This window comes from Pavona decussata, unplaced genomic scaffold (genome assembly GCF_977016875.1).
Source record: "Pavona decussata unplaced genomic scaffold, jaPavDecu1.1 SCAFFOLD_24, whole genome shotgun sequence".
Taxonomy (NCBI): domain Eukaryota; kingdom Metazoa; phylum Cnidaria; class Anthozoa; order Scleractinia; family Agariciidae; genus Pavona; species Pavona decussata.
In genome coordinates this window covers 119,493-190,704 of record NW_028145447.1, presented here as the reverse complement: position 1 = coordinate 190,704, position 71,212 = coordinate 119,493, and the positions used below count along the sequence as shown (strand labels likewise).

At 38.4% G+C, this 71,212-nt stretch overlaps 4 protein-coding genes across 11 annotated transcripts in view; 1 reads left to right on the top strand and 3 right to left on the bottom strand.

Annotated features, from left to right (window-relative positions):
• LOC146485848 (filamin-A-like) overlaps positions 1-16,977 on the bottom strand; it is a 40,259-nt gene extending 23,282 nt beyond the window's left edge. Inside the window, exons 1-2 of one of the 4 annotated variants that reach the window (XM_085102798.1) lie at positions 16,398-16,977; positions 5,413-5,710 (exon numbers count right to left, since the gene is read on the bottom strand). In XM_085102798.1, coding sequence (XP_084958924.1) covers positions 5,413-5,710; positions 16,398-16,976 — 877 coding nt within the window. In that variant the 5' untranslated portion in view covers position 16,977. Of the gene's footprint in view, positions 1-5,412; positions 5,711-5,926; positions 6,083-6,300; positions 6,343-13,895; positions 14,052-16,397 lie in introns of those variants that run through there. The other 3 variants (XM_085102799.1, XM_085102800.1, XM_085102801.1) reach the window with 3 other exon arrangements.
• Positions 16,978-22,066: 5,089 nt separating this feature from the next.
• On the top strand, positions 22,067-31,976 carry LOC146485847 (uncharacterized). Of its 2 annotated transcripts, XR_014862068.1 has the most exons (8): positions 22,067-22,454; positions 23,951-24,057; positions 24,655-24,732; positions 26,084-26,197; positions 28,065-28,130; positions 28,245-28,348; positions 28,688-29,647; positions 30,149-31,976. XR_014862068.1 is itself a non-coding variant. In XM_085102810.1 (7 exons), exons 1-7 carry the CDS (start codon positions 22,217-22,219, stop codon positions 29,172-29,174), a joined length of 1,194 nt encoding a protein of 397 aa, XP_084958936.1. In that variant the 5' UTR covers positions 22,067-22,216; the 3' UTR covers positions 29,175-31,976. The 2 variants fall into 2 exon arrangements, 1 of the variants encoding a protein (XP_084958936.1); XM_085102810.1 differs by having other exon boundaries at positions 28,688-31,976.
• On the bottom strand, positions 30,399-57,101 carry LOC146485846 (uncharacterized). Of its 3 annotated transcripts, XM_085102804.1 has the most exons (33): positions 56,850-57,083; positions 54,678-54,825; positions 51,820-51,883; positions 51,385-51,415; positions 50,538-50,687; positions 49,641-49,712; positions 48,019-48,096; positions 47,424-47,486; positions 47,193-47,291; positions 46,724-46,798; positions 45,702-45,776; positions 45,260-45,317; positions 44,661-44,735; positions 42,527-42,598; positions 41,819-41,890; positions 40,866-40,928; positions 40,698-40,760; positions 40,323-40,385; positions 39,939-40,043; positions 38,913-38,993; positions 38,733-38,795; positions 38,089-38,175; positions 37,707-37,769; positions 37,251-37,313; positions 35,988-36,050; positions 35,287-35,349; positions 34,696-34,758; positions 34,272-34,418; positions 34,113-34,188; positions 33,504-33,615; positions 33,360-33,419; positions 32,927-33,034; positions 30,399-32,289 (listed from the first exon to the last, which is right to left on the bottom strand). In XM_085102804.1, exons 1-33 carry the CDS (start codon positions 57,033-57,035, stop codon positions 32,179-32,181), a joined length of 2,772 nt encoding a protein of 923 aa, XP_084958930.1. In that variant the 5' UTR covers positions 57,036-57,083; the 3' UTR covers positions 30,399-32,178. The 3 variants fall into 3 exon arrangements, with proteins under 3 accessions (XP_084958930.1, XP_084958929.1, XP_084958931.1); XM_085102803.1 differs by having other exon boundaries at positions 33,360-33,615; positions 56,850-57,101; XM_085102805.1 differs by lacking the exon at positions 33,360-33,419 and having other exon boundaries at positions 56,850-57,101.
• Positions 57,102-57,821: 720 nt separating this feature from the next.
• LOC146485845 (uncharacterized) lies at positions 57,822-68,720 on the bottom strand. Of its 2 annotated transcripts, none has more exons than XM_085102796.1 (4): positions 68,296-68,720; positions 63,033-64,700; positions 61,622-61,887; positions 57,822-59,518 (listed from the first exon to the last, which is right to left on the bottom strand). In XM_085102796.1, the coding sequence occupies exons 1-4, from the start codon at positions 68,573-68,575 to the stop codon at positions 59,258-59,260; spliced, it is 2,475 nt and encodes an 824-aa protein (XP_084958922.1). In that variant the 5' UTR covers positions 68,576-68,720; the 3' UTR covers positions 57,822-59,257. The 2 variants fall into 2 exon arrangements, with proteins under 2 accessions (XP_084958922.1, XP_084958923.1); XM_085102797.1 differs by having other exon boundaries at positions 63,033-64,697.
• Between the last annotated feature and the right edge of the window lie 2,492 nt (positions 68,721-71,212).

The window sequence follows — 71,212 nt, the reverse complement described above, 5'->3', positions numbered from 1 at the left end:
TATTCTGTTAGTTCTTCAATTTTTAAATGGAGTGTATTATTGAAATATTGTGCAATTTTTGTAATTTAATTGGGAAAACATAAAGCAAGAACAGAAACATTTTTTTATAGCTTCAACACTTTAGTTTCTCATAATCCTTAAAACTTGGATTTTTGGAACTCTTAAGAAAAATATTTAAAATCAAAACATTTGTTAAGAAATGTGATAGCTTATTGGGGATGGATAGTATATGTGATATATTTATGAAGACATCAAGTTGTTCCCATAGAAAATTAACTTAGAGTGGATTTTTAATAAAATAAAACATTTTTTCTTTACAAAGTGAAGGATTGAAAGAGAGTTAATGGTATCTTTATCCCCTGCCTATGAAAACATGATAGAAGGTTTATTTTTCTGTTTGTATAATTTAACCTCAAATTTAAGATGCCCTCACGAGTCATGTCTGAGATTGTTCAGCATAACTAATGTGGCACAGCTTTTCACAGATTCATTCACAACATTATACGGCAAGATACATTCATTAATCATTTTCATTATTGAAAGAAACCAATCACTAGAGATGCATGAATTTTTGATACTGTTATATTGTGTGTTAAGTCTAAATATTTCACTTCCTAAACACCTAAATTCCATCACGTCTGAGATGTGATGTGCAATGTTTCCAAAGCAAAGGTCAGCTGGAATGGGCTGTGCAAATACACAAACAAAAAACATCTTCAAGAAAAACAGTATTTCCCTACAATAGCTATGTGCATTGCTCAATAATTATATACAGAAACATTGATTCTGGGTGAAATTTTGGTATTATTAATAGTACATTGCCTGGTGAAAAGTTATTTCAGATGTTTTTTTAAGATGCACGTTTGGACAAACAATATGGCATGTCAATGAGTGAGAGCATTTGAAAACAATTAACTTCAAACAGGCAGACCATTTTTGCCCCACATCAGAGCATGAATGTATTATAGAGAATGAAAACAAGCAGAAACAATGCCAGTTAATTCTCAACGTAGAATGTTCAAAATATCTTATTAATAATCACTAGTTTGCAATATAAAATAATATGGTTGAAATGTGCTTTACTGACCAGATAACAAGCTTAAAAAATTATATTTTAAAGCTCTAAGTCATTCTTTCAATGACATGTTTAATTTTTCAATATCCAAAATTTTCTTTAAATAGTTATTAAGGATTTAACTAAAAGCATTCATCATTTATTGTATAATTAACAGTTGCTGAAATATACTAGAGGCAGCTACAAACTAATTTGGTATTTAGAATAATCTCAGTGCAAAATTACAAATTACTTAAATTTGAAAAATGTGGGTGAAGCTTTTTCCAAGATGAATAAACTATCATGAAGGTCTTATAAATATTTTATGTGGGCACGTTGGAATGGAATGATAAAGAAATTTTGCCAAAATCATCAAACTAGGTTAAGTGTTATATAATTGTGCGATTCAGATCTTACCTCAAAATTTCTTAACACTTTGAAATTTTCTTTCATTGTTTGGTTTATTAGAAAATAATTATTTAACTACAGATCAGAGAGGAAAGATCGCATTAATGAGCACAGATTTTACTGCACTTTTTTTCACAGAAAATCGTCTCAAATCCTATGATCATGGCAATTATAAATAATAAGTGAATTAACTAAACTTGATGGTAACAAATAATTTTCAGCTTTAAACAAATTGAAAAAGCTGCACTTAAATTAAACTACAAAATAACAGTTCCGAGAATTTTTTCGCACATAAGCGCAGTTACGCTTAATAGAGGCTTTCACTAACAAATAAATAAATGGGAATTTCAGTGGCACATCCACAGAGTGGCTATTCGTCCACTGTTTCCAGGTCGAGTTGGAATTTGGAAATGTTGGTTTTTGTGGAGGGAGGAAAACTGGAGTACCCAGAGAAAAATTCAGAGCAGGGATGAGAAACAACAAGAAACTCAACCCACATATGACGTCAACTCTGGGAATCGAACCTGGGCCACACTGCAGGTGGGAGGCGAGTGCTCTCACCACTGCGCCATCCCTGCTCCCACACTGTAGGGATTACAGGTTGGTTCCAGATGCTCCATAGGTCATGAATAACTAAAACTTCACCAAAATCCATCATCTTGTATGCAATTTTTTCAAAGCATTTCTGGAGAAGCACGACTCAGACCCATTAACCCTTTAAGTCCTTAGAATGATCAGGATCAACTTTCTCCTTGTAATATCAGTGCTTATTGTACCCCTGAGGTCATGAGAATTAAGGATATGACCACCCAAGGTGAATTTTTTTGATATTTTTATGACTTCTCCCAGTACTTTTATAACAAAAGTATGGGGACAAGATAGGAGAATTGTTCTTTGATATTAGGGGTTAAAGGGTTAAGACCCAGTGGTGACCAAGATCTAATTTCTCCTCACCATGTCACTGCTTGATTAAACATTTAAGTCAGGAGAATAAAGGAAATAATCACCAAAGATGAAATGCCTTGATTATCAAACAAAATCCCCCAACTAGTAGCATAAGAAATATATAGAGGATAGTGAGGAGAATAAACAGGTTGACAGTTGGGCTAAAAAGGTTAAAGGCTCGTGTTTTTGGCCCTTACAAAGATCAGTTGAGTTGCAGACCAGATTTCAATAACAACACCCCTGTTTTTTCAAATATTGTGTACATGACCTTGGAAGGAGGTGTTTTTCGTGATATTAGCATGATGTTCAAACCAGTACAAATTTGTTTTGTTTCTCTGTATGGTTTATATAATACTTGACTAAAATAACCGGTGCAAGGACACCAGTGGGCCCAGTTGTTCAAAGCCCGATTAAGCTAATCCTAGATTAACAAAACTTTGATTAGAGTTTAATTACTAATCAATAAAGATTCTCCAAAAGATTTTTGTCCCTCAGTTTTGACTTAGACTTTTCTTAACCTTTAGCCTGAAATTAGCCTTTTAAACCATGTTAAACGAACGAGATGAAAACCTCGACTAACTTTTAATCTTGGATTAGCGTTTATGGGCTTCCGAACAACTGGGCCCTGGTCGCAGTTCTCTGGCATTCTGTTGTCTTGTTAAAATGGTATGAGTGTTTGTTTAACATTTTGTTCAGTTACAACCATTTTGTTATAGAGTGAAACTCACTCTATCATAAAAACAGTTTGTGTATATTTACTGGTTAAACTTTACATTTTGTACTGGCATGACAATCACACTAGCGTCAGATGAAACCCCTCAGGGAGTAAAATAAAGGAATGGGTTAATTCTGAATGAAAACAAAGCTCGGTCAAGTTCATCGTTGGGATTTAGCAAAGTATGTAAAGTATCTGGTAGTGACTACTACATCAATATATGTACAAATTGTTTCACATAATTTGTAACTTTGCATGGGACGAAAATATTGATTCAAGTGCCAAGTGCAAGCCATGATTAATAAAAGAAATGCCACAGCCAATGACTGTGTGGTTGTTAAAAAAAACAGTAAGATAAATTACCTATCAATTCTAAGATTGATGGAATTTTAAAACACCTTTATGGAAATTTTCATGAAAAGGGAATTGAAAACTAAGATCATCTCGGGTACTGATTAATTGCTTTCATTTGAATCGTCACAGTTTAGAATTTTATATTTAAAACCACAGACAATACTGAGATTTGTTGCAGGACCACATAATGACATCGAAAAGTCACGTGCACTGTTTCACTGCGTGAAACTTGATAAGCTTATCTTTGTTAATGCTAAGATATTAACAAATGTTATTGCAGCAAACATGCCATTTCACAAACTGACACGAACAAGTTTCTGCTAGCCATTCAGAAGAATCCACCGACATGTTTTGTATCAAGTAAACTGAAAACTGAGCAGTGTTCCTTTGAAGATGTAACAAGATTACGAACAAAGTTTAATTGCTTTTTTATTGTGTTTAAAGATAGCTTGAAAGAGCAATTGATCAGGTTACTGTCACGGAGTTTTGACTGTGGTCCTGAATGATTATTTTGCGGCTTCATTTGCGTGTGCGGTCATGAAATGAAACAATAGTGAATTGTTAATTTTAATAATTCCTTAGCAACATGTCGAAGACTGGTTTAACATAGCAATGATATTGGTCAACTTCTCAAGTTATGAACGACAGAGAAATTTGTGACGATACGCTTGACTGCTCTGCAACTTGGTTGAATAAACAATTACGTGCTCTTTCTACAATGTTCGCTATTTGACACTGGTATACAAAGGGCCTAACTTTTGGTTACTTAAACTCGAGTCTCGTTCAACGATGCAGTGTTCATCGAACACAAACAAAACTCGATCCAAAATATCAAAATAACTTTAGTTTCGAGGACTTTTAGCCGTTCCATCTCAGCTTGTAAACGAATACCCAAAAGTCTTGGAACGAGATCGAGACGAAAACAACTGGAAACTTGACACACGTCGTTTCTAACGCTAGACACCGTATCTGTCCACGTAAAAATAAGTGTAAGCTAATTTAACTCGAAATGGTCGCGCAAAATCGACACAGTTAGAGATTTGTTAAGTAAAATTTCGATCTTTTTCAGATCGTGTGATTTGTCTTAATTAAATTTACGCTCTCGGCGGGTGAAATTTACAACCACAGTCATGCTTCAGTGAAGTTTTATTCGCCAGTTCGGAAGGTTAGATAAAATTCAATTGCGGTTCGAAACTTCGAACGTTTTCGATGATAAAGTTTGTACACTTTTCAAGTTATTCAGTCCAAACCTGTACAATCTGCGCACTCGAAAACAAAGCAAAATTCCTTAGTAATGTGCCAGCTAAATAATTGCTGGAGTTATTGTCTAGCTGTTAGAAAAATTTACGTGAGTTCTAGGTTAACGCCCATGTATCCGACATCCGAAGTAAACTCTGGAAAATTCACGAGCTTAAACAGATTTATAATCAAGCTGTTTCCGTCCTGTATCATTGAGGGATTGTTTCTAACGTCTTCCACTAAATAAATTATCAATTGGCAAACATAGAGTTGAGAATAAGGCAACAGCTAACGCAGGCTTAGCAAGCTCTCTCAGGCATCTCATAGATCGCGTCTGAAGACATTGAAATGACTAAATATGGTAGTGAAGGTAACGCAGAATACGGTCCTATTTACACCTCTTGTAGCGAAGATTATTTGCCTGGCCGCTGTTCTCGTTTTCAAAGCGTCACGAGCACAGATGAGGTCTGAAATATTGACTCCGCGAAACTTGTTTGCATAGAGCGGTGTTTAAAAGGCTTCTTGCTAAAAATAGCTAAAATCTGCAACACTGGAGTAACACCATACCCCGTCGCAAGCGGCCATTAAAATTTTATATTAACTAGGAATGGAATTCAGCCGAGTTTATTTATGAGATACAAATGCAGATGCTCGTGAGGTTTATTTACGAACGAATAAAAGAGTATTTCAGACTTACCTATGTTCACCAAGCGAATATTCTCGCTTTCAATAAACTTGAGCGCAATTGAGATGTTTTCCATCTTCTGCGGCCTGAACGTCGGTTTCTTGTTGTAGCGGCTAATCTTTTTGTGCGAGAGGACTTGAAGTAAGGCGATGAGTTTTAGGCCGTCGACTAAATCTGTTTCTAAGTTGTAGATGTACTTATTCACACATTTTAGATGTTCGTTGCACCATCTTGTGAATGTGTTCTGTTGGATCTTTTTCCATTCGGCGTCCGCCGAAGTGGGATCCGTGTCGGGCATTTTGGTATCGAGCTGCAAACACAAGAAATCAAACAACTTATGAGGGGCAACCACGAGCTTGTGCAGTCGCTATGAGCTAAACCGCCCTCGGAAGAGGATGTCAGGCTGTTAGCGACTTAGCATATAAAGTAGCTTACCACAACCAATCACGGCAAACCTGTTTGAAAATTCATACATAAATTTGATGGACATAAAGACACAATAAGGCAACAAATGTGTGACTCTTACAGCCATAACCGTTGATTTGAACCCTGGAAGATCAGGAATTGAAGATTATTCCGTGCACACCGCACGCATCAAACTAAACAGACCCAAGAGAGTTGTCTTCTTTTGTACTCAAATTGTACGCGGGAAGGGGAACCGCGCAATAATTCCCAAAATGCCGACAAGTTCGTGATTTGCGTCCCTGTAGGATATTCTTATCGCCGAAAAATGCACAGAAGACCAATAGAATTCCGGAGAAATGAATACAGGAAAGGCGTGTAATCTATATGTCAGATCGCATTGTCCGTAAACAAGAAACGTATTCAGCCTTGGGGGAAGAGTATCTGTCTGGATAGTGACATGTCACGCAACGCGTTGGAAATCGGCTGGTTGCTTACCAACTTTCGTGAATCGCTTGGCAGCATTTTTTAATCCACTTCGATTTGCTCTCCTTAGTGTAATTTTCGCTCCTCTGTAACAAAAATATTCTTTAAATCAACAAACATGGCGATTGTCGGCTTATCTTTGTACATCAACGCCTCGTATTTCTGTTATTGTACTGTGTTACAAAACAGTGTTCTCTGGACAAGTATGTTCCCTTCTTCAAAATCAAAACAGACAAAAATAATCAAAAATGCACTTGAAGGTATAGAAAATAGAGTTTGACTCATTTCGATTGAAGCCACTTCAACATAAAAACAACAGTCCCTGAATGTGTTACGATGAGCGCAATGGCGATTGCGTGACTAAAATGAGATGATTTCCACGCGAACTACGCCCGCCAGGGGTGCATAATAGTCATCAAGTAATTGAACGTTTGGTCTACAGCTCTGATTGAAAACACGTTTCTATTCACGCTTGTATCATGACCTTGTATAGAAACAGACTACTGCGTGACAACTATTACGTGACACCGATGCAGCACTGCGAGATCACGCTATCTCGGTGTCTAATTACATGACATCATTAGCGCTATTTCAAATATTAGGAAGTTAGATCCGGTTTTGTATCGATCGTCACAAATACCAACAAAACTTTTAGACATCTATGGCACGCAGAGAAGCCAGAACTTTCAATAGAGCATTATAACTATTTGCACGTACGAATTTTTTTTTTGCTATTTTAGGAAGGACTACGTTTGGCAATCTTGTTTACCGCTTTTCCGTTGTATTTTTTCGGCATTTTTCGGATATAGTTAGGAATCACCTAGGTGCGACTTCCAGGGGCAAGTCCAGTTTTCATCCTGGGCGTTAAAATCGGTTGTTTTTGTATGCAGCATCTTTTGTTTTTGTTTTTTTTTTGAAATGAATATTCACTTATTCACGAAAAGAAACCCTGAAATAAAAAACAGGCTTGAAAAACAGGCTTTCTTTCGCAACTGCTTAAGTTGCATATATCACTGCGACGATAAGTGATGATTCACTTATTCATTCTTTCTTCCGTAGTTCAAATGTATGAATTTTCATATATTCATTTTCAGCATTTGTTTAGTTGAGCAAAAGTGCAAATTTTTTACAATTCCTCAGATTTCGACTTTGGAATTAGAAGGTGAAGTAACTCAGTTTGTGTTAAAAGAGATGTGTTTTTCCAAGGTCATTCCCCTGGTGTTGTCTGTGAATACTTTCAATTTTGCGATCATATTACGAAAATGTGGTCATGGGCTTCTACCAGCCAAGCTATCATCACTTAAAATATTTCCACCCCAAAAAAATTAAAATACTTTTATTTTCATGTATTTTTAACCTTTATTTTAAAGGACCCTCCTGAAAACCATCGTCAGGTGATTGGAAGCCTCCTCTTAAAATATTGTTTTTATTATTATAATTTTTACCGAATATTTTTCAATCAATGTTTATATCATTTCTCTATAGTCTTCTTCAGCAAGCTCGATTACTGTTTTGAAAAGTAATCAAAACATAATAATAAAAAAAATCTTGCCTACGCTAATCAAATGTGACGAAATTCCGGTTTATCCAATGACCTTTCTGACCCAGACTACAAAGGAACGAGAAAAATCTCAAAAATGTACATGCTTAAGCAAATCTTTTCTGTTTTGGTAGAGGGCGTAATGTCCTTTCGTTATATTAATATTGAGAGAATAATCTAGAAAGGTTTCGATCGCCCCCAGTATCCGGAAAAAGCGGTGCAAAATATTGTTCTTTTATGGCGATTTCAACGTTTCACGGAACGAGAAAAATTTTGTGCCCTTATTTTTTAATGAGTCGGTGGTATTAAACAAATCCGAACGGATAAGGAATATAAGCTCAAGGAGCCGATGAGGTAATATGTGGTATTTCAACAAGATTTAACGCAGTTGGATAAATAACAAAACGCGAATTTTGTAGCTACAAAAAATATTTACAAAAATATTATGGGCATACGTTTGTACATGTCACAGTCTTTTTTGACATCCAATTAGCAAAAAGAAAATATCAGCGAAAATGTACAGCGACGTTTCGAGGTTATCATGACTGCATTTTCAAGTTAACTGAGGTAACGGTGAAGTTGTAGTAAGTTATGCTTTGAGTGTGTCGGAATCCGGCACTGTATTTTTCAGTTTTTTGGGGTGATTTTGCAATATAAGTTATGAAGTTATAAAAATGGGCAAAACACGATATCGAAAACAAAATACTAATATGAATGTAATCAGTGAAATAGTTACTGTACCGAAAAAAAAAGCAAATAAATAAACAAAATTGGGCTAAACATACCATGAATAATGACCAAAACTAAATTTGCAATAGTGTCATAGGATTATCGTGTTTGTTGGCAAAAAAATGCCTAATTGATATTTCAATAATTTGCTTATACATGAATTATTTCAAGATATAAAACTAGTAGTAATCAAAGATTATAGAGTGCGTTCGACAGCCCTAAGTTGTGCGATTGTACGGTCTGCTGCGTGACTTTTTTTAGGTAGCTCTTTCGTCCTTTTATATCTGTACGTAATGTGTAACTACCAAGGTGAAATATTTGCAATAAACGAAGCTGAGTTTAAAATTTCAGCGGCTACGTTGTTGAACTTTTAATAAAAAAAAATGGAAAGTATTTTCGGTCCGCCTGTTGCGTGACACCGTCGAACTTTAAAATGATGCACATCATTTTCGGTATAACGCTTATAATCTTTGAGAAAAACGAAACTTACAGGCCAGCGTACTATTTTGGTCTTCAACTCAAAAGGTATTTTACCAAAATGCCGCGAAACTTACGCGACTATAAAGCCGTAAAAATGTCGAACTGAAGCGAACTAATTTGCATACAGTTTTGAAAGACATCTCAGGGCCAAGGTTTATATTCAAAGAGCGGATAACTCTATCCAGTGGATAAAATGTTCTCCAATCAATAGATTTTATTCGCTGGATAGCGAATTATCCGCTGGATAAAATAATCCGCTCTTTGAACAACCGGGGCCTGATGTCAGTTTCCGATGTGTGTATATTTCAGATATTTTTGTATTTTGATTTTATACTAACGTAATACGTGACTCGCAAAACCTCGCGAACCTAGGGCTGGGTGAAAAGCCCTCTTTCCTCGTATTGTAGCATCAAACGAAGAGGAAAAAGGTTTCTGAACATAGCAACGATTTTGATGAGCATGGTCTTGTCGTAGTTCCACAGGCTAGTTTCCGGTTGAAATCTATTTCTGACACGACGAAATGTACAACAGGCGTGCAGCGCTGTCGTGTTCGATGAATTTATTTCCCACGGAAAATTATTTTACCGCGGCCACAAAACGTGTAATTTCTTCAATGCAATCTTTCACAAAAGAGATTTCTGGAAGAAAGGGAAAAGATTCTGTAGAGATATTACCATCCAGTGAATATTGATGAACATTGCAGTTGAAATGTGATCCCGTACACTGAATGTAAAACTTTTCCGATGTATGCAAATTCAGGCAATGGCGCGAAAACGAGGGGGCGACTCTTATACGAAAACGAGACTAAAAAGATGGCTCTAGCCCGAAAACGAGGTCAGATGTCGTCATAAGCTCGCACCAGTTTCCCGGCCGACACATGCCCCTGCAAAACTCAAGCGGGGGGGCCATTTGGGTGTCCTTACAGCAATCTCGAAAAATCCTGCATAGCCGTACACAGGCACACCAACTCGAAAGACACAGGACCCAAAAACGAAATTAGGCTTGCGTTCTCCTTCGTCGAACGCAACAATGAGATGAACTCTAGTAAACTTTCAAAGGAAGTTTTCGCGAGCCACAGTAAGTCGTTAAGAATTTTTTAAGGAGATTTGAAAACGTCGGCCCCACTTTTTCAAGTTGTTATTCAATCCTTTCCTGGCCATCCATTGTCGAAAACACACATGAATCAGTGCCGTGGACTAGAATAACCGTGTTAAAGAAAATTTAGCCTTTCTTTTTTCGCTGCCATTTACGAAAAAAAAGCTGTTCTTAGAGTTTCGGCAAAGTGGTCGCCAGTTTGCCGAAATTTAGTACGGTACTAAATTTAGATGACACAGTCCCTTTAGAATAAACATTTACCGAAACAAGGAAATTCAGACAAACCTTACGCGAGACCACCTCTACTTAGCAACCTTGCCTCGCCTATTAAAGGTATACCACCAGTCAGATTGACAGCCGCTGTTTCGGCATTACCTCGGTCGTCGATAACGAGCCGTTCCGATCCACGAAGTCGGTACCGAATATAGGCTCGATTGATAACGGCTTTTCGGACAGAGAGATCGGCGGAAATCAAGCTTAACGTTCAAAGTTTGGTTTTATTCCCACCGAAGCTATTATCAAAACACAATTTACAAGAAACTGCAACTTTGATGCCACTTGACAAAACAGGGGGACAAAGCCAGGGCTGATCACATCTCAAGATGGTAGTAGAGATCAATAATGCCAACAATTTTTTTGTCTCTTTTTAGCGATGCAGAAGCAAACGCAAAAAGCACGCGAAACTTTTCATGTTTTCGATGTGATTTTTTTACCTTTAGAGTCTCCTCTTCCGCTATTTTGCAGATTATTAAGTGTGGTTAAATTAACAACATTAATGCTGGAACAAAAGGGAATCTTATCTGTTAGTGTCTGATATTGTCGGATATAGCCCGCGAGCAGTCTGATATCGATGCGCTGCTGACTGCAGAATTAAACTAAATTAAACAGTCTGAAATCCGAATTGAATACGCAAATTAGTCAATATTTCATCGCCTACTTATTTTAGTATGATTTTTCTGGTAGGTACGAGAAAGTAGGTATATAAATCATTATCATCCTCGTGAGTGTAACATGCAGTTGACATTGACTGCATGACGTTTCAACAACCTGAGCGGAAGTATTCAAAAGTCAAAATTAAGATGTTAGAAAGTGTGCAAGACAATTTTTTTAGTGGTCTAGATCGTCTTTTGTTGCCATTTGTATGTGATCAAAATCTCGATTTTTGTCGTATATATTCCGAAACACGTTTATGCAAAGTTCTCTCATGTTTTTTCACCAAAGTATCATTGAGCCGGTGTTTAATTTTATACCTTTTCCCGCCTACAAGTACCCTGCGAGCAATGGTTTCTCCATAGCGTCCGGTGGAGAAACCACTGCTTGCAGGGGAGCCCACAAGCGAAGTTACAATGCAATCCGTTGACAGCAAAAACAATAACAACAACTAAATGCTACAAGGAAACTACTGCTCTCATTTCACAGTGGTCGGACTCAACTAGGACTACTAACAAACATTATGAACGCGAAACGCGCGCGCGCGAGGAAAGTTCTCGCGCGCTTCCAGTTTCCACGCGAGAGGTTTTCGACTTGCGCGTGATAAGTACGAGAAGCCCGGGGATTCTCGCAGTCTTTGGAGTTATAGGATTGCCAGGGCTGAGATGCCCTGGAAAACATTACTGCCATGCGCATGCGTCTTCACCGGTACTGTAACATCATTCAGGGAACACTGAATTTCCTTATAGCGTTTGGATGACTCCCTAGTTTATGTATTGATTAGAATTAGGTACCTCTTAAGTTGCCGTAATGACGTGGGTCTAAATTTGAAGATGACTGCATTAAAATTCAAGCTATTTGGTGGGACCTTTCACAGCTATAAAATCAAAATATTGTATGCTTTCATAATGAAACTGGAATCGTATTTAACATTTTGTGAAGGAAGGAACATTTGTAGCAGTGCGGAAGCAATCTCTTGAAGCTACAAAAATACACAACAAACATTTAACACTGAAAAGTCTGGAATGATGTCTTAACTGAATGCGCCCGAGGGCCAAATCCTGTTGATACCGGCACCGTACTTGGTAATATTAAATAATCTACTCACCGGCAAATGGTATGTTTATCACAGTTAACGCTTGAATAAACATTGCGAGGAACAACGACAGAAGGTTACCTGACATTTTAGTAGTCTTTTCTGTGCTATAAAATTACCGCTTCAGGGACAATGAACGAGCAGAAGCTGCGAACATTTTCAGACAACTTACTGTCCGAGACAAAGTTCAGTTAAGGTTGGTAAAATTTTACCAGACCTATTTGGCATTAACTAGCTTTAATTCCGACAGATCCTAGCCTGCGCATGCGTGCAGACGTCTCTGCACGCGGCTGACAGATTTTAAGTTTGAAATATAAAATCTCCCTATATACCTGGGGGGAAACGAGCCGGGGAAAAAACGGATATATGTCCTTCAAAATAAGAGTTTAGTGGTACATCAAGCAAGATCGACCATCAAAGCAGTGGGCGATTTCCTTCCGTCATCAAATGCCGCCCCGCAGTCACTCTTAAATGTTCCGATCTTGGATTCATTAGGTTTGATGAGTGAAGGCTAAAAAGATTTAGAAAAGTCTCCTTTCGCACATGTTTTGCATCCCTAAGCTGGAAAAGTGTGTGCCGGTAGTTTTATTCGCGATAAATTAGCGAAAATTTCATCTGAATGTGGCAACAACCTCGTTCCCAGGGTCTCTGGAAACGAGGTTGTAGGCAAGAATCTATCAACGCCAAACAAATCAACCAATCACAACTGATGTGAATGCCAAGCGCGGGGAAAACGCCATTACGGGCGGTCTTGGCGCTAGGCAACGTTTCCTTCTGGTGAAAGTTTTGTTAATTGACCACACAAATACAAGTCAGTTAGCTTCTCTCTATTAAAAAGAAAATGGTTCTCCGTCTTTTGTTCGACCGATCAGAAAAAAAATATCACCAAGTTGATTAAAATAATACGAGAGCTAAGATAATCGAATAAATGAAAAAATATTGCAACTTGATGAAAAATATAAAAGATAAGAAATCACGGGTTGATGTAAAAAATAGCAACTTGATGTTAAAACAACGAGATACGTGATACTGGGAACTCGATATTTTATCACCTTGGGACAAATACAGAATTTAAATGGCTGCCTCTTATGAACATCGGAAGTGTTTTAAAAGACTCATTTACATCAAGTAAAGCAAAAAATCTCAATGCCTTTTACAAAAACCCCCGAGGGAAACTAATTATAAAAATATATGAACTAAGAATGGAATTTTTTTCTTTCACACTTTTCCTCCGATCTTGAAACTTTCCAGAAAACGGTAGACCACAAAATTAGCCTCAAAATTGTCAAGTTCAAGTTAAGAGTCACATAGTTCTGCTTTTAGCCGGACTTATAAATGCTTGGGGGCAAATTTGTGCACCAATGGCGTGATTTTCAAGTGGAGGTTTTGTCTACTCACTGTATCCTATGATTCGTGACTGTATAAATAGACGATTATTGTTATTGCTTAATGTGTCTCTGTCTCGGCGCGTTTTGTGTCTTTGTGTCCTTATAAAATGAGACATTTTGCTAAACTCAGCCTCTTTCCAACCGGCTTGTAAAAACGCGTGTTACTGCAGGCGAATGGTTGGAAAATCTTGAACCGTTATGGAAATGCTGAAGGGAAGTTAACATCGTGATGGACTCGATTGCCATTCAAGGAGAGTGACAAGGCTTCCTCATGCGAAGCGCCGTGAGTGGAGTAGTTGTGAAAGCTCCAATAAACTAATCTATCAAAGTTTATAAAAATTTAACACACCTGTTTCTTCCAAGAATACTGCCTCCGCGCTTGAGCCATAACGCTGCAGTCGTGAAACTTCAAACAATGAAACTTCTCCGACCAACCCAATTTTCAACTCCTTGTTTATGCGATATTAACAAAATGTTATTGCGGGCGGTGGTGTTTGTCCTTAGGATACAATATTTATGCTACGTCACAAGTGTACGCCGCTCTCTAACCTTGCGCGTTCATTGGCTGAAAGATCGATTACCTTAAGGACGTTGTGAGAAACAGCCTTAATTTAGCGAATTCAGCGATGCCATGAAAAATTGGTAATTTTGGTATTCGCTAATTTTATCTTGAAGTTCAGTGAAAACACCGAAATTGTAGCTAAATTTAATGCCACTAAATCCCTCATTAGGAAAAATCACCAAATCAGGTCGTTACTGACTTGTTTCTATGCAAAACATCCATGTTATTTGATTATTGTAGGTATATTGTTACTAAATATTGCAACAGCACAAGATCCTCAATATAAGCAATGATAATTGACTTGAAAGGGTAGTGGATATAAAGATTGCAGTTTACACGTTTGGTCTTTGTGTTTGTCTTCAATAACTGCGCGCAATTTATCTCTTCGCTTTGGTCATGCGATTTTTCAGTTCAATGCTTTCTTTCTTTGCTTTCTAAAGTGCTCAATATTACAAACAATTGAATGACTTAATCTTTCCTCAAAGCCTTGTGTATTTGTTTTTCTTGTCCAGTCCGCCAACAATATCCGTATATAGTGCAAACAACTTTTTCAAAAAGGCGTTTCGCGAACTATCTAGACCTTTGCTAAGAATGCGCATTTTCTAAAGCATGCAATATCATCTGTGAGAAGAGAGCACGTTGCACGTAAACTGCGCCGACGTTTTTGAACTGCTTTGTAAGATTCCTTAAGATCCAAAGCACGGTTCTCATCGAAAGAAAAAGTTGTCAGAGTCGATTGCTTGCTGTGCATTTCCTCCTCTCGCCTCAAACTTTAGAAAATCGTGTCACAAAATGCTCCTTTAGTCGCGTTGCGTGACATCTGTTGCGTGACAAACTGCAATACCCAGCATGCTACGGTACATGTAAAGTGCAGCGAAGTTCTCGCGTGAGTCAGTAAGCGTGCGTGTCAGTCCTCCATTTTTCAGAGTACGCGCGTGTTGGGTGGCTTTTCAGAGATCCTTTTTGAACAGAATAAAATGTCTGGAATTTGTATTTTTAAATCGCAGGCTTGAAATTATGATGTTTACCAATCCTCCTGTAAAATTTGCAATGCAAACGAAGTGCATAAGGAAGTTTGTTCTAGAAAAAAAAATTGTTTTGTCTCGGGCTGTTTGCGCTTTTGATAACAATTAGCATTATAAAAGCTTTAGGTGTAACTGGAAAAAGCAAGGCAAATAAAGCCACCGAAAAATTAGCATGGACGCTTCAATTTCAATGATTCAACTACTGCCAAACTATGCGGAGAATCTGTGCCAGAAAGGTATATTTTCCAAAGCGCTTTCAGTTTGTCATCTGAATAAATGCGGCATCGTTTACAGTATTACTAATGTGATTTTTTTCGGGATATGAAAAATGGCAAAATAGGTTTTTTTTTTTACCGCTGTATGACCTTTCGAAGAGGTGAAATTTGTCGCTTTGCCCGTATTGCTTCAATTAAAGTTCGCATTTCACTTAAAATTTAAAAACATTGACAAAACATTACGCGATCTCATAATGAGAGATCCTTGTAACAAAACACCAAGAGCTTACGTTTAAGGGCAGGTGCATTCGTTAAGTTAACGTGTGAAATAAAAAAGCAATTGCGAAAAATATCGGGCGAAAGATGACGTTTCGAACGAACAACTAATAAAATCAGACAAGAAAGGATCAGGAACTGAGGGAAAGAGAAAAGTGAGGAGGATGACAAGCGCTTCATCTTAATTAAGGAGCTGGCCCACTGCCACTGTAACTGGGTCGCTTTTTGCAATTTCAAAGGCCAGAACAAACTTATGCTTGTACAAATAAGAGGGACATTTCGAAGGTGCAGATTACTGCGCGAAATTAAAAATTCAAATTCGAAGTTCTATTTCTAAACTTGACGGTGCTAATTCGACGTAGTTTCTATGGAATTATTGAAATCAGTCTGATCTAGACGCTCATTTTCATGCATTTTTCTAAACTTTATTCTTCTAAGTTGAGTAGTGCACATTTAAAACGAACCGTAAGGGTCCATTTACTCGATCTGATTATCGCGCGATAAAATCTTTCAAGTTGATCAGTAGCTGGCTAGAAGTGACTTAATTTCCTCTTAATTTTATGCCGGCTTATAGGGACGCGAAATATTTAACAAGTTGTAACCTGGAACAAACGCTCCTCTTTGAAATCAACCGTAGGTTAAAAACTTTACTGTCGCACCGAAATTGTGATTGCCGCGCGGTGTATCCCAAATTTACTGTGATCATTACATTACCAGGAGGGAAATATTCCACTTATTACAATATGATATGATATACAATGGCACTGTCTTACCTGATCTCGGTCCGGGTCCCCGTAGTTATCATACGCATGTTGTGGAGATTCTTGACTATACCTCCTAATTCCTCTATCTTCCCTCCAATCTTTCGCTCCATTCCTTGCGAACCTCTCATAGCTCAGCTTTCGCGCCCCACTGTAACCCGAGCCGCTGAATTTTCGTCTGTCCATCCCACTCACAGAAGTTTTTCTTTCTCTAGCCTCTTCCTTGTTGTCTAAACTATACTCCCAGCTTTGAACCCGCTCGGCTATTCTTCCCCGCCCAACTGGGTTTACAGGATTCCAGTTTTCAACGTGGGACACTCGAGCACTGACGCCGGCAAAATCCCCCGTGTCTACATCCCTAAGGCTCTTGGACCTCGAGATCGACCCAGATTCCTCTCGTTCATTCAGGTTCTTGAGGCTCTGGGACCGACCACGAAAACTCGACGATTGTTCCCACTCCTCGCGGTCTTCGTCATCGGAAAAACTTGTCGGCGTAACCTTGACTACTTGCGGCTGTTTGGTTATGTTCTGATTCCGGTCGAGTGAGAACTTCCGGTCATCCGGGACAGCGACGACTCTGTAAGAGGTCATTCTGCGCATGTAAAGTAAAATCAAAATCGTCAAGGTGCGCAGACGCAGAATATCCGGTACCCAGAGCCTTCGTGCCGTGACCCTTATCCAGCGATCGGGCGTGCGCAATAAGGAACGAAGATTCCACGGCCAATATTGTGCACCACATGTCAATCTTATTTCCAGAGCCCGCTTTACACTCTGGAAACGAGATTGACCATGTGTCACCATTCTCTATAAATTTTCTTATGTTAATATATGGAGAATATTTCTGCGTTCTGTGGCCCGGCTCTACATTTTTGTTGCGTTTGTTTGTCTTAAAATTGTTCATTCCAATATTCCGCGAAGAAACTGAACATGTTTCAGTATCATATAAGTGATGGTATGTCCATGCAACGTTGCAACGTGCGTCGCGGACTCATGATAAAACTTTAGAGCGCTAAAACCAAACAAAGTGATTACTCTGGCCAATCACAACAGACGAAAAAAGCGCCATGAACCAATCAGAATTCGAAGCAAATACGTAGCCGGTGCCAAGCGCGGGAAAACGCGTGATTGTATTTTTGCTATTCACTGTTTGAGAAAATGGCGCGAGTTTTACTAACCAATCACATAGCGTATAGAGCAAATCTAAAGCAAACGCGACCTTCTCCTATACAATAGTTACTACCTTGAGCTACTTCGATATTGAGAACCGCTAACATATCAAAATATTCAATTAACTTAAGAGTTTACTCAGATGTCGTAACACTTTGCACCGGTCAGGGACTCAGCGCGGATGCTTTTAGTCGTTCTTATCGTTCACTGCAAGTCGAAAGTAGCCAAATACAGCTGTCGCGGTACAAGATAAAACATTTCTTGTCATCGCTAGAAAAAGTAGTTGTGGGTACACTTTTGCGTGTGAAAATCAGATCTATTTTTTCCAAGTAAATATAGAGATGACGAAATAATTTAGACTAAAATGTAGCTGACTCTTTCAAATTACAATTTTGAATGCTTCCCTCTGTTTTCATAATCTAGACTCTGAGTTCAATTCCAATTGAATCAGTTCAAACAACATGTTACTTATGTCTCAGTTCAAAGCAAATGTTTTCATTTTATACACATGAATACTGAATACTGCATGGTAATGTGTAAATTTCATTCATATTCGCATTTTCCTCGAGTAAAATTATTTCTGAACTTCTGATTAAAAATCGCTCTCAGACTTTGCTTTGCGATACTAGTAAGTTCTTGCAAATCATGTTTCCAGTGGCTGTACAGCAATATTCCTATCAGGGTTATGGTACCATTATTGAAAAATATCTTTTAACATTGACAGACTAGGTTGCAAATTACGTGGGTCATGATTGAAGATTCAAATTCGGTTTCTACTCGTTTCACTTTGCTATGTCATGAAAATTCATTTTGCGAAGGAATATGGACGTTTGTCATACCAAATAAGTAACATAACAAATAAATGTCAATATTTGCGAATTCAACGGGTGAATTTCGTGTCGAAGATGAAACAGAATCTTTTAATAATAAAACGAGGCTTTGGAGCGACGATAATGCTATAAAACGGCAGCTTAGTCCGAAATGCACAGAATGACTGCTATCAAAGACCTGATACGGAAACATTTTTCGAGCGTTTTTCAATGAACCCTTTCAGTTATTTCATCTCATGAAACTGCTGAGCTGGTTCAAATGACAATAAGAACGTTAAACTATTTTAAGGCTAGAAACAGCAGTTCTAAAACACGAAGACATTAGATACTTACGTGGCAAAGTCATGTTATTGTGTACAATGACATTCGACATCGCGCTAACGCCCAAACATGTGAGGAAGGAAGGCTTGAAGGATGAATTCATCCACCTGCAAAACTTTCGCTCAATTAGTAAACTAACTTCCTTTCCTATGAAACTATTTTCGTGTATGACAGTTAATTGTTCGCTGAAACCGCTAAAAGAACAAAACCTCGTGGCAGTTTAGAGTAAGAAAACTCCAGAATGTTTTATTGTTTACGTGTGTAGATAATTGTTAAAACGCGTCTTCTACAAACAAGATGCGTCTGGCTTGTATGCCATTGGTCGATTTGCGTAACCACCCGTTCTGCTGGCAAACTTTGCTTTTTCCGGTAACAAACGTTTGTCATCAGCTATGGCGTTTCAGAATCTATGGGGAAGGAATCTTTTAGGAAAAATTGCCAAGAAAATGCCAAGATCTTAAGTTAAGAGTTACCGTTGCTGTTCTTTTATTTTTTAAATATCCCCTTCACTTTGAGCTCACCTCAAATAGCTGCAGTGAAAAGCTACCCGGAGTCCTCAAATGTTTTTAATTAATGTAAAATGAGAAAGTTGTTGGAATTAAGTTCATTTAAGTGCGCTTTCGCAATGCGGTATGAATTATGTTGTACCCTTAGTCGTCGTTACACGTTGAAACTTTTAGCTGAAACTGACGTGTGTGCAACGGTGCTGCCAAACCAGTATCACAAAGTAGTGTTACACGGTGAAACTCTTGTTTTTTCACCACTGCGACCGTGGCGAACCGTTGCAGAAGTAGAAAGCGGTTCTACTTTTCGTGAAACTTGTCTCGCAACGGAAGTTCGAAAAAGTTGCACGAAACGCAGCGCCGTTGCACACAAGTTTCAGCTAAAAGTTTCAACGTGTAACGGCAGCTGTAGAATTCCGCAATTTGTCTAAAGTTACTTTACAAAAGAATCTTAAATCAAGACTACGGAAAATCTCATAAAATACAATGACTATCTTGAGATCAATCAAATTATCAATGTACTGTAATAGCTCTATGGTTTGTATATTTTCTGTCTCCTAAAATTAACTAGTATTTACAATGTAAGTTATATTTCGCCTTACTTGTTACGGCAAGTGTTGTAATTAAGTTACAATTTTATCTAGTACAATATTTGAAATTTCTTGTTTTCTTCTTCCGCCGCCCCGATTAGTTAACTGCATTCGGAAGCCGGAAGTATTTTTGTATTGATTTATCTGCCTGTAATATAATAAAGTTGCTGTTGTTCTTCTTGCAATTTGTGGACTTAGATTGGATGTTCGTGTTCAGTTTGGAGTGCGTCTACAAGCTTACGAAACACGTTGGTAACAGAAAAAAAACCCAAGTATTTGTGAAAACGGCAGTGGATACGAGGTTAAAAACCAAAGGTTGGCTAGATGGGGTCCACACAGTCTGAGCTCTAACACGGTTTCTGTCGTATGGCGACTTATGATTTAGCACTAAATTTCTCCTGGTCTCATTGGTTTAAAATGATCACAGGTGACAGTGTTCATTCACGTGGAGAGACATTACCCGGATGGACAAAGCTCGTGTATGCAAAAAAAAAAAAAAAATTCTAATTCACTGTGGTATTGGTAGCTTGCATTGCCGCCATGTCGGTGGACAAAACAAAAGAAAATTTGCTCACATAGTTTGCAAAAAATGGAAATTAACTCCCAGAGGAGAAAAATCTAATTGTTCCTAACCTTAACCACCAACGTAGCCCCCATAACGTCACATGCAATCCTCCAATTGGTGAGCTTTACTGATTCGAAAAGTCAGTTTTAGGGATTTTTTGTTTGGAAGGATGATGTTGATGATGTTAATGAGATAGATTATCTCTTGGGCTCCTGCTCACTCTTAATCGAGATAGCAGTTATGAAATTCCATCGATCAGTACTTGAATATTTTGTCACGTGACTGTCACCAGCTCAAGTCACGTGATAAAACGTTTCACTCCATTACTTGACTGAAAGGTTTTTGAGGCAGTCGAAAGCTCATGTGTCTTTGAAAATTCATTTTGGATCCTGAATGAGTTTCAGGAAACAAAATCTTTAGTAAATCAAATAGATTGTTTCAGTCTCGGGTTTATTGGTCGTTTCCTCAACCTCGTTCCCAGGGTCTCTCCTCTTCCCGTTGCCCGGATCGAGTGAGAGAGAGACCCTGGGAACCAGGTTGTTGTAGTTCCCCTTCAACTGATTAGTTCGAGTTCTGGTAACGAGCCTCCACATTTTTGAAACATTTTTTCTCTGTGTTTATCATGATTTCTCCCAAATGCTGATGAGACCAAAGACTATATAATGGTAAAAAAGAGTTCGCACATGCGCAGGTGCATACTTCTTTAGCCAAGTGTTTCCAGTAACTGTGGCGACCCGCCCAGACAATCTTGTACCTTCAGCCCTGGCGTAAAGTCCCATGGCCGGCGTTTACCATAAATCCACTTGCAGTGTACGTATCACGAGGAACGTTCCACACATCCGTTTCAGCGTCATGCAGCTAACTATGGACAAACATCAGGTTTAATAACCTGGATTTCAGCTGTTTCCCCGCCTCGTCCCCGCTCATCCTCTCGAAGCACCGCTTCACTTTTCTCCTTCCCACAAGCCCTCGCTTCACGCTTGTTCCCATGCTCCGCCAGCTCGTATTTACACTCGTTCTCCCTCATAAAGAAGGGAGGAGAGAGTAGAGGATGCCGGCTGTTTCCTACTTGTGTCTCTGATTGAGCCCCCACGCAATCGTTCAGTTAAAGAAGTCGTATTACCCTCCACTACCCTACAAAGTAGAGTGTGGTGCTACTCTCTAACTGTGCGACCGAGGAGGAGACAGCTGAAATTCAGGCTAGTAGCAGGTCAAGAAACACAAGATAAACCACTCCAGAAAAGAAGAAACGCCCTTAACATGATAATTGACATTTGATTTGTCACAATTGTATTGTGTCGCATACCGTCTAAGATTACCCCGAGGGCTTACTAGTATTTCGGCTTAAAATAATACCCTTGGGGCTCCTGTACTATACAATATTGGGCTTATTATCTTGTTAGTGTTTAATTAACTTTTGCTAAATGAACCTTATTCTTTGTTGAAAAAATCTTGGCCAATTTTGCAACAAAAACCTTAAGTTCAAGGGTTTTATTTTATCTGTGAATAAAACTCGAATGGAAGCTGCCGAGTATAAGGAACTGTTTCAGTATTTATTTAGAAACTTCCTTCAGCATTTCAAGAAACATCAGAATCAATTACCAATTAAAAACGTGACCGCATTGTAGTTAAACTCATTTAAATTTTAAATTTTCTGTTTGTGTTGAGCGATTAATTATTATGCCATTCGCCAATGAAATGTTTGCATTGGGACCTCTCAAGCACTTCACAAAAGCTTAACAGCGATGACATTTGAACGCATAATGAATTCGTAATTTCAACATATTTACTGTGAAACGACTGGATTTGGAATCAAAGCGTTTAAAACCGGCATTTGCGGGAAGTTGATCTCAAAATGGCGAGCTTTGTTCGTCCAGATAACCTTCCTCAACCACAACAACCGCGCTTGTCAAGGTGGGATAAAACTGACGTGCGAACCGAACGACGCACAAGAATGAGTAAACACGAACTTTTGCGAGAAGATATTGCCGACAGATTGCGTTGCCCGTTATGTTTTTGTCTTCCGTGCGTTATAATAGTCTTCATCCTGTTGATATTGATCGGAATTTATGTGGTGCAGCCTTACATTCAAGGTAAGCGATTCTTTGAATTGTGATGAGAGATTTGTGTTAAAAGACGCGCGTGTCCTTGGCAGATAGTTGAGTCCAATTCTGTAAACATGCTCGCAATTTGCAGTGAATAATCAAGCGATCTTATGGCTGTGTAAACTTACATCTCGCTAAACTCTTCAAGGTGTATGTACTGCGAGATTAGAGTCAAATGACTCGAAATTCTTTTTCTGGACACCTCGATCGTTCAACAATGCGGGCACCTTTGGAAAGACCGGTTCACAAAAGTGACAAATGTGGGTCATTGCGAGATCAAAATTAGCTTGCAAATAAACTCATCCTTAAAATCTGAAACCTCTAAAATAGAGGCAATTTTCCCCTTAATTTAGCGTGTGTATTCATAATTTACTTGTTTCCTTTCATCGCCAAGCTCTCCAAATTTTCTTTAATACCCTCTTGAAAGCGCGCTAGGTTGCAGTTAATGTCACCCCACGCGAGTGTACTCACAATTTGTGTTTTAATTGTGAATATTACATTTCTGACCAAGTTAATCAGCTAAATATCTATCGCTTAGAAATCTTGCTGTTTCGCAGTAATATAAACGTTTCCTTTCTTTGCAAATTCATCGCATCATTGCCAAACAATTGGCGAATGTCAATTTGCTAAATCGACGCTTCAGGGAGCCTTGTCAAAGATATATTGAAAATGTCGTACAATGTACAACAGTGTCACGTCTTCAGTCTGTTCTCTGTCATTTTCGACCGACCTTTGTGTCTGTAAACAGATTCAATCCTTCAGCAAAGTTTCAGATGTTTTCAACTTCTTCGAAACATGGTTTTTCGATTTCTATTGTAATTTGATCTATTTTCTGATGAATACCGTATTGTTTTTACAACTTGTATTGGTTTCCTCGTAGACGTTCAAATATTCTTGCGATATCAAGATTATAAACAGGATGTGCAAGAGAAGGCTTTTAAGTCTCGATAGAATTAAATTAAGATCTCGTATTTAAATTGACAACATGTTTGAACGCAAAATCCCGTTTTGCCGCAAAAGCTTTAGTATGCTGTACTTTTCTTTGCTCTTTTATAGTCCACAACAAGAACAAACATCCAAGAGTCAAACTTTTGAAAATCTTCCACAGAGTGAAATCTGGTGATAATGAATCCGTGTAGATATCAAAAACAGAATTTTGAAAAACCACGGGTCATGTGATTTGCTGTAGGCATGCGCAATGAGAAGCTGGTATTCGTATCGTTCTGATGTGTGCAGGTAAAACAATCTGAAAAAGATCGTGTGAACGCGAAAAAGTTCACAGTTTTCTCCGTTTTGGAACAAAGCGCATCCATGTGTAGACGCTAGACGGGACTTAGGCCTCTTGTATTTTGAAAGTCGAGCACTTTGTGGTCGACCAGCGCCTACACCAGTGTAGAGCAAATGATTCACTAGACTTTCTCAAAGTCCGTTTTCAAAACTCGACGCAATGGCAACTGCCATTGCTTTTACCATTACCATTACAGGTAGAGGGTTAATGTCCACGCAATGCCGTGTGAACCGTACAGAGACGACAGAAGAAGGATCTTGTAGCTACAGAACAGCCAAGTTCCAACCCTGCGTCAAAATAATAGTAAGTAACTTGGCAAACACATTGCAACGATGATGCTGGGTAATCTCCTTCAGTATACCACTTAAAAATTAACGGGACTAGAGCGGCCCTCAGAATTAAGTTATGGAACTGGTCATAAAAAAATTTATTCGAAGAGGGGGGTTATCGAAGACACCACCTATCTCATGATCATTACCGACACAGATATATTCAGCTAGCAAGAGTCAGCATTGCTAGAAAAACAAGAAAAGTGGGGTTTGAATCTCATTGTTAGTTTTTACTGCCATTGGCTATGCAATAAAGACACCATCTTTTGGGGTTGAGAAGGGGGGCGGTGGGGGGGGGGGGGGGGGGGGATGCAGGCATAGACCACCATGCATTTATTTTGTGGTTTGGTGGGTCCTGTTCGAGTATGGTAGTTTTTACCACTTCCCTTAGTCAGACGTTCATGCGTGTGATTGAACAATTTTTAGCCGATCCGTTTGTACAAAACTACTTTTTGCTGGGATTCTACCGAGAAACTCCGGCTAGCTTCTGGCCTGAGCTATCGTGGCTTTTTGATGGAAAAATTAGAGTAAAACTTCAGCTGTTCTTAGTTTGATTAATCTGGCTCAACAGGTTACCTATAGTGTGAACGATGAAGAGTTTGAGGCCGTTCTTATGGAGAACGAACAAGCTTTGGCTCACTGCAAAAAGGTAAGAGAATGTAAATCGCTTCTCACACTGAGAAGTAAAACAGAGCATTATCAAACTTGTCCATTTAACAAATCGACGGCAGTTTTCTATGGTCTTTACTTTTACGGACCATGAAATGATGTCATAAAATGTTCAAGACTCACTGCCAAGTTGTGAGCATTTTAGTTATGGCTCATTTTATGATCTATTTAACAAATAGACAATAGCTTCGAGCCAATTATCCCGGGGGAATTCTGACAGTTATTGTAAGAAATGCTATCTCTTGTCATTCGAATACTTTTTTTGGGTTGAGTTTGTTGTTGGTTCTCATTCGAAAGGTTTTTCTCAGAGAGTTCTCCCCTACAAAGCTTTAAAATGCAGAACGATGTATGGCATTTTCTTTCCAAATTGAAGTCTTAGTTGCCAAATGCGTGGTTACTCCCAATTTTCTTTTTGGATCCCAACAGCCCTTACTAAGATCGACTTTTCTCGCATAATTATAAACGGCGTAGAAAATAGCTTTGTATTAGTAAGCACTGTCTATAAAAGACCCGATTTCTCAGACCATCTCGAGATGCACATAACGAAATGATGTAATGAAAGAAGGCACTGTCGCTGACACAAGTACAGAATTGCGTTCACGGCGAACGGCAGAAATGACCACGTGACTATGTTTATCGTACATTTGCCGCTTGCTGTTCTTAGTTTCTCAATAAAATTAAGTAGTTTTGAGTTAGTGTCAAAGGCAAGAATATTTTGCACTATTCTTATCTATGTGCTAATCTAAATCCCGCCTTATCTCGTACCCCGATCTCTCACGGTCATTTCCAAAACTGCAGAGTGAGATCTGGGTACGAGATTAGGCATTAGCCATAGAGCAGTTGGTCAGATGTTTAAGGACGGTGCCTGCTATTGTTACTGCGCATACGTTCTGCGCATCTCGTGATACTGCGGTTTCCTATGGATGGTGTCTACTAACACAGGGTTTAAAACCATGCGGAAAAAGCAGGACTTAGCCAGTGCTCTTGGTACCAAAATGAAAATTGGGGGTAACCATGCATTTTCGGAGAGATTATAAAGCTTCAATTTGGAAAAAAACGCCACACATTGCTTTGTATTTTACTGCTTTTTCGAATAATTGTTGCTTACTAATTTCTAACAAATGCATGGTTATCCCCAATTTTCTTTCTGGATTTCAATAACCCTTGCCAAGATCTGCTTTTTCCACAGAGTCATAAACCGCGCAAAAATACTTCGGTATTAGTAAGCATCGTCCTTAAAGTCAAACCGTTGTCGGTTGGCAGGTAAAACTCCTTTAAAGCTTAACTGAAACCATCCTTTTAAAAAGTTATTTTCTTTTGGTTTCTTGAAGTGTTCATTTACCTTCGGAAACAGCGACTTGTTTGGCAGGTACAGCAAGTGTGCTTGGAATTCCGATTTGTCGGCTGAAGATTGTAGTCGAACGTACATGGATTTGTATGGAACGGTAAGAAGTCTGATTCAAAGATATCGGAATTAGTTTGCGGATAATTAATTTTGTGGCCGAAATATAATAATCCTTTGTTCACACGCTCATAGCGGCCGAAATAGAGTCTTTTCGAAATATTAAAATTCATCTTGACTGCGAGGCCTAGAGGACACAAACAACTGAAATGAATAAACATGGTTATTCAGTTTCCTTTGTTTGTGTTGTGTCCTTTAAGCTTCATTTCAAACTTGAATTTTAATATATCGAAAGAAGCCTAATGGCAAGAGCGAAATTTAGGTTAGGCGCGGAAAACGTTGTAATCGGTACTAAAAGCGGGAAATATTACAACTGGTGCTAAGCGCGGGAAATATTGCAGCCTTTGCTGAGGGGCGGGAAATATTGCAGCTCGTGCTAAGAGCGGGAAACTTTAATACCGTTGCTAAGAGCGGGAATATAGCCACCCGTGCTAACCGCAGGAAATATTGCAACCGGTTCTTAGCGCGGGAAACAGTGCCGTGACCGGTTCGAAGCGCGAAAAACAATAGAGATTTCGCATCGCGTTAACGTGAAACGGCAAACGTCACCTTGCCGTTTAACGTAAAACAGCGCGAACCTTTAGACTTTAGCTGATTTTGCGAGTTTCGATGAAGCTGTTTTGCGACTCACTGTGGTGAGTTCATAAAGAAAAGTGCGGTAAGGAGTGAGTTATGAAGGTTTTTTAAACGTGAAACCTTATTTGCCCTAGTATGACTTGCCGGGAAAATTATTGGGGTACTTGTTTTCAACAATTAACTACCTATATGTACAAAAAAAAGAAGAAATACTTACGTAGTTCTCACGTAGACGGCAAATGCGAAATAGCCTGTTTTCACGTAGAAACGCAACCGGCAAACGCGAAAAATGGCGGGAAAATCGTGGTCATTCTAGCCGTTCACGTTACACGTATACGCGATGCTAAGTCTCTCAACTGCAACCGGTTCTTAGCACGGGAAACAGTGCAACCGGTTCTTAGCGCGAGCAGTAGTGCAATCGGTTTTTAGCGCAGGCAACACTGCAACCGTTCTTAGCGCGGGAAACACTGCAACCGGTTCTTACCGCGAGAAGCAGTGCAGCCGGTTTTTAGCGCGGGAAACACTGCAATCGGTTCTTAGCGCGGGAAACACTGCAACCGGTTCTTAGCGCGAGTAGTTGTGCAACCGGTTTTTAGCGCGAGTAGTAGTGCAACCGGTTTTTAGCGCGGGAAACACTGCAATCCGCTCTTAGCGCGGGAAACACTGCAACTGGTTTTTAGCGCGAGTAGTAGTGCAACCGGCTTTTAGCGCGGGAAACACTGCAATCCGTTCTTAGCGCGGGTAACACTGCAACCGGTGCTTAGTGCAGGAAACACTGCAACCGATGCTAAGCGCGGGAATTATTGCAGCTGGTCAAGAGAGAAAATATAACCGGTGCCAAAGGCCAAAAAAAAAAAAAAAAATTGCAAGGAAAACACAAAACTGGTGTCAGATATATATAAGAATTTGCAGGGAGCTGAAAATTCGATCGAAAAATAATCGACATTTTTTTCGTGGAAAACCTGCAACAATTATAATTAAGTCTGAGAAAGCTTACACGGTGTCTTCCCTTGTGTTTTTATCGCTTCTCGGAGCTCTCAAAGGCCATTTTGAGTGATCGATTTGTGAGGGAAAATTGACGATCGAATTTCAATTCCATGCAAACTTAATTGCTTACCTCTGGTCCCGAAGTCGATGAAATTCGTTTTACAGAGATGTGGAAATCACACAGTCGAGGAAAAATAACATGTTCTTTGAAGCGTACTTAAGTTAAGTTCTTTATCTGCCACTAACTTACAAAGTTTTAAGTTTTGCTTCTGTGAATTTTCTTTCAGCCCAATAAAACATTTTCATGTTTCTTTGACCCGGACAATGTTGAAGACGTCACACGAATACTCAAGGTAAGATTAACAACAGACCACCCACCTATTTAATGATTTGTATCCGTGGGAGATTTTTTTTTTCTTGCGCTTTAAAAAAGAAGGGTCGATAACTAGTTTTTCCTGTTTAAACAGGTGTCAGGTGGCGAAGCCGTTGCTATGATACTCATTCCACTGCTGTTCCTGGTGATATGGCTTCTTGCTGTCGTGTTCTTAATATATGACAGGCATTTACGAAGGTAACTCTACCCTTGATAATCTCTTTTATAATCTTTGTTAGTTGTAGTTTTTTTTCGTTGCTTTTTGGATTAAATGACGCCAAAATCAAGATGGACAAAACGGACGAAGCGGAATAATTAAACGCAATCCCAACTTGAAGCAAAACCATGTAGCTGATGCCAAGCGCGGGAAAACATGTAACCGGTGCCAAGCGCGGGAAAAATGAACCTGGGAAAAAACTTGTCACAGCAGGGCTGGTCACGATCAGTTTCGGTTTTTCTTCCAATAACACGGCATGTTTGCGGTAATTGGTGAGAACTTTAATTCTGACCTGTTGCCTCTGCCTTATTTTTCTTCAGCAATATTGACGAACAAATTATACAAGAGAACGTAAAAGCGAAGAAATACCCTAAAGGCGTTGCCATGAGCAACGGAGGCTCGTTACCGCTGGGCAAACACAATAGCGGTTTCGAACTTGAAACGTCGACCGCAGCGAGCGCAGATTCCACGACAGTCAGCACCGTCGCTACAGCAAGCACGCGCAGGAGAAGGAAAAAGAAGATGCCTTGTTCAAGACAGCACTATCAATTTAACTACCTGGATGAAGGCATTTTATTGGAGGATAAACCTCTGTCTTATGTACCCGATCACCCGAATACCTATAGTTACGTTACAGTGGACACTTCACCTGTCTGTACATGCCATCACAATGGCTATTTAGAGGCGGGTTTTGATCTTTTGCCATACAGTAGGGACTATTTCACGCCAGTTTCAAGTACACCGAGTCGAAGCTCGCGTTACTCAAGCCAACAGGGGCTCGTCTATTTGCCCGAGTCGTTTGTATGATTGGTGGTCATGTGCTACAGTGGATGAGTATTACGTCAAACAACGTACTGAGTGACAAAACCGTTTTATCCAATGCTTTGCGTTACTGTTAACGTTACGACAACAAGTGATGATGTTGACTGTTTTATGTTGCGCTTGTTCGAGAACTATCCAGAACCTGCACTAGTCTCGGCACGCGATCGGAAATACCGAGAAAACCCGACCTCGGAATCGGAGCATTGGAGGCTTCGGGCACGTGACCCGCCGAATTTTGAGTACGTTTGTCAGGACTGGTTTCCAATCCCTACCGCCGAAATGACGCGACAATCATTTAAGAGGCCTCGAGAAAAAAAAAAAAAAACAAGCGGAACGGTCAATGAGTTTAACATTGAAATTACTTCAGAATGGCGTTTAAATCGTTGTTCATGTCATTTGGACGCCAAAGAATTCATTTCCGATGGCGTTAGTTACAATGGATACTTCCAACTGAATTTGTCAATAGGCCTTATCACAGTTTTCAACACCATTTTGACGAGTAGGCAAACAGGCTTGAAATAACAGTGTTCGTATGGAAATCCGATGTCAAATAATTTTCATAAAACATCGCTTGTGAAAAATTCAAGAATTGGAAACTTTTGGCACTAGGAAAAGGATGTAAGAAAAAAATTGTAGGGACGTAGCTGTGCCAGAAAGCGTCCAGTTGTGTTTTGAACTTTCCATACATTTTCCTGCATTTTTTCCCACGAACTATTTTTAGTAGCAGTTCACGGCTGGTTCGCTATACAGACAAATGTATGGAAATTCAAAACACGACTGGGCGCTTTCTGACACAGCTACTTCCCTACAATTTTTTTCTTGAAATCCTTTTCCTAGTGCCATGCATTTTTCAGAAGCGATGTTTTATGAACGTTATTTGAAATCGGATTTCCATACAAACACTGTTATTTCAAGCCTGTTTGCCTACTTGTCAAAATGGCGTCGAAAACTGTGATGAGGCCTATTTTTGAAGTACATTCAAACATTACAAATGAAAGGAGTTCCACAACAGCGTCAGCTCGAGTGCTGGAAGCATTTATACGTCAGAAAGCCGAATGCTCATGAGACAATTTAGTGAGAGTCAAAGCGTCTGCACAAAATGTGGTCTCTTACAAAGCCTAACAGTGAGTGGGGTGGGGGGAGGAGGAGTTCCCCTTATCCACAAGCCCCATTGTTAAAGGCTGATAAAAACAGTCATGTTACAATTCATCCGAGCCAGCAGTTGTTTTAATTCGAAATCGATAACAAATCGATAATCCAATAGTCATAAATATAGAACTCCATGACCCATATGTACAACGATTGAATAACAACAAATAAAGCGCTGCAAAACGGCGATTTCAGAGATTATTCAACTTATCTGTAGCTACCTGGAAACAATGAAATACAAAACTAACCACTCTGGAAAGCAGAGATAGAAAACAAACTAAAAACTGTCGATTAAGTGGCAAGGGAAATATCTAGCCCGCGTAGCAGGCGCATGATAGATAGGACGCGAGAAAGAACGAGGCGCGCGAGGGAGGGAGACACGCGAGGGGCTCCCTCCCTTGCGCGCCGCGCTCATTTTCGCGGCTTATATATTTCATGCGCCCGCCACGCAGGCCAGGAAATATCCTAACTATAAAACATACAAAAACCATATTGGAATATTTTTTGAGATATTCGATCTTGTAATAAAAAGTTTGATTCAAATTAATATAATAAATTTACACATTTGACTTGTAATACAAGGAGAATCTTAATGTGAACTGGGAGTGGTTATTGAAATTACAAACACGAAACAGGAAAGGAACTTGCGCTTACAAGGAAGAAAATTGAGCCATAGGTAGATACTGTTGCGCGGTTAAGTTTTTCCCTCACGCGCGCTGGTTCCCCTCCACGCACCAGGCAATCTCGTACCCAGAGTCCTCAGGCTCTTTGGCCAGCGGTTGGTCGCCAGTAGACTCTCCTTGCGATAAACCGCTGGCCAAAGAGCCTGGGTACGAGATTGCGTACCAGGAAAGAGAGCAGAAGACTGGTCGCAATAAAAATGTTTCCCCAACAAAAACCGACCTTACTTCCTTCGCCTTAATCGTATTCTCGTAAATTGCTGTTGGACAACAAATCAAACGAGTTTGAGGTAAACATTTCCTGGGAACTGTTAACAGGACTAAACAAAATTGTGATGAAGCACAATCCCAGGAAATCAGTGGTTATAACGGGCATTCAACAACGAGAACTCGAGACAACAAGTATTTCAAAACGGTGTAATTCCTCTGTAATATAAAATGTATTCTGCAGTTCAAAGATTGACGAATACCGACTAAAATAGGCATTCAGATGTGCTAAGTTGATGTGCTGAAAATTCTTGTGTGAATAGAAATCGTCTTCCTCGAAAGATAAGACAATAACTTGTGAATACAACAGCCTTGTCAGATCTTGCCACATTGCTGCTATTCCCCGCCTACACATTCACTATATCAGAATATTGATGTCAATGCTACAAATCGGGAGGAGATGATGCGGATTGTCAGCAATGCTGTCTTTCCCTTGTATTTAATCCCAAGATTTCATTCCAAATCGGCGATCGCAAACCCGACGTTTCTTTTGCGCAAAACCTTGAGTAAGGAACGCCACGACCGCGCGAGAAAAATAAAGGTGACCCGTAATAAGGAGAAGATTTTGATCACCTTTCTCATCTTGTGCGTTCGGGACATTGTTCACGCATAGTCATGCGCGAAAGACACGCCTCTGGCATGTACCTCGGGTTAGCGATCGCCGATTTGGAAGTGACAAAAATTACCGAGGGGGGTAGGGGTTGGGACAAACACCTATCCAAGAAGGAAACTCTACCACTAAACCCAGTAATACAAGGGATAAGATGACAGGTGACGGGCAGTATTCACAAGCTGTTTCGATCTTTCTTCTCGAATAATTTTTATCTCAAGAATCAAACATCTTGGTGGCTACTTGGTTGCAAAGTGACGCTAACTACATCATAAAACATTCGTTAACTCCACAAACCACGCGCGCGACCTCCTGGGTGTAGTTCAACAAGATCGAGGGCAACCGCCACAATGAAGGCGATGAGCGCCACGACTCCGGCCAAAATGTACGTCCACTGAAACAAGAAACAAACAAGCAAAAATGACTTTGTTAGCTACAATGGTACACACGCTTCAATATCGCTTCTCAAAGTCATTGATAATTAATGAAGAGAAAACAAAGAAAAACACTACCGTGGTCTGAGCCTGTGGATTCGATTCCTGCAGCTGAGGACTCGTGAAATGTTGAACACAACATATTTCTTATTACACTTTCGAGCTTAGAATTTACCATCTCTATTTACCAACAAATAAACGTATTCAATGCCTCACAGAAAGTTAAAGATACTGAGCTTGCATCAATCACCAAACAAATGCAATCCTTAACAAGTTAATCAAAGGCAAATCAAACTGTTCCTTTTCACATGATCTGTCCGGTCCCGTGATACAGCATTTCACCAAGACCCTTTCCCTCAAGTGAACGGGACAACTTTAACGCAGCAATAGTTGTTATCGTGTGACATGGCGCGGACAACTTTCAACGAAGCAATTTTCTACTTCAACACATTGCAAATTTTTGATCTGTCTTCAAAGCCTTGCAACGCGTTGCTACAACTAAATGCTGCGTTAAAAGTTGTCCGCGCGCGGTCAAAAATTGTTCCCTGTAATATCACCTTTAAGGTAGGAAACGTCTCTAATATCTAAGAGACTCACCAACTGAGAATTAGCATCATTTAGTCGTTGTATATTCGACTGAGCTTCTTCTTGATTTTCCTTAAGTTTGCCTTCAGTTTCACGGAGTCTCTCTTCGAGAGCACTAGCCTGAAATAGAAGAACCATATCTAATGGTTAACTTTTCAATGCTACCAAAAATAATCGTACTTAGCTTATGAAAAGCTATTTTAGCCGCAGTATATAAAAGCGGGAAAACGCAGTCGGCGCATTTTGGAGGGAAAGTGCGGACGGCACATATTCGCGGGAAAACGCGGGCTGCACGTTTTAGCGGGAAAATACGGGCAGCGACTGTCGCAGACAGCAACACTATACATGTAAGGTGACGAAAATTCAGCTGTTTGTAGGAACAACGCAAATCCGATTTTCGTGACTCCTCGAAATAAAAGGCTTAGCTCTCATCCATCTTGTTTACCTGATCTTCTGTGAGTTTTTTCTCGGTTATTTCCCTTTCGATCTTGCCTTGCAGCGTTGTCTGCGGTACAAAAACAGCACATGCTATTGACTGAACTAAACAGAAGATAGCGAATCTCAAGCAATAGTCAAAACTTCCACAAACCTGTTGCCGCGCGATTTTTTCTGTTAAAAATTTGCTCTGGTTTTCAACCTCACGGTACGTGGCCTGGAGTCTAGACTGATCGGTTGTCAAGCGGTTATTTTCCCGGCGATACCTGAAAACATTGAAGTCATGGAATATAAGCACGATGAAACAAAGAATCGTGGAGCAGGGTGGCGGGGAGGGTGAGAGGGAGTGCTGAACCCCCCCCCACCCCCTATACCGGGTATTCCATTCCCCGGGCCCCAACTTCCATAAACGTTCTTGCCTCTCTGCACGTCCACGTTTGAGAAACGCTACCCAGTATCGAACAAATGTATCTTTCCCTCCATGACAATAATTTAAGCGAGTCGAATGTCATTCAACCCTTAAGAAGACTGGAAAAAATCAGCCAATAAACACAAAATAAAAGTAAAACACTTTCCTAACAGTCGACTAGCGTTGGTGCGGTTTGATTTCGCCGCTAATGAAACGATGCGCCTCGACTGGGCCTAACCAATTTATAGCCAAACATTTTCTGATCTCAGAAGTACATTCGGCCCATCAAAGCATGTACTTTCCACGGGCAAATTACATTAACGACGAAAGCAAGTATTTAATATCAATACTCACTTTTTCAGTTCGCTTTCCAGGGTCTGTATTCTTTGTTTAAGCACCTTGTTATCCTCCGTAACTGCGCTCAGCTCCACTAAAGCAAAACAACAAAAATACAGTTGAAAACAACAACACAAGACCTCCAATTTTTTTTATCGTGTCACTCTCACACCGTACCTTTATTTTTGCCAGCATCTTTGGCGCTCTTGGCGGCCTGTTTCTGCATCTCTCGCGCATTATTAATGGCGGTCTCAGTGGCATGATGTTCGCATTTTCTTTCCAGTGAAAGCAGGTCTTTTTCCCGAGACAGTTCATTGATTTCTCCTGCAAAAAGAAAGTCAAAATTTTTATGAAGTTTTATAACTGTTTTTTTGTTTTGTTATCGCTGATAACGAAGCGATTGCCAAAATCCGTACAATTCTTAGAATGCAACACAATCCCTTTATCCCTCGTTTTCCTCTCAAAATGTCGATACATGTTGCACGAATGCGCGACGCGCGAGTGGAGAGTGCAAATTTCGAATAAGTTCCTCGCGAGATTCGCGGGTCCGCAGCTCGTTCAAGTTCGAAAGACTCTACAATACACTTCTAATTTAACTTACTTTTTAACTGGGCTACAAATTCTTCCTTTTTCCGCGTTAACTCTTGTTCCTCCAGTAATCTGTCTGTAAAATTGAAAAGCAAGACAAAGTTCAATTGAAAGACAACGCGTAATGCCAGAATGATCCCATTAGAGTATAGATCGCAACATAGTTAAGAGTATCGATTTGAAAATAATGGCTGGAAATCAATAGTTTACAACATTAAGGTACACAGTACATGAATCCTACGAACATTTACAAATGCAAGCCGTTGGTTACATCTCAGCATAACGTAACCTTGGTATCAAACGTAGCGCGGTTGGCAACAGTGCTTTCAAACTTTGGATGTGCATTTGGTGAACTTTTCATGTTAAAATCGGTTCAGACCGCGGTTTTGCCAACCCCGTCTTAACTTCTTTTAAATAAAAGTTTGGTGCAAACTAACTTCACGTCTGTTACCCGCTAAGCTCACGTTTTTTGCGCCATGTCTTTAGGCTGAGATACAACCGACGACAAAAAGATTAGAACGTAAAATGTCAGTTATTTAAGTGCATAGTACGAAACGTGCGCACTGTTCAACAAAAAAGTGAGATGATGGCGGCTAAATTATACCTCTCAAGTCTAAAATTTGCTGTTTGAAGTCTTTTGTGTAGGTCTGGGCATTTTTCAGCTCTTCTGCAATAAGATGAATGAAAACGCTTACATGAAGTGACAAGAAACAAAGCAAAATAGGTTAAAGTGCTGGTACAACGGTGATGTCTAAAGTGCCATTAGATACTAAAAATATTCGTGTTAGTATGGTCTGTTTATCATTACCATTTAAAAGACAAAATGTAAAAATGCGACAAACTAAATCCACTGGCAAAAGTAATCCTAACAACTGAACTGCGAGGATCTTTCTTCCATTTGAATTAAAACTGCTACAGAGATGGAGCACACAAATCGACTCTTAATATGTAACATGCATCCCTTAAAATCAATAAAAGTTGTTACTGTTTTTTTTTTCCTTCATTATAATTTTTTTTTTTTGGGGGGGGGGGGTTGGGGACCTCTACTTTTGAGGAGGGTAGTGTAGTTGGAAAATTGGGGGCTAAGAACTTCCAGATTTTTTGCAGCAATTTTCGTCTTTCGTTCAACCACAAAAAGAAGAGGAAGGTATATAAAGAAACAAGACGTGAACTCTCGCTGGGCCATAACCAAGTCTTACCTGTTTGGAAACAATTTCCCAGAAACACGTTGAACAATTGTTACTACATAAACTGATAGATATACTATGAAACTAGACAACTACGATAACTCCGAGAATAAATTACCTTGCAACTCCACGACAAGCTCGTTGTTTTCTTTGAGTTCTTGTTGTGTGTCATTCAATTGCCCTGCAATAAAAAGATGATAAATACGGCTAAACTTATTACTCTAACAACGAACTAACGTTGTGTTACAAACTTTTGAAAAGAATATAATCACAGGAAATTACTACTCAAAAATTAAAATCACTGGCGTAAAAGTCAAGGTGGCTTTACACGAGGGAACTTTTCCTGCAACGCACAGCTGACGACAAAATTGCTGTTAAATAAATGTCACACGCTGCTTAGCGTCTCGCCGCAAAGTTGCCAGAAGCAAAAGACTAATCTACTTTTCCTTTAATTCGCAGCACAAGGTTTTTGTAGCAAGACAAGTTGAGGAGCGGAAGCGTTACACACATAATTTTGTATCGGATTGCCTCGCGTATCAACCCGGCTGTACAGCAAAGCATACGGTACAACAAGAAAACGTTGCTCAAGGGAAACGTAACGATGTCATCCACGAACGTTAATAAAATAACTCCATAACTTGACTATATGGTCCATAAGTTGACAGAGAAAGAAATCCTTACTTAGGATCAAATGATACAGCATCTTTGACAACATCAAACACTGATCAGTGTATCCAAACTGATGTAACATTTTAAAACGTCACACATGGCTTCATAAATGAATCAAGAGACAATATTTCCTCAAACCTTGCGCGGATAACAATGGATATTAGTTCTAATATTGGCCACGGTTTCCGATGACGTAATAAGAAGCAAGAATTTACAATTATTGCGAATTCTTTGCATTTGCTATTTCAGTACGACGCCGTCATGTTCTCAGAAAGGAACAACTGAATTTAAAGAAATATTGAATAAATATTGAAGTATTGATTGTTTTAATTACATGCAATTTGGTAACTTCTAATTTCCAAAACAAAAGGAGTAAAAACCACAGAATTAAAAAAGTCACCCGTTATTGTTGTGGGTGTCACGGCTCCACCGCGTTTTCGGTATCCCCAGGGGAAGGGGGATTCCTAAGGGAAACCACCCCTTGGGGGGGGGGGGGGGGGCACGACTAAGGGAATTCAACAACTGAATCAAGAAGCGATGATGTAAGGTCTACAGGACTTCCGTACGCTTTCGGCAATCCCTGGGAAAAGGGGACTCCGGGGAGAGCCCCCCTGCTCACCCCTGGGTGGGGGGGGGGGGGGCAACACATGTTTTAAAACGGCAATCAAGAGGAAGGCATTCCCCGGGATGCATAAAGAAAGTTTTCACGTACCTTGCACATGTTTCGACTCTTCGTGCTCATTGTCGATTATTCTGCCGATTTCAATGAATTCTCCTGCAAATTATCATTGACAATAATTATCAACATTATTAATCAACATTTAAACAGATAACACTACACTGCAGTAGAAGCATGCCACAGAAGTTTGAAGAACAAGAAACACTATATCTACGGATGTGTTGTCTGTTGTACAGATATGCACCTATCACGGTAAGGCCGAGCAAAGGCAAGGCATCTGAGGGTGGTGAAAAGAGATACTAAACATCTTCGAAAATTGAGTAGTTTTGCGTTAGCATCAACTCCAGAATTATTTTGCACTATTCTCATCTGTGTACTAACTCTTCAAGAAAACGTAAACGCGAATCTCACGTTTGTCGTCTGCCGTAAACGCGATTCTAAAATCTCTCTATAAACACAGGTAAATACTGCAATTGATCCTTTCATTACCTTTGATGTCTTGCACATTGTGTAGGCTGTCCTGTAACAACTGCTTGGCATTTCGGTTTTGATCTAAAAACAAAGGAAACAAGTCAAGTCAGTGTTAAAATTGCACCAATGTTGTTTTATGTGAATTAAATTTTGCAGACTTCGTCAAGAATACTAGCACGCGTAGCAGTTAAAAAAAGAAACAACCAAAAAACAAAACTGGAGCAGGGAGGAGGGGAGAGGAAGGAAAGGAACCTCACCCCTCCCCCAACAAAATTTTTTGTCCTTTTCTCGCGTCATGCCTTCGCGCTCTCAAAATTGTTACGCAGGCAACATGTACAAGATCACCTCCCTTGGACACTGTCATTGTTATACATCGTTTTAACAGATATTTTTCACTTACGAACAGGGCTGCCCCCTTCGTGTTGAGATTTTTCACTGCTGTTGCTATTGGCAACTATTTCATCATCGTCATCGTCGACGTCATCGTCTATAACAACAAATTTTAGAAACATTATACCTTCAAAGTGATTCTCACTAGTGCTCCAAATTGCTCGTTCCGGAATTAAAATGGAGACGGGGACGAGTTTTTAAATTTTCATCAGAAATTGGAGTCCATCACAAGAAAGATCACATTAAAATTAGTCAGTTTATCAAGGTAGAGGTTCTGTCGTTAGATTGCAACCATGTAGAAAGCGTTCAAAAATCAGAACAATTAGAGACTTTGTATATGGATCTGGGGGACGCCATCTCAGAATAAGAGATATGCATTTGTATGGAATCTGGGCGACCTTTGACAGGTCACAGCCTGGTAACTAGGCAATGAAACATAACCAAACTTGGTAAACTTACTAATTTTTATGTAATCTTTCTGGCGATGGGGTTCATTTCTTCATAAAACGAAATTTGAACAATATGTAAACTAGGCCTCTTCCCCGAGAGCTTGCTCGCAGGCTAAGTGAACGGGCAATGGTGGGCGTTAGAGAATACCACAGTAAAAGAGAGTACTGTATTGCTAAGACGAACATAAAATAATTTTAATCTCACCTGACCATCTGATCATCGTCAAGTGTCTTTCTTCAGCCATGGTCTTCACCTCACAGATGCGATCTGGCAGAAAAAAATTATATAATTTATTAAGTACAACATAATCTGCATTTCCTTCGTTACTACAAGTATAAACAAGAAATACAGCTGTGGTTTGAAGATGCCTTTTGTCAATCTTACCATGCAGACGTCTGACAAGATCCATCTCTTCTAACAAGTTCTTAACCTCTAACTTGTCAATCACATGGCCATCTTCATGATCTGCATAATGTAGATAATGAAAGTAAAAGTTACAAGGTTTGATTTAAAGCAAAGTATTGCATGATTTTGACAATTAAGAAATTATGTGTTCTTTCCTTGTCTAAAGACTCTTTTCTAGGGTCTGTGTTTTTTTGGAGTCGCCTCCCATCAATGTGGCCAGGGTTCGATTCCTAGTCATAAATATGTGGGTTCAGTTTGTTGTTGGTTCTTGTCTTTGCTCGGAGAGGTTTTTCTCTGGGTACTCCATTTTTCTTCTCTCCTCAAAAACAAACATTTCTAGATTCCATTCCGATCTGAAAGTGTCCCAATAAGTGCTCTGCACGAAAGACATAAAGCAATTTGTTGTTAGAGTGGAACCACACCTTACGACCACCTCGTTTTTACGACCAATCTTTTTTTTGTGCTCGAACAAATTGAAAGTCCAGTCATTTCCTTAGTTTTACAACCTCGTTAATCCAACCACCCCGTTATTACGACCACATTTTCACAGCCCGAAGGTGGTCATACGAACGGGGTTCCACTGTGTTTTTTAATTTCTTAAAATATCAGCACCTAAAAATTCCAACTCAATTCTCGTACATGTGTTGGGGATATACCTCAAACCAACCACAGATAAACATGGCTTTCCTCTCTCAAATAATGGAATCAATAATATTTATCACAATGGCCTCACATGACAGTGACAAACAGATAAGGGGTTTAGTTTCTAAGACAATGCGGTCCTGCATCGTTCCAAAGGAATGTTTAGTTCATCAACAGAGTTGATAACTAAAGGTAATTTGGCCATCGTAAAGAGATTCGAGTGCTGACGCTTTGCGATTCCTCTGATTCGCTCTGACGAAGGGCTAACGCTTGAAATGTCAGCACTCGAATCTCTTTACGGTGGCCAATCTACCTTTAGTTATCAACTCTGTTGATAAACCAAACATTGACAAACAGTCTTACTTGTAACTGGCAGAGTGGAATCCAGATGATCTACATCATCCACCACACTATCATCTGGAAAAGACAACTCATCAATGGCTTGAAGATGATACTCCATTACTTGTTCTGCAATAAAAACCATAGTTGAACTTCATGTAAGCAAGCATCTGCAGGACAAACTGCTTACTTACCAGAAACAAATGAAAGAAATACCCAGGAAATTTAACCCTGAAACCCCTCATACCAAAGAACAAATTCTCCTATCTTGTCCTCATACTTTTCATATAAAAGTACCGGGGAGAAGTTATTAAAATATCAAGAAAATTCACCTTGGGGGTGTTTGGGACGTGAGCCTATACACAATCTAAGACAATGAAAAAATTATGGCAAGATGAATGTTTTTACCTTCAAGTGACTGAATCTTTTCCTTGTCTTCCTGGGCAGTTAACTTGGTCTTTTCCAATTGTTCTTTATTGCAAACAAAAAGAAGAAGAAAAGATAAAATTACAGAAGAATGACTACATTTTCAAATTGATTAGTTAAGTAAGTACCTTGCTGAGTAAATAAATGAAGAGGTTTTTTGTCACTCTCCCATGAAGACTAAAAAAACCTGCCTGGTCACAAGTTAGTGAGCTTGCAGTGCTTATACCGAACATACACTTGAGAGAAGTTTCAATCAATGGAAAGTACCTGTTATAATGAACTTGAGGTTTAACAATGCAGTGCAACATAAAATAATTTGTAAGCAGACTAATAAAGCTACAAAATGAAGATGATTACCTTTCAGAAGCAGTACTTCATTTTGGCTTTCTTTATGTAGTAACCTCGTTTCCTCTATTTGTTCTGTTGAAAGAAAGTGAATGTGTCACTCCAGTACCACACTGAGTAGAGTCAGAACAAGTGGTCGCGAACAGGAAGTCCAATAAAACAACCATTACATATACTTACCAAGAAGTGAATTAACAATCTTCTCTTTATCACCAACTTCACCTTCAAGTTTTTCAACTTGAGCTGGAGATAAAAAAAGTAGGATGCACTCTTTTAAAATATTTGGGTTTACCTTTTTATATTGATAAGAATAACAAATAACGTGGAGTGGCAAATCATTGCAAGTTTCACTTTATAAAACTTGTGGTAAGTCAAGCCACTTGTTTGACCAGCACTTGCATGTGCTTGCAATGGCTTTTACTCAGTTTGATAAAATTCAAATCTGCATCCAAGTTAACACAAACATTCCACTGTTTGAGTTGACAAGGAACATGTAATCTGGCCACCTTGAAGATACTTGAAACATCAGCACTCGAATCTCTGTTATCTTTACGGGGGCCAAATTACCTTATCAACTCTGTTTATAAAACCAAACAGTCCTTTTCATTCCCCATCAACGCAGCAATACAATTTCTTTACAAACTAACCCTCTTAACCTTAAAGGGGAATTATCATGGGTTTTTTTGGTATCTTTTGTTAAAAATGATGAAATAAGACCTCCAATCAGCTGCCAAATAATTCTAGAATGATGAGAGGAGAGAAATCAACTCAGTTCTTGAAAGGAACAACTCGTGATCTGTTCTAGCGCATTTTGGAAACAAAAATGCGAGAACTTGAAAAACATTAGCCTAACATTCTTCAAGTTTCAATCCATATTGGCCTACTCTGTCTCTGGCCAAAGGCACTAATCGACAGTTTTATTGCACTGGGGTGATAATTTATAACAAACTTGACAATTATTTCTTTGTTTCTGCTGACAGACAAACATTTTTGGGTTTTTAAATGACAGCAAATTTGCGTGATACTTCCCCTTTAATATGGCCTAGAGAGAAACTGGAAAAACACTCTTTTGGTGAGGTAGCTGTTGTTTCCTTTATGCCATGAATCTAAGGATTCATTTATCAATAGCTAACCTTTTAAAATTTTCACATCATCTGTATTTGAGTCAGCTCCAGCTCTAGGATTCTCCAACTGCATTGAATTTGCTAGATGATAGAAAAACATAAGGAAAGTATTGATAAGTATTGAAAGTATTGACATTGATGTTCAAAACATTCTGCCACGGGTCCAATTGAAACAGACAAAACATTATTATTTATTTTTTGTTACAGCAGTCTCAAGGGAAAGTCATTAGGATTTCCAAAAGAGACAAGCATTCACAAAAGTCACTGGACAACAGTTGAATGTACTACATGTATACTACACTTTATTGTCACAAGGTCTTAAAAGCTATGAAACTGAATCAGTCATGACCTTCTAACTCTGTCTAATTGCTTAGTTAAGAACTGTATTATTATAATGTTGAGCAAGCCTCCTCGTCATCACAACACAATTAACTTGAAATAATTTGCAAGGTCTTTTACCATGCTATATTTAACAAGGCCATCAAACTATGAAACTGTATCAGTCATGACACTCTGACACAGTCTGTTTGGTTAATTAATAATAATTAATACATGTAATGTCAAGCAAGCATCCACCTCGAAACAATATATTTTCACCTGAAAACTGTAATGCCTTTTTTAAAAATTTTTTTGTATGTATGCCTCTTGTGCCATGCTGAATGGGTGGAGCTTTATACATAGTTCCTGACTAGAATTTAAGTTCTTGACAATACTCACCTTCAAAACTTTCAGGTAGCTTCTCCAACTCTCTTGTTCCATTTAAATCTACAGCTTCTATCACAGTTTCCTCTGCAAAAAGCAAGTACACTTCATGTTAGCTCAAACAGTACTGCAGCTGTGGTGCTGTTGATTATGCTGTAAAAGGTGGTTCTAACTTTGGAGTCTGTGGATGAAATCCTAAAGTGTGACTTTTCAAATGAAAGCTACTGAGCAGTACTTTCCTGTGGTGCTGTTTATTATGCTGTACAAGGTGATTCTAACTGTTGTGTCTGTGGATGAAATCCTACAGTGTGACCATTCAAATGAAAGCCACTGAGCAGTACTTTCCTGTAGTGCTGTTTGTTATGCTGTACAAGGTGGTTCTAACTTTTGAATCTGTGGATTATTATCCTAAAGTGTGACCATTCAAATGAACGCTACTGAGCAGTACTTTTCTGTGGTGCTGTTCATTATTCTGTACAAGGTGGTTTTAACTTTTGAGTCTGTGGATTAAACCCTAAAGCGTGACCATTCAAATGAAAGCTACTGAGCAGAACTTTCCTGTGGTGCTGTTTGTTATGCTGTACAAGGTGATTCTACCTTTTTAGTCCGTGGATGAAACCCTAAAGTGTGACCATTCAAATGAAACCTACTGAGCAGTACTTTCCTGCTGATCACTATTGGGATTTAAGGGTTATTCAAGCACCTGTCAAACCTGCTATGTTTACAATAACTGTCTGAAACAATGCAAATAGCAGATTAGCTGCAAAGCTACATTTGTGTTAAATGTTCTAAATAGGATAACTGTTGGTACATATGTAATCATTATGCAAATGCAAAAAGTTAATATGATGAAATCTCAGGTAAATTGAGTTAAATCAAACATTTTTGTGCACAGTTTCAAAATTACAATGAATTTTTATGGCAAATTCCCATAATTTTGAATATTCATGGAATATGCCTATATTAAGAAGCAAACTTGATAACTCGATAATAATTGCTGGTAATGATTATGCAAAAAGTTAATGACAAAATCTCAGGCATTTGCTCAACAGAGTAAATCAAACATTTTTGTCTGCAGTTTTTTCCCCATGTGAATATTTATGGAGTACATCTGTATTAAAGGAGCAAACTTGATAATTTTCTGAGAGGAATTTTAGAATTTTCTGATCAACAAAACGCTAGACAAATTTGAAACTTAATACTGTATCTGGGCATTGTTTTGCCTAAATCTGTATCTTGTAAAAAGGCATCTAACTAACACAGGAGATACCTTTTAAATAGAACCCCAAAACAACACAATATAGTTGGTATAGTACCAATCTCATGTGAGAAACTTTCTTTTCTTGTATTTTACGAGTAAACACAAATCAAAACGGAACTTCTGCAGTTAAAATACCGGTATACATGCAAAATCTTAGGAAAGAAAAATTATTGGAATGAAACCAATAGGGTTGTCCCTCAAAGAGCTATAAAATGCTGACAATTTTATCATACCTGTAAAATATACAAACCAGAAAAAATGCATGTTGCTCCTTAAAACATTTTCCCCCAAATGTGAACCTTGATTCTGATAGCTGAGCTTAAAACCCATTGAGAACTTATCTAATACTATAATCCTCCTGGCTCAAATAATAATATTCCATCACAGAAATTGGCCGTCTGCCACAGTATTGAGAAACTAAACATTTACACATTTTAATAAACATGAGGTTAGGGTATTTTGGCAGCATAGAATGTTTTGGGAAAAGTGAAATATTTATCCAAGCCATCTACATAAAATTTCACTTACAACAAAAAATATTTTTCATTTAGTCAGCAATGCAAATTATGTGAAATATTTCACAAGCAATAAAGGAATAGAAACTTTGTTTCAAAGTGATAATCTCCAAGACTAGTCTCTTTAATTAATAATAATAATACTATTAGTGATACACTGTAGGTCCCATACATGTAGGTAGGATGTTTCAGTATTAGGCATATTTGTTGTTAAAATGAATCCAGGTTAAAATGATTTCAACCTAGGTTAATTTGTATTTTCCTTTGTTAAGGTTGGGTAATTTACATCTGAAACAAAGGAAAATACAAATCAACCTAGGTTGAAATCATTTTAACCTGGGATTCATTTTAATCTACAACATATTCACTCTACCTTGTAGCTGAATCACAGGAGTTTTGAATTCATTACTTGGCTGACGAAGTTCATCCTTTGTTTTTTCCATGTGAACTGTTCATGAACAATAAAGCTTGGTTACAATAATAATTAACAGCTGCCTGATGATAACTGCTATCACAGGATTTAATAAACATAATCCACAATACGTCCAATCAAAACAACAATTTTGAAGGAGAGACACTGCAAGAAGTGAGCAAAAACATTTTTTTCTAGCACTGAACCCACGACAAACATAATTTAAATGCTAAATAAATTTAAAAATTGAAAGATACATCGTACAATGGAAGGAAATTTTTCAAGCAATGAATCCGCTAACAAACATGCTGCTGTGTTCATACATGTATTACTAAAAAAGGTCTATTAACATCAGGATCACCAGATCAATCTCTAAATTTTCAGTATGCCTAACTGCACTTTTAATTAACCCAAGACAATCTTATGAGCAATTAAACAAGAGGTGTCTGGACATCCTACACAAGCCCAATATTTAAAGAAATACCCAGGAAATCACTGAACGTTTTATAAAGATAATTTGCTGCTTCTAAACCTTCTGACTAAAAAAGTTCATTCCATACCTTTCATTGCAGCAACCTGTTCTTTTGTAAAATCACATTCTGCTTGCAATGACTCTGCCTATGGTCAACAAAAAACACCAAAGCAAGTGAATACACGAAAGACAGATGGAACTCCACATGCCAAATGACAGATATGACAAACACAAAAACAAACAAACAAAAAAAGGAGATTAAAATTTCCTTTATGGCCAGATTCTTCCCTTGTACTGCTGCGAGCTTCTGAAAAGCTCAATAACAGCCCTGTTTACTGATATGAAGTAAAACCAACAGCTGATGAAAATCTCTAGTGACAACATTACCTTTGATTGAATATTAATCAAAAATATTATTTCAGCATTCTGCCCTGAAATCACAACTTACTAGTTTAAGCTTTACTCAGACTCTCTACAAAACTGTGGAGTGGGTAATTATTATTTCCAGAGTGGCATATACATATACCAACCTTGGCAGCTAATGCAGCTTCACGGAGTTGTGCCTCTTTAATTCTTAATTCAAATTCCATTTTCTCTTGAACAGCCTAGGAATGATATTGAATAATAAAGACAAATTATATTTAATAAGGGTAACATCAGAAAAGCTAACACAATGGTTTACTTAATTAGGTTGGCCCTCGATAAATATAAAATACAGAATTAAATAAGATATTTAAGAGTGACAAATCGAGTTACAAGGTAATCGAACAGGTTTAAAATTGAGCAAAAAAAGGGAAAAACCTAAAAATTATCCCAATTTTTTTTCGTTTCTCTTTGTTTTTTGTTTTCCTTCTGCTATATCTTTCTTATTTTTTCTTTTTTGTCTCTTCCACAGAAAGAAAATGTTGAAACTTTTCTTTCTGTCTTTCTTTTCTAGGAAAATATTTTTGAATAACATTCCTCATACAGTTAAGGACAAACCTACTAAAAGAATGTTTAGAAAAGTACATTATAAATATTACCTTACTCAATATTGATGATCAATACATTACTTGCTCAGATACTTTATTCCAGTTATTTTCGTTTCTCTTTGTATTTGTTTTCCTTCTGCTATATCTTTCTTTTTTTTAATTCTACTTGGTTACTTTTCTTATCAATTTACTTCCTTTAAGGGGCACAGTATTAGTTTTACTAGAGGTGCCCCTCTACTCTCCTCTCCCGTATTTGAATTGTATTTTTGAACTGCGTGTTAGTCTATATTTTTAATACCTCCAACTTTTGTATTTTGCACTTATGTAACAGTAAGAGTGGAGAGTATAAATAAAAAAAATGACAAATGTCAAATGTCAAATTATGTTTTAAATGTTCAAGGGGAGTTGGTTTAAAAGTTAAGAGCATCTTTAGAGACCTAGTAAGTCGGGGGAATAGAGAATTGCACTGGTTGAGGTGGGGGTAGCTGTGGGAGAAAGAATTAAATTAGAGGATCCATATACAACATTTAATGTTGTATTATATATATCTGTCAAGAAGATAGCCTGTTAACAAGACTTACCTGTCCCTCTACAGCAGTGTGTCTTTTTTCTGCTTCTTCCACTTGGTCTTGAAGTGTCTGCATCTCTTGTAACCTCTATCAAGTCAACAAAAAGGAACAACAACTCAATGGAACAGAAAGCTTGGTATAATAGTGTATGAACCAATCAGAATTCAAAGCCAATATATGTAAACAGCATAACGTACAGACAAATGCATATAGGGAAATCATGACTGTTTTTTTTTTTGGGGGGGGGGGGAGGAGGGGAAGGGTGAGGGTTTGCTTCTCACTGGTTGAGAAAGTGGCACAAGTTTTGTTAACCAATCACAGAGAGTACAGTACATGTAGTAAAAAACCAAAACAAATGCCAAATTACTCTCAACACTCAACTGAAAACTGTTCTAATAACACATGTAATAGGATTCAAAGTTAAATCCAGTTACTTTCAAGTTGACCATTACAATAGACAAAAACGTTGTATACACTGTACCTGTTTGTGTTTTTCTGCCAAGTCTGTAAGCTCTTGCTGTGATCTTTCATATAAAGATTTGTAATGAAGGCATTCATCTTCTGCATTGCTACAGGTTTTCTGTTCATTGTGAGATCAACCAATAACAAGTTAAATTAATCTTTCTTTACACATGATGAACGATGGCAATGTAAGTATGATATTAATTAATAATTATTATTACAGACTGAAATAACATAACATGACACAAACCTCTATTTCTGTTAATTTTTGAATTGCTTCAAGTTTTTCTTGTAAAACCTTCTTCAGTGACTCCTGAAACATAAAACAGAAAGGGGTCAAAAGCAGAGCTTAGAAAAACATGACACAGTTTTTACAAAACTTGATTTGCCAGTATAATTTTCATTCTGGCATGAGAGAAAAACTTTAAACCACAGATACTGGGCCGAACTTGTGTGGGTATGCACCAACATAACTGTTTTTTTTTTTTTTATTGCTTTTGTTGTTTGAACAAGGGTCATTCATACGTGCCACTGGTGTGCACCCAAAGTCGAGAAAAATGTATGCATTATCTAAGTTGTGTAGTGCAGTTAGATCCAATAAAGGTTTATTTTGTACACCCCATAAGGAAAAGATGTTACCCTTTTCTTTGAATTGAAGCTTTCATTCAAGTAAAAAACTACAATACAGCATGGTGTTTCTTACATAAAATATTAATACAACAACCAGCAAAAGTTGAGACATTTCAAGCTTCACTCTTGAAGCCTAAATGTTACTTAAATATTTGTTATTATTGTAAATACACGAGAAGTGTCTACAAGTTCAATTGATACAAATATTAGAGTACCTTTGCTCTCATTTCATAATGGTGTCTTTCATCTTGTAGAACAAGAAGCTCCTTTTTTATATCATCTTCATCTAAATTCTGAGACAGGAATAAAAGTACAACTCAAAAATTAATTTTATAAGGAAGTTGAGTCTTCTACACTGTCCATCTATACATAATACACAACATTTGTACATTTAGAGTGTACAACATGAAAATATACAATAAGACTGCATGGATAACCTAATGATGCTGCTTTTGCTGAGTTGCATGGCAATTGTGCATGCTAAAACACCCTGTCAGGTAACATCTGACACCTACACTCAGGGCAAAAAACTTTTTTTTTATTCCACTTGTCCATTGGACGAGTAAAGTTCAGATTCTGGTTGTCCGAAAGTTAAATTTACTAGTCCGAAATAATTATTAAAGTGAATAACAAAATGTCATAAAAAAACGTAGAAATTGTGTAATCTGTTTTGAACCAAATCTCGAGTATTTATTTTAAGAGTTATTTCAATTTATGTTGTTCTTTGCACTTTTCAATACAACACCATTTCATACAGACACATCTGGGATCACTCAAGTTCTTTATACACGACTTGAGAAAATGCAGGACATCTATGAGGCATTAAAACTGCGATCTAAGATGACTCCTTTGACTCCTCATCGATTTTACGGCTTATTCACTGTAGCGGCGTCTGCTCTAACTGGTTTTTCTTCGCTTTTAGCTCGTTGGAAACAAAAGTAATGAGAATGGCTCTTCTCGTGACTCACAAGAGAATCACGGCGAAAATCAGTGGCGGACGATCCATTGATGCCGACATAAAGCCGGCTCGCTTTATCGGCTACTGTTGGATACCTGCGGCACACAATGCAGAACATTTCATTCTTCTCCGCGTCAATTTTAACCCAGGGAAATTCTTTTTTCCATGTTGGTTGGAATTTTCGAGCTTTCTTCATATTTTTTCACAGGTTTTATTACTTCTTTAATAATCACAAAACTTGCCACAACGGTAATCGCATCGTTCACCTTGTCTCAAACGAGGTCGTCATTTCCATATATGGTATGTGGATCCCAGTCTTCATCGAAACAACAGAACCAGATATTCTCGGAAAACAGAAGCGAAAACGGGAAAGTTGCCGTGAAAAGAAACCAAACTTCGCGAAACTCAGGCTAGTTTACAATGTCCAAAATGCTTGGGAACTCAGACCTCAGTAGAAAAGAACATCTTTTTTAGGCAAACTCTACTCGTCCCGTAGGACAAGTGCTTTTGGAAATCCACTCGTCCGAGATACGAGAGTACTCGTCTCGGACGGGCGGACGAGTGGAAGTTTTTTGCCCTGACACTGTAACACCCTACATTGTAGTAATAACAACATTTACAAAATGGGACCATGCCAATTCTGAATGTCAGAATGGAATATACAGTGTATGACCAAAGTATAAGCCGTGGATGCCGTAAAGTTACATGTGATCAAGAAAAAGTATTAACTTAATTTCTTAAGGGAAAAAAACCAAAAATTGTGAAAAAAAATAATGCCAACAGCAAGTGAATAGTGAAAGTTTGAAGGATCATGAAAAACACTTCTACAATGTAGTCCATTTAAACACAAGAATTATTGGAATCCGTCATACAATTTACCTTTGTTAAAGTTTCTAACTGATTTTCTAAAGTCTCCAATCTTGACAGCAGTTTATCCTCTTGTGCAAATGTCTAAAAAAGAAAATCACCAAGAGTTGTAAATTGCTATTGCATTTCAATCTGTAAACAGGAACAGCAGGGATCCACACCACTAAACGGATTTATTACAACTTTTTCCATGTTAACAGTATTATTGTTCAGTATGGTTTGTGGTGCACTGTGCATGAGTAATGGGTTATGAAATTCAAACAAGAACAACTTTAATAAAAATTAATTTAAAAGGGCTAAAAATCAATGCAGTCAAAAATCAAGTCCTTATTTTTATTTCCAAAAAACCAAAGAATGTTGCAAATGAAAAGTACAGCCATACTGTTTTCAGTAAGGATTGTCCATTTCACTAGTTTAAGTAAAGGGGGAAGTGTCATGGGGTTTTTGACCTCTTGTTAAAAACTATGGTAAAATTAGACCTTCAGTGTACAACATAATTCTACGCAAACAATAGGAAAGAAATCAACTCACTTCTTGAAAGAAACAACTTGTGATCTGTTTTAACGCATTTTGGAAACAAAACAAACCGATCCAAATTGAAAATATTGTTAACATAACATTTTTCAAGTTTTAATCCATTCCGACCTAATCACACTAATCGACAGTTTTATGGCACTGGGGTGATAATTTATAACAAAACTAGAATGTTTTTTTTGTTTCTGTTTACAGACAAACATTTATTTTTGGGGGTTTTGAAATGACCTCAAATTCACGTGATACTTCCCCTTTAAGTTGGAGTTCACTTATACAGTGTAAAGTTCAAGTTAAAAAGGAGAAAAAGGATCTAGCGCCAGGCAATGATTTCAGTCCAGGAAACCATTTCTTGAAAGTCCCAATATATTATCCTACCTGAGTGTTCTCTTCTACAGCGGCCTGTGAATCTGATAAAAGTCTTTGAAGGTTCGCCAGTTTGTTTTCCAACATCTGCTCTCGGTAAATAGCATCCTGCAAATACTGCGACAACTGCCATATTTCTTGCGCTTGGACTCCATTCTCGTTCTATTTCGGGGATGAAAACAAAGCTTACAACTTGAAATTTAGCATCTTTTGTATTACCATCACACAATTGACATCAAAACAACCATCTGTCTCAATGGAAAGGTTTCAAAACAGTAAGAATGATGTCAAATTTCAAACTAAAATAAAGATTCCTTAGCCAACTGACTGTCTTACAAAGTCCACTCTGTATGTCTCTAGTCCTGATTTTGAATAGACTTTTTACAGTTCAAATAAAAAACACAATACTCCTGTTTAACTAGGGCTGAAAGTGAAATCTGACAGGACTGAAGACAAATTGTTCATTCCCAGTGCTGAAAATTATTTGGATATCTACCATCTTCCACTGTATTTACAAGAGATACAATCCACAGGTATCTGAGGTGTGAAAAGGTTTGCTGTGCATTAATGTGTTGGAGGATTACAACCATGCAGCCATTTTCAACTTTCTTCAGGAGAGAATATCCTTGGATGGCAAAGCAAACATGGCAAAATAATATTATTAGAAGCACACGTATGGCACATGATGGGTTTTACAAGATCCTAAGAGACATTATCTTATTAAATTTCGTACAAGGTACATGTAACAAAGTTCAAGCAAATTCCACAGAAAATGTCAACCAGTGTACAGTGGCCAAACCTTACTTTCATATCTTATTACAGTAAATTAAATACTATTAATGATTATTATTTAACATACCAAAGCAAACAAACTTCTTGGGACAACCCCTCTACAAAAAGAAGATAAAAATTAATAAATTGTCGAAGTTTCTTCCAGAGAAAAAATTATAATATGCATGATAAAAACCAAAATACATGGAGCAGGTTTTGAAAGTGCTCAACGTACATGTACAGGGCCCAGTTGCTCAAAGAGCAGATGCTATCCAGTGGATAAAATGTACTCTGGTAATACATTATTTTTATCCGCTGGATAGCGAATTATCCACTTGATAAACTTATCCGCTCTTTTGACAACCAGGAACTGTACTGTCATAAGTGAGTTTTAAACAGGTTTGAGTCCCGTTCAGACCTGAATAATTATTGTTGTCAGGTTTTCTTAAAAACTCACAACTACTCAAGTTGCATACATGTAAATACGTAACTGGTAGTCTTTTGTGTCTTTAATTTCACTTACTTTGTAGCTTCTTTTCCATCAGGAAGAAACAAGGTTACAGTGGCCACAATACATCCATGAGTAACTGATACAAAAAGTGGAATATTTACTTTACATTAGTACAACATAAAAGAATTGGTGTACGCAGGACAAAAGGAAAATTACATGTATAACTATGTATGTGCTATTTAATTACAGCAGAAAAGGTTATCGGTTACAGTAATGTTTAATTTTTCAGAAGTAATTCCCCTTCTTTCCAATGTCAGAATAAAATAATAATACAATTATGGAAAACTAATTAAAAATAGTGTTGATAGCTGCAACTAAAATCATCCTTATGACCAAATTTGGTATCAAACAAGGTATGATTTCAACAAAACATTTAAACTTTGATACTCAAGGCCAATCATGTGAACTCTGACACTCAAACTCGTATGTCACGCACATGACTTGTACAGTGCAACTGAAGTTTGAAAGCAACTGTGCTTAGCTATGGCTTAGATGCATCTTTCAAGCCTTCAAAACATTTAAATCATTGGAAAAACAATACCTGTAAAACAAGTTACCTGTTTCTGCCTGACAGTTAAGGATCATGTGAAAGCTTGCCTATTATGTTGATTCAAACTTAAAAGTATTTGATAACAAAACACATCATGTTTGATACCACAAGAGATTATGATAACAGTGTTCATGATGTGCCAAGTTTAAATGAATGTAAAGATTAAACTTGCCTCTACACTCCTTTAATAGAATAATTAAAAAAATGTACATGCACGCCTTCCATTGTCTGTACAATGTCTGCACATGCCTTCCATTTAAAAAAGTAGAAAGGACTTCGAATTTGTTCTTTCTGTAAAATTACGGTATAACATGTGATGATTTGAGAAAACAAAAAATATCCAAGCTTTTGCAAGAATCACAGACCATAACTTGATAGAAGCAATGAAAGACCATTTTCTATTCTATTATGAAAAAAGTGCTCAAAATTAATTTGAAGCTGCATTTGATTGGCTACATGTATGTGGTGGCTCAAAATTTCTTTTTGGTTTAAATATTTTCAAACCGCTTTGATTTTTATTTCCCTTACACAAGGAAACTGGTTTGAAAGTTTTTAAATAAAAAATTAAACCACAACAGCTACATTCTGGAATGAGAATACGTACAATAAATAATTCTTACTAAACATCTGTTCTACAGTGTACACATACATAACAAGAGATTTTTGCAGTGACCAGGATACAAAAAGGTTCTCATTTAAGTTTGTAGATATATATGTTCCCAAATTTACCTACTTGAAAACAAGAAATCGTGATGTAACAACTGTCCTGGCTATTCTGTTTCAGGAATACAGTCAATTGCAAGCAACCTTATTCTGATACTCGCATATCTAGTCCTGTATCTATGTAAATATGCAATTCAGCTTTTGGGCGGTCAAGTATTTTATCAATAAACTATCTATCTTATTAAAGTATGTTTCCACAGTAACGAGGTTTCAACTACCTTAAAATTACCTTTGAAATTACAGTGGAATCTCCATTTAGTGGACACCCTCAGGACAAAGAGAAATGTCCCCTTAATAGATGTGTCCTCTAAAAAGAGGTTGAGTTACTTTAGTTAATAACTAACCACCTAAACACAAAGCTTCTCTTCTTGACTATGATTGAAGCAACCATTAAATGCATGATTTTTAATTCCAGCAGTAAACTTGGACTGTTCAATCTGCCTGTTGACTAAGCACTTGTATATTATGCTAATAGGCCATCATTAAGTAGTCACAAAATATATTGTTTATGTTGTGGTTAAATATTTTTCCTTGGTTCAAAAATTTTCAAACCAGTTTGAATTTTATTTCCCTTTGTTTCAGATTATGGTAATGAATAGTGCACAAAGGAAAATAAAAATTAAACTGGTTTGAAACATTTTAACCCAAAACAATTTAAAGCACAACATTTATTTCTCTTTTAGTTTAAAATTCAGGCAGAAACTTTAACAGTAACTGGTTATCACTCATGATTAGGGTACAATTAACACCGAGGCCGAGGACAGAGTGGGGAGACGCACCACATTTTTAACGGCTATGAACGATTGGGCCTCTCTACCAAAAGAACTAAACTGCCCACACCCAAATCAGTTTTTAAAATGAATTTTAATCACCAAACATTTATCCTACTTCGTATATACATTAGAAATAAATTATTTTTAGCCTCACCCCCTTAATTATTATTGTATCTCTCGTAGCTCTTTATTGCACTCTGTTTATTTTAGAGGACCCTCCAGAAAACCACTTTTAGTTATTGGAGGCCTCCTCCTAAAGATTTTATATAATTTATTATTATTATTATAATTATTATTATTATTATTATTATTATTATTATTATTATTATTATTATTATTATTATTATTATTATTATTATTATTATTATTATTATTATTATTATTATAGCATTAGAAAACATCCATATGCTATTTACAAATAAAATAGTATGACGGGGCGTGTATACGTAGCCGGCTGACTATTAAGTGAACATTATTATTATTATTATTATTATTATTATTATTATTATTATTATTATTATTATTATTATTATTTTTATTTTTGTTATTATTAATCCTCTTTGGTGTTTGGTCATGTACAAGGAAATCAATGACTAGTTGTCCCCTCCACTGAGATGTCAATAACATCTGTGATGTTCAAAAACTGTCCCTGTCCTCTTAATAAAGGTTTCCCTCTAATAGAGGTCCCTGATACAAAGATCACACAAACTTTTCTCTGGGACAACGGTTTGTGTCCCCTAAATAGAGGAGTCCCAAACTAAAGATTCCACTGTATAATCAACCCATTAATTTTACAGTTTTACAGCACAATTAGTTGTACAAACCTTTCTTGGAATTTTCTACCACATCAACTCCAAACTGTACAATATCACCAGATTTAAGTTCCTTCGGTTCACTCTCTTCTGAACCTTTACTGAGACGTACATTGTTCACAAATGTTCCATTGCTGCTTTTAGTGTCTTGTAAAAAGAACTGGAAACACAAGAAAAAATACGGTTTAAAAAGCCATCCTGACATGTTGGTACAACCAATGATACGGTTAATTGATCAGTCGTTTCCACAAGAATGGTTACACCTAGACATCACCCACAGATGTCTTCATCTACATCAAAATATTTTACTCGCAAGATCCTAAAGCCGCTGTAACACTGGGCAAATTTTCTTGCAGCTTGTCTTGCAATCTTGTTGCATCATTGCATCACAAGTTACTCTGATCATTGCTTAGTGTAACATGCCCTGTCACTGTTGCACAAAGTAGAACCGACTTCTACTTCTTGCAACGGTTGCGGCAACAACAGAAATGTGAGACATGTTCATTTGTAGGGCATGTTACACTAGGCAACGATTCATGCAACTTGAGTTGCAACAAAATTGCAAGACAAGTTGCAAGTTGTTCCTTGTACTTAGAAAGTTTGTGAGCTGAGTGCAGTGCTCTAAAAATAAAATTAATGAATACAAATAGGTTGAGTACAAATATATAAATGGTTCAGGCAAGAAGGTGGACATTGACCACCAGATTGACTTGCTCTGCCAAGTCTACAGTGTGTAATGTTGCAGTCTTGCTCGAGAGGTTGTTCCAGTTGAAGTGATGGTCCTCGGCCAGAAACTTTATGTCAGGAATGTAGCTAATATTTCCAGGAAGTGAAATTTTGAGGAAGATGTATTTTATCAGCCACTAACACAAGCCGACTTAAAAAAAAAACTCTTGAGTTCACCGAACAGGAGTTGAACCTGACTTTTTAATTACTAGTCTGGATGCCGTACCACTGAGCTACAGGAGACACGTAAGAGCTAAGTCATTAAACTAGTTTCATGCGACAAAAATTTTAAAACCTGCAAGCTGCTAGGATTTAAATGTTGATGGGTAGACGGCAAAACATTTTGGCCAAATTATGAGAAAGAGCAAACATGGTGCTATTTTGCAGCTGAACAAATCAACAAAAGTCTAGTGTTCAAGCCGCTGCATGTATTTTGGCAGTCTTCCGCTTATTATATACATCCTTGCATGATATGTAATTCTACTCTGTGATACAAGCTTTGTCCCACATTAATTGAGTCAATATAACAACTCAATATTTCTTTTCATTTCATATGTTGACACATTTTTAAAACTAAGATTATACATGTACATAAAATTTCATATCTATGCTAAAGTTGACACAATCGCTTTAATTAAACAAACAAAACTTATTATTTACTTTGAATAATATTACAATGCCTCTTCCTATCTGCAGCCCAGACAGATTTGTTGATAGCAAATGTCACTAGCGCACCACGGGTCAACGTTTAGAAAAGAATTAAACGTTTGATTGGGTGGGGGGAAAAGTGAAACAAATTATTAAATAAACAGGCAAGTCCATGTTGGAATTCGCATCTTTTTAAGCTGTCTTTAGAAAACGAAATCGTATTATCCTGAGGCAAATTCCAAAACACAAAGACTTTATCTTAAAAAATTTGGAGCGGGTCAAATCTTCATGATTCATAAAATCTCAAGGTGGAGGAGGTCAAAGACGAGAAAATTAAAATATCAACAATTTATCGGAAGAAGTAAACTTAGTGCAGCTCGATCAAAGATCAATATATTAAAGTATTATCGAGAGAATCGTATGTACTATGTGACAAGTGCGAAATTACACTTCGACAAGATGTGTTTCCGGAAAAGTTCACGCGACAATTCCCACAACAAGGGCCCTTGGAGTAAACATTAATTCGCAACCTTCCGTAGATTACTAGATTTAATAACAGGGGGATATATTCGTGACATATTCTTTTTCACAATTTACGCTGTCAAATTTTTCAACGTTGTGACAGACAACTAAGGACCTTCGCTCAACTTCAAATTTGGTTCAAGAGCGAGCGATTCAAGCTAGCGACCCCGGACTCTACAAGTATATTTTACATTCTGAGAGGCATCGTTTAATTTGCTAGTAAATGAACAAATTTCTCATCAATACACGTAGCTACAAGATGTAAACATCAAGCCTTCAATGACTTACCTTCCCATCTTCATACCACAAGATAGCATGGTTTCGCGACAATACCTTGCAGTCGAAGATACAATTGTTTGTGGCGGGTCTACTCTTTGCAACTGAACGTCCAATCTTTACTGGTTCCCTTAAGGGAACCGTTCTTTCTTCAAAGGGGTGGGAGTTAGGCCGGGAAGTGAAAATTGCCATCGCCATTTTACTGCAATCATGTTGTTCTTCGCGCCGACTGAAAAGTACGTGAAAGTTGACAACTACAGCGCATGAGCAATTTCAAACTGTCTTTTGAAATCACGTGATTGTCACACCACCCTCCCCTCCCTAGTGCAAAATCAATCAATCAATCAATCAATCAATCTTTCTTTCTTTCTTTCTTTCTTTCTTTCTTTCTTTCTTTCTTTCTTTCTTTCTTTCTTTCTTTCTTTCTTCCTTTCTTTCTGGGATATCTTTGGATCCGTACATGAGTCCGTCGTGAAAGTGCGCGCTTCACACACGATGGCTTTCTCCCATAATTTGTACTATCTCAGACCTCAACTCGAAGCAAACACTCATTTTCGTTTAATCTTCTCATCCTTTGGGAATCTGTAAAACATAAGGGTTTTGTGAACCCAACTTTCGTGGAGACAACCCCCGACAGCAACGCGTAGCACCATCTTTTTTCGTGCGGCGGATTGAAAACCGCTCTATAAGAATGATTAACATAAAATTTCTCCTTACATTGACAGTGCTTGATCAAACCTACAGATTACGAGAATAAAAGAAATGATCATCAAAAATAAAATGTCTTGATATTTGAAAATTTCTCCGCACTAGTACTATGAGAAATCTATGCCGAACAGTAAGGAGAATTTACATGTTGATATCGGGATTTCAAGGGTGAATCTATAATTTCCTACTATCGAAAAAGCGCCCCGGTGATTACCATCAAAATCGACAAAATGGCTACCTCTCCTGGAAAATGAGTTGGAGAAAATGCATACAAGGTTGAATTTCCTCTGCGTTTATTGCAAAGTACGATGATTTGTACAAAGTTCTGTCTGACCGATAGACTTTCCGAGCGCTTATTCGAGGAAATACAACAATCCACGATAGACGTATTTCTTCAGTGAGTGACACAGGCATCCGAGTGCTGCTTTCAGGAGTCGAACCTAAGACCTTCCGTGATTACTAGTTCGGATGCTCTACCACTGGGTTCATGCGACAAAAAATATCCTTATCATTTATTCACCAGGCTTAAAGCATAACATCTCATTTCTTTTACAATAATCTATTATTTAAACGTCCATAATATATTGGATGTTTTGTCAAAAGAATTTTGATGCCTTTTCTTCAGGAACTGAGGCTAGCCATCGTAGGTCTCTATAAGCACATGTTTCCATGGAGACTAGTAACCACGTTTAACGCGAAGAAGATGACGATATAGGTCTTTGTTCCACCGAAGTCAAACCAGAATGGCTAGTCTTTTCAATCTTGAAGTGTCGTGAATTGGTTACAATACTTTTAACTGAGTGTGCCATCTTTTTTTCTTTTGTTTTATTTGTTTGTTGCTGTCGCTGTTTAATTTTTGTTCTCTTTCTTCTTCTTTCTTTTTTTTTTTTTCTTTTTTGGAAACCTTCACCTTTACTGTACACGAACGCGAAGATTGCTAATCGCTATTCAAAAAACTCCGAACGTGTGCCAGCTTAGAATCTTAGAACTCTTGAAGTTATACATATATTATGTATAGTATTTTAGTTTTGAAGCTAAGTTTTTTGGTTAGTTGAGTGTCGCAAAGTCATCACCAACATTACTGACTTTCTTATTTACACGGGCTCCTAATTGTTATCATTATCATTATTATTATTATAAATACTCTTATGTTGATGAAATTGATTACAAAAAAATCGGAAAACATTAATTTGGAAGTACCTTTTGCCAAAAAACATGCATGCATCACTATTTTTTTAAGTTAGAAAGCAAGACACCGTGTCCAAATCTTGCCTTTCTTCGCGACTCGAAATTCACCTGATTGACTGTTTTGCTAGGAAGATTAACTAACTCGCCACTCAGGCAACACGAGAAGGAGAGTTTATGAGACGGCAGATCAACTGCAAACGTTTGGTTTAGTTTGACCTAGTCTCTCACATCAACCTCGTTTCCAGGGAAAGTCCTGGGAACGAGGTTGCTCGCACCCAGATGTCCCGGATCTTGAAGAAGATCAACAAACTCTCTCTATGGTTTGATCGCTAGCCGTCATGTACTGCCGTCGATTGTCTTGTCATACGCTCTCACAACGCCGTCTATTAAAATAGGCGCGCAGTCAGCGAAATCCGTGTGCGCGGACGGAATTCACCTCTGAGTGCGCGAAATATCGCAAGCGTCGAGGCAGCCTACGATTACCCATTTTACGTGTCTCTCTCGTCCGTGACGCAAGTTTAAAACTAATCTAATGTGGGCGCGTTGACGATCTCTATCATTTGTTCCAGTCTCATGTTGTTTGATTTTTTCGCTTGTGCAATCTCTTTCTCGCAATCCTGTATTTTCTCTTGCAGCTCCTCAATGCTGGCTTCTGGTGCGTTGATATGAGTGCAGATTTCTTGTTTTTCTTGAAGGGACTTGAGTTTCTCGTGCGGTGCGCCGCACAAAGCTTCTTGGATTGTTACCGCCAAGTTGAGCTGCTCCATGGCATTTTCATATTCTTTCTAAGATAGAAAAGAAAAAGAAAAAATGCAATGCATACAATTGAAGTGGAGACCGCACATGCTAATAATGCATGAGGAGCCGCGTAGAGGTGTTAAAATTAATTAGGTTGAGTGACGGTTGCTATGATCAAATTCCGGAGTTCAAAAGGAGCAATCTATCAACAGTATAGTAAAGAATCCTTTTCAGTAGCGTGTAATGTCTAGATCGAGCTTGCCGCAAAGCAATGAAGTCTGTGACTAGAAAGCTTGGCTTTTGTGGAAACGCACAGTTAACTGGAAACGAAAATCCTCCGATCTGTCCAGAAGCCTGGCTACACATCGACCGTCGGAAACGGAAAATTGACAATTTTTACTAAAGGTTTTCTATTTCCCGCCAATCTAATTGGCGCGCTTAATGGTCCTAAATCGACGAACCATAACATCAATGATTTGTTCGCCCATCGTCTCTACAATGCAAATTTTCAGTTTATTTTTCGGCAAGCTAATTTTCTGCATCATTTTCCAATAACTGAATAATAAATAAAGTCAATCGACATCCTTCATTCGTCCGCAAAGGTAAGTGCGATTTTTATGTTTACGTTATATATTTGATCAGGACTCGCAATTTCGTGATTTGGGAAAAAGTGTAACGGCGTTGATCACCAGCTTCCAGTTTCCACGTGTGTAGGAACTCTTAGAATCAGAGTCAACACGAACGGTATATTTATGATGATATTATTGTTGCGGTTCCGTGTTAGTATTTCAGACGGTAAGACCAAAATAGAAAATAGATACTGGCAATCAATGTTCACCACACTGAGTGCGACAAAAGTGTCCAAAATAACCGGCTAAATATTCACGGTTTTATTATGTAGAGGCAAAAGACATAGTTAGGTCACAGTTGTTCTCTCGGGTGTGTCGCCTGAGAACAATAAGCAATCGGGTGCGTCGCCTTTGCTTCGTGAGCTAACTCTGATAATAATATTGGAAATTTCTTCACTGAGAGATTTTGAACTCGGCCGTTCTTATCTCGGGTGAGTCGCCTGATAAGGACGAGCAATCGGGTGTGTCGCCTTTGCTTTGCCGTGTTTAAGACTCGCTGCACATCGACGATAACTTTATTATTCTCCGGAGGTTTTTGACTGAACCGGAAATATTCGACTGCACGCAGTGAGTGAATGTTGATTGCTGTAAACTTTTTACAACGCACTGGGGCTCGTCTTGCACGAAAATGTGGTTTTAAACTGTCAACAGCACTCCCGTAAACAATAGGCCTCCTGTAGCGATCGAGGAAAAATTTGGATGGCAAAATCGGTTGCTAAGGCGTGCGGCTCGCCATGAAGTCGCGCAAGCAGGCGTAAGAAAATGTTGCTGCTGCAAGAGTTCCTTACAAAATAGCGAATGAATTGATCTGGATAATACCAAAACAAGGAAAGAAAAGAAAGAAAGAAAGAAAGAAAAAGGGTTTTAAAATTACACAACTAGCATTTTAGCGACAAGCGGTATAGTCCGATTATGGCTTCTACCATCTCCCCTATTTTTTTCCAAGATGGCCTCCACGAGCAACACGAACTTCGCTCTCACTATCAACTGAAAATATATATGTATAAAAAAGTGCAATTTTTATACGTATATTTTTCCAGTTTATATATCTAACTTTTATGCCTTTCTCTTTTTTTACCGCCGTAAGGCTTAGTCTTGTCGTCTACAACTTTATTATCTCAAGTATCAGTTTACAGATCCAGGGGTCCGTTTCTCGAAAGTCCCGGTAACTTACCGGGCCCGATAAGTATATTTTTAATGTTTTTTTCGCCGATTACACAGTGATTACAGACATGGTACTTGGCCAATCTTTGCATAGAATTAAAAGATTTTAAAATTAAGTTTTTGAAGCTAACAAAAATTGACTTCTCTTAAGAAACATTTATCACCAAAGACACTTATTGGGTCAGGTAAGTTACCGGGACTTTCGAGAAACGGGCCCCTGGTCTGTAAAAGATCCGGTTTCTCTTAACGTATTCTCGCTGTGGTCCGTGCCAAATTTAGAGTTTTGAAAGCAATGCTTTACCCGAGGTGTTATAAAGAATATTGAAAATTATTTTTTCCCAAACGTTAGAGGATTACCTTCATTTTGTAAGCTACACCCAAATCGTGCAGCGTTCTAGCAGTATCTTGATGACAATTTCCAAGAAAGCTTTTTCTGATGCTCAGCGCCTTTGAAAAACAATCTACGGCTTTGTCAAAGTTTCCCAGTGCAAGGCAATCATTGCCCATGTAATTGTACAGCGTGGCTGTGAATGGATGTTCACCTAGTTGGTCAACGTAGACGCCAAGAGCGCTCTCTCTGAAACTCAGGGCTTCCTCGTGATTGTTTAATGAGCTGAGAACAACTAAAGAATGGACAAAGAAGACAGAAAAATATATAAGCACTGTACTTGGGAAATTAGAGCTAACATACGGAAAACATGTAACCGGTGCCAAGCGCGGGAAAACACAGCGCGACCACTGCATCCCGCTGCATATCAAGCATGGGAAAACCTAATGCAAATAGCGTCAAGCGCTGGAAAAAATAATACATATCCTGTGTCAAGCGCGGAAAAACATTATGCAACCTGTGTCAAGCGCGGGAAAACATTATGCAACCGGTTTCAAGCGCGGGAAAACATTAGAGAAATTGCATCGCATATACGTGAAATGCAAATGGCAAAAATGACCACGTGGCCACGATTTTCCCGCCATTTTTTGTGTTTGCCGGTTGTCGTTGCTACGTGAAAACAAGTTATTTCGAGTTTGCCGTCTAAGTGAGAACTACGTAAGTATTTCTTCCTTTTTTTCTTATACATGTAAGTAGTTAATTGTTGAAAACAAGTATCCCAATAGTTTTTCAGGCAAGTCATACTAGGGCAAATTAAGTTTCATGTTTAAAAATCCTTCATAACTCGCTCCTTACCGCACTTTTCTTCATGAACTCACCACAGTGAGTCGCAAAACAGCTTCATCGAAACTCGCAAAATTAAAGCTGAAGTCAAAAGGTTCACGCTATTTTAAGTGAAACGTGAAACGGCAAGGTGACGTTTGCCGTTTGACGTAAACGCGATGCTAGATATCTCTAACAACCGGTGTGAAGCACGGGAAATCATTATGCAACCGGTGTCAAGCGCGGGAAATCATTATGCAACCTGTGTCAAGCGCGGGAAATCATTATGCAACCGGTGTCAAGCGCGGGAAAACATTGTGTAACCGGTGTCCAGCGCAGCAAAAAAAATAATGTAGCCTTTTGCCAAGCTTGAGGCCAACACCTAATCCAAAAACTACCTGAGTAAACACCGCTTTATTTTACACACTCAATCGGAAACTACCCCAATATGTTAGCTTTAGTTAACAAAAAGACCGTCTACGATGGCGTTTATATCGATAACAAAGTAACAGCTATAATGGTACCCGGATATTCTGGTAAGTTTATCCTTGGGTAGTTGAAGACCCAAGGATTTCCGAACATGACCCGAAGTTATCCGAACACCATCAGTTCACATACCTGCCCTGTCGTTACAGCACGCTGCATGCTTGAAAGGTTCCTTTTCCCTTGTCTTTTCCCAGATTTCAAGAGCTTTGTTACTCAACTCCAGCGCGGTTGTTGTGCAGCCATTCTTGGCCATACAACGTGATATCTTGCTGTAACACTGCGCCACCATCTCCCCTTCCTTGACACTCAGCTGCTCGTACAACTCCAACGCTCTCTTCAGCACTTGGTAGCTCTTGTCTGAAACCACATTGCACGTTCGATGGCACTCACAGCAATAGATCAGCTTTATGCCTACACATGTAAGGCAATCAGCCAAAAGACGCAAGTCGTCTTTGTTCGCACTCACCACAGCCTTGTAAACCTTCTCAAAGTCGTTTCTCTTCATGACTTTGGCCAAGGTGACGACTGCATCGTTGAGAACTTGAGCGCAGCGCGTGGAGATCGTTTCACCACTTTCTGCTGCCCACATGATGGCTTGAATAATGTGCTGCTCCTCTCTCCAGTAATGGCAAATTGTTTCCTTGGCCGCGCCTTTACACAAGAAATGCTGATTTAGTTTAGTGATCAGCCTCAAATAGTGATCAACAAACCTCTCTCGTGCTTGGTTGTAGCAAACACTCAACAGTTCGTCTTTCTGGGCCCTCTCTGCGCAGCAAAGTTGAATCACCCGATGAACAAAATAGTGGTTAGACTGTGCATCTCTGTGAACAAGTGATCTTGTAACCAGCTGAAATAAAATGGAATCAAGTTGGACTGAAGAGTCATTCTCCTGGATTCCAAACACAATGGAGACCTGCTGGCGATGGAAAGCAGCAGGAAAGACAGCCAACGAGACCAAAGCCTTCTCTTGTTCCTGGTCCAGCTGCTTCAAGCAGTCGAAAAGGATGCTCTTCATTCTTAAATCTGGCGAAAAGCGTTCCATGTTAACTGTCAAATCTATAGGAGTAGAATGTTTTTGTAACATCGGTATTAACGCTTCTGGGCCACCAACAACTTCGATATACGCCGCGGCCGCGTGTAATATCAGAGGGATATTCAAGCAGAGGTCTGCAATAGTCCTGGCTTCATCGTCGTTTAGGGCGATCATGGCGTTCTCTTTTACTTTGGCTTGGAGAAACTTTGCAGCGTCCTCGTTTTGCAGTTCAAGAAGTTTGACCGAGTAGCGCGAGATTTGGCAGGAGGCTGGGCACACTTTACGTGACGTAATGACGCACTTCACGTGTTTAGCGTACGTGGCCACGTGATTGACAAAGCTGTAAAATTGCTTGCTCTCTTCCAGTTCGCTGAGGATATCTTCAGCGTTGTCAAGAATAAGGATTGTCTTAGTGGTTAAAGACCTCAAATACGACAACGCCACCTGGCGGGGTTTACTCATCCAACCCTGACACACGTTTGCTTTTAGGGACAGCAGAATGTTAGCGGACATTTTGGAGACAGATCTGATTTCTCGCAAGCAAAGGAAAACAACTTGAAAACCATTTCCAATCATCACGTGACCAATCCTTTGCGCCAAACAGGATTTTCCATAACCTGGTAAACCGGTTATGAGGACAAGGCGTTGGCCATTGCTACCGCTGAGTACTTCGACAATTTCATCCATCATTTTTTCTCTTCCGTAGAAGTGAGCTGTTTCACACGGCAAAGTTGGCCTTTCATCGAAGAAACTTGTCTTTGAATCTTCTGAAAAATAAAGGGATAAATTTTTATTTTGTTGAAAAGAGTACTTTCATTCTATGTAGAAGTTTGCAGTCCGTGGATGAAATCCTAAAGTGTAACCAATTAAACTGAATGCAAAGCTTTAAACAGTACTTCTTTTTAAGGGGGCGAGGTAGTTATCTGGCTCAACCTCATTTTAATTCCGAGTGGATGGACAAGTCGTTTTCTTTATTGCCAGCAAGTTGTGAATATATAGCCTATAAAAGTTAGAAACTATGGGAATCTCCAGGGCCCAGTTGTTCGAAGCCCAATTCAGCTAATCCTGGATTAACGCAAACTTTGATTCGAGATTAATTATAAACCAATAAAGATTCTTCCAAAAGATTTCGTCCCCCACTTTTAACTTCGACTTTTCTTTACCATTAGCTCAAAATTAGCTTTTAAAAACATTTTTAACGAGCGAGATGAAAACCTCGGTTAACTTTTAATCGTGGATTAGCGTTAATCAGCTTTCGAACAACCGGGCCCAGGCGTGCGTTTCTCAAAACTCCCGAGAACTTTTCGGGCCCGAAAACATTACGGGGCGCTTTTCGGGTATTTTTCTCGGGTCCCGAGAAGTGTTTCTCAGAGCATCCGAAAGTGTCCCGAATTGTCTCCCGATATTTTCGGGAATCTTTTCGTGTTAGAGCTGGAAAGATTATTTTAGAACACGGTTTTTTTATAGTACAACTTACATTTTTTCCAGTTGAAAACTGTAACTGTATTTGTAAAATAAATTTACGTGTAAATGCTGTTCCTAAAGACAGATTTCAGCGCAGATACTACTGAGCTAACTGGTTCACAACGTGAAGACTGTTTGGTTTCTATTTTAATCTTGACCTTTCAAATTCACCGTTGTTGCAGTTCGTCAATGTTTCCATATATCTGTCAAACCGTCAAGACTTGTCAAAGTTTCCATGATACTATTGGCTACTCGTTTGAATGAACTGAAAACGTTGCTCGCAAATCCCCCAAAACATAAAAACAAGTCCGTCAAGGGATGTTTTGGTTTTGAGCAGGTTTTAGCGTCCTCGGACACCGCGTTACCATGAACTCGAAATTTCGAGGTGGAGGCTGATAATTATATAAGAAATAAGTTGTACTGCAAGAAAATGGCTTATCACATCTGCAGCTTAGCGTTGTCCGATGAAAGTTTTCCAGAATGAGATAAGGTGGGTATCTGTTATGTTTTTTTAGTTGTTATTTTTTATTTTCTTTTACGAAGTTGCTGTACAACCTGTTTGGCGAATACTTTTTCTACATTACCTGAGGATGAAATAATAAATTAAGAGATACCTAAGTCTAGATATAGGTCACTGAGGATAAATTTCAGTAGCCTGTGTCTTTTAAGCTAGCGCTTACTTACCATGCACCATGGATCCATGCACAAACGGGGAGTGGTAATAACTGTTTGAATGAGGCCTTCGGTTGCGGTTCGTGATTAAAGCGATCGAGATGTTCTAAGTCAACACAAAACTTAGGCCAACGTTGTCCACTGTATGAGGACTTATATCCTTAGTGAAAGCTTTCTATTTTACAATAAAATAAGATTAATTTGAGCTTTAATAATTCTTAAAGCACGGCGAAATCGAGCGCCATGAATCAGTTACAGTTTTCGCAATCTCGGCGAGTAAATAGGCCAATTTCAGTTTGAAAACATTTGACTACATTTGTAGGTTTTGAAGTTGAGCTTCTTCTCAACCGATTTACGTTAAAAGAGACAGAATTAATTGTCCGTTATACACTTAAAATATAACTGAAATTTAACCACACTATCAAACTCGGCAATATGCGAACCGCTGAGGAAACTATCAAACTGTCTTTATTTGGTCCATAATCTCTCAAAAATCAAGTTTTTTAAGTACAAATTTCACTTCTTTTGCCTTGTCGGTCGTCATTCTTTGAAAGTTCGACTGAAAATACCTGATTTATAAGAGTTACCTTCGTAAATTTACTGGAATCAACAAAATCTTTAAGTTCATCTATATACGAAGTTCTTGCGCGCACTAACGCATGTAAACCTGTGAGATTTTCAGAAATTTTCTCTTGGTTTTTAAACACTTTTAGCTTGAGTCTAGCCCAGTATCTGTCAATTAACTCAAACTCTCGTTTTGGATAACTTTTTCCTTGATAATAGTAACGCAATACAACCATTTAACTGAAAAAGCATTCCGAAAACGCATTTCGGGAGCTTTCTAGCACCCGAAAATTATCGGGGAAAATTACGTGACTTTTCTCGGGCCCGAAAATTTTGTGCGCTTTGAGAAACACCAAAAAGCGTTTTCGGGAGCTTTACGGGGAGCTTTTCGGGCCCGAAAAGTTCTCGGGAGTTTTGAGAAACGCACGCCAGGAATTTAAGAATATTTATGCCAATGAAGTTTAAAATTGTTGTATTAGGCATATCTATGGATACACGTATTTACTTTATAGACAGAAGTATTTTACTGGAAAATACACCACTCGTAAAGTTCATACGAAACTACATCCGGGACCCGAGTGGCGTATTTTCCATATCCTCAATTGTGAGGATATTGATTACGCCATTTCTCGCCTTATCATGGTAGTTTGTGCAAACAGCCAGTAAAAAAAAAAAAAAAAAAATGACGAGCGATAGATTTGTCTGTATAATAAAACGAAAATTGCCTGGTGAAAGTAAAATGAAAGCGTTATCAATTTTCGGGCACAGCCCAGAGCCTGGAGCTATCTGTGACGTCACCCTAGACTATGCAAGCTATTTTGTTCCAGTTGTTGAATTTGTTCCGACAATGTTTGACATTCAGGTCGAGAAGAAAATGTGTTTATTTATGAATGGCTGTGAGTTCTACTCAGCAGCAATATTTCAATACCGACTTAATACGAAATGTTAGGTTCTTTATCTTGAGAAGAAATTAGTAACATTTACTGCATCATGCTGAAGCGTGTCTTGAATACAGTTAAAAGCCAGTTACGCACGATTTCCCGCATAATTTGAACTTCCGCACTTGGGAAAAACACCTTGCTTATGATCAGGAACTATGTATTTAGCTGATGCAGCACATTGAAATGAATTAACAGAATCTTAATTTGTTAAATTTTCGACGTTGAATGGTTGCTGCTACAAGAAAGTTTTTGTCGCTCACAACTGAATAAACCAGCTTCTTAAAAAAATTGCCTAAGGCTATAGGGCCCGTTATCATAAGTGTATGTGTTCATTCCGGGGGGTTTGTACCGCTATTAAAAACAGAGACGAAGTTTTAACAATTTTAACTATATACCATGCAATTTTCAGAGCATCGAAGCCTTCATCTGCTAAAACACAGATACTTACACCTAACGCAATAAATCCCTTTTCTTTCAGTTAGACTGACAGACCCATTTTTCCCATAACGTTTCAGTTAAGTATAAATAGCCACTGCAGCGTCATTGTTCGACTGGAAAGAGTTATATTATGACAGCCGACAAACGTGACTTGTGTTTGATGTTGCAAACGTCTCACAATTTCCTAAGAGCACTTTTGAAAAAACTGGCAAATTTTAACTTTGAAGGATTAAGCACCAGGGTGCTCGCAGTTCTAGTCAGGCTAACATAAGTTATGGCTCACCTTCGGTTCGCTGAGGCGATATTAATACATCACTCAAGTCTGGGCGACTCGCGAATTGTAACAATTCGGCCAATGGATTGAGGTTGTCTGCTGAAAGGCATCCACTTTCCATCATTAGATCGAAAAGCTCGAAAGGTTTTTGGATACCTTGTAACTTCCCTTTAGGTATTTGATCTATCTGTAGGCCAAACTTCATTTTTTCCACATCATCTTTGGTGAGTCGATTCGAAATGTCCATCAAGAGCATTTTGAAGGATTTAAGCGGGGAATGGCTGGCCATTTTCAGAAATTCGCATCAACCTGGCCTGCTAAACCATTCGCAGTCTTTTCAAGGATACCTCCTTCTGAAATGCACTACATCGAGTGAAAACATCAAGTCATTTGTGGGCTTTAAAGAATGACGCGAAAAACACTGCGATTATGAACATGTGTGACATGCATGATTAACTTTTCGCCTGGAAACGAGGTTACCCCGAGGCCAAGTCAGCCTCGTTTCCAATCTTTTAGGGACAAGATGCCCCTAATGGCATTTTCGCGGGATGCTTAAAGTGCCGCTAACCCTTCAATTTGTTTTCTTTTGGTAGATTTCCATATCTGTGAAGAACTCATTTTCGAAAATTTTTTTTAGAAATATTGAATCCTTTTTTTTACGAGCGCTAGAAGTGAAGGCAGTCTTGTCGATATTTTCACCTATCGCTCGCTCGAAAATGAGTTCTTGAAAGATATGGAAAGCTACCAAAAGAAAACAAATTGAAGGGTTAGGGGCACTTTAATGAGGCCTCATTTATTCCCATTGTATGCTTCGCAGATTTTAAAACTATCCTAGCTGATGGAATAGTTTGAGTCACAAAGATAGCGTGGTGTTGTTTCCGTATTCCCGTTTGTTACGCCACTTATCGTTATTCCGGAAATTGCAGTAAGATAACATAATGACCACACACTGCACTTGGCCTGACTCACGTACGTTTTCTATTCTGGTTATGTAATTTCAATAAAAGTGTAAGATTACAAATTGTTCTCATTTCACCAAAAAAAAAAAAAAAACAGAAAAAAAAGAAAACAGGTAAAAAGCTTTTCTAAATGAAAACTTCTAGTAAAAAATGACAATCAAACCTTTAATCTTTTTTTGAAGTGGATTTCCAGTAGCGTTTAAGCATCAATTCGACCAAGCGATGTGATACGTGTTTTAGCTTTATCATTGACCTTTCCTCCTCGCATTGTGGTTCTACAACTGTCTTACCAAGAATGATTCCTTCGCCAGGAACTCTCCAGTTTCCACAGTTTTAACTGTCGAGTGCTTCTAAGAAGTTATTCTTTCGATTTACCGTTTCAAAAAACAATATGGCCGCCACAATAGTGGACAAAAAGATCCCTTCTAGGAGAGAGAAGAATTTAATCCAGGTTTAATGAATAAATCAAATGATGATTTGACGTCACAGGTAGGGATGAGGGGGTCCCCTCCCTCGTGGTATACGCGCCGATAATAGATTTTGATTGGGCCATTTTTGTTGAAGACAATCAGAGCAATAGATCTCTTCTAGGAGAGAGCAGAGTTTAATGAATAAATTAATGTGCAGATTTGAAGCTACCATGAAGAAGAAAAAAAAGAAGAGATGCCGAGTCCAATTTTAGACACGGTCTACCGTGCGGGCATCAAGCGTAAAAAGTCTTAGGAGCGAGGTAAGAACTCCCACAACAAACGGACATAGCAAAAGACAGGGGCCCTAACGCCGTCCTTCCAGGGGATGGGGGCGGGGGACAAGGGATCTGAGAAGAAAGCATCAGAATCCGATCGTCCTTCGCACAAAATTCCAAACCTTTAGTCATCCCCGGCTCAACCCTTTTGGATCGGAAGAGAAAGGAACATAACAGAACATAAAAGACGTCACAAGAAGAGAGAAAGCGAGTACAGCGCATAGAAGAGACGAGAAGAGAATTGTTGTGAAGAGACTTCGATCAAGCTGGGTGAAGCCACCAGATGACTAAGGCTAAACGAAAGTGGGGTACGGAAGGGGGGCTTTATATGGACAAAGGGGAGACATTTCTCACAAAATGTTTATTGCACTTTTTAGGGACTGAAAATTAAAACGCCATTTTCTTATCCTCTAGACTGCTGATCTGGTCAACAACTTGGCCAATTGTAACAATGACGAAACCTCATGGGATCACGCTCATAGTTTAGAGATTTATGAAGACTGAGCTCTTGGATATAGACTCGGTAGCTTAGACACTCGGCTCCCCAGATCGCGATCAGCAAGATGGCGGCACCTCCATCGAAGCCTACCGGCAGTCTCGAGAAATAGACGAGAATCCCACAGAAAATTATGGTGACTGTGAACAGTCTATATTTGATACCACCTGCAAGCTAAATTGCTGATAAGAAAAAGACAGCATGTCAGGTAAACGTTTTAGAGCGGTTCCCTTCTTACAACTGAAAGTATGTTTGGACCTTCCTGTTTTAGAATGTTTCCTTACCAACACGCGAGTCACTCAATTGAGAATACGAAGAGTAAGAGCGGGAAGAGATACAAGAATTTTGTGTGAACAGTGCCACAGAAAAATTAAGCGTTTCCTTGATGTTAGGTTACACAATTTTGTTTCGATAAAGCTGTTATTCTTGCTTATTTAAAAAAAAAAAAAATGCAATCTGGTGACGTGACCAGTTCCAAAATGACAATTGGGTTTCAACCAATGAAACTGTTTTTTGATGAAAATCACATCCTGTATACAGAACATTACCCTAAACCATTATCAATTGTCAAAATACTCAAACGTTTACTTTGAGAAAAACGATGAAACGTGACCTCCTAATACCATAAAATAAAAGAAGAGGTTTTTTTTTTGTTCTACAATGTTTGTCGCTGATTAGATCCTTAATACAGGTCCGATGCTTTTTATGTTATCGCGCGCGGTGGTC

Coding starts and splice junctions, on each gene's coding strand:
- LOC146485846 (XM_085102803.1), bottom strand. CDS start 57,035: ATGGCGATGGCAATTTTCACTTCCCGGCCTAACTCCCACCCCTTTGAA. Junction 48,097..49,640: donor AGTTAGAAACTTTAACAAAG/GTAAATTGTATG, acceptor TTCCTGTCTCAG/AATTTAGATGAAGATGATAT. Junction 45,318..45,701: donor AAGCTGCATTAGCTGCCAAG/GTTGGTATATGT, acceptor TGTTGACCATAG/GCAGAGTCATTGCAAGCAGA.
- LOC146485847 (XM_085102810.1), top strand. CDS start 22,217: ATGGCGAGCTTTGTTCGTCCAGATAACCTTCCTCAACCACAACAACCG. Junction 26,198..28,064: donor ACATGGATTTGTATGGAACG/GTAAGAAGTCTG, acceptor ATTTTCTTTCAG/CCCAATAAAACATTTTCATG. Junction 28,131..28,244: donor ACGTCACACGAATACTCAAG/GTAAGATTAACA, acceptor CTGTTTAAACAG/GTGTCAGGTGGCGAAGCCGT.
- LOC146485845 (XM_085102796.1), bottom strand. CDS start 68,575: ATGGCCAGCCATTCCCCGCTTAAATCCTTCAAAATGCTCTTGATGGAC. Junction 64,701..68,295: donor ATCGCCTCAGCGAACCGAAG/GTGAGCCATAAC, acceptor TTTATTTTTCAG/AAGATTCAAAGACAAGTTTC. Junction 59,519..61,621: donor GTGTAGCTTACAAAATGAAG/GTAATCCTCTAA, acceptor TTTCTATCTTAG/AAAGAATATGAAAATGCCAT.